This window comes from Phaseolus vulgaris, chromosome 1 (assembly GCF_000499845.2).
Source record: "Phaseolus vulgaris cultivar G19833 chromosome 1, P. vulgaris v2.0, whole genome shotgun sequence".
Classification (NCBI taxonomy): domain Eukaryota; kingdom Viridiplantae; phylum Streptophyta; class Magnoliopsida; order Fabales; family Fabaceae; genus Phaseolus; species Phaseolus vulgaris.
Window position 1 is genome coordinate 51,370,672 of NC_023759.2, and position 63,268 is coordinate 51,433,939.

The 63,268-nt window shown below is 34.9% G+C and overlaps 6 protein-coding genes across 12 annotated transcripts; 5 read left to right on the forward strand and 1 right to left on the reverse strand.

The window, feature by feature from the left end:
• The first annotated feature begins 10,234 nt into the window (after positions 1 to 10,234).
• On the forward strand, positions 10,235 to 21,952 carry LOC137815321 (uncharacterized). Of its 5 annotated transcripts, XM_068618466.1 has the most exons (12): positions 10,235 to 10,573; positions 10,933 to 11,215; positions 11,300 to 11,330; positions 11,440 to 11,453; positions 11,544 to 11,594; positions 13,461 to 13,530; positions 15,281 to 15,350; positions 15,471 to 15,538; positions 16,512 to 16,617; positions 17,678 to 17,717; positions 21,213 to 21,280; positions 21,612 to 21,952. In XM_068618466.1, the coding sequence occupies exons 2-12, from the start codon at positions 11,009 to 11,011 to the stop codon at positions 21,622 to 21,624; spliced, it is 738 nt and encodes a 245-aa protein (XP_068474567.1). In that variant the 5' UTR covers positions 10,235 to 10,573; positions 10,933 to 11,008; the 3' UTR covers positions 21,625 to 21,952. The 5 variants fall into 5 exon arrangements, 4 of the variants coding, with proteins under 4 accessions (XP_068474567.1, XP_068474564.1, XP_068474565.1 ...); XR_011081729.1 differs by lacking the exon at positions 11,300 to 11,330 and having other exon boundaries at positions 11,397 to 11,453; positions 17,688 to 17,717; XM_068618463.1 differs by lacking the exon at positions 11,300 to 11,330 and having other exon boundaries at positions 11,397 to 11,453.
• Positions 21,953 to 25,458: 3,506 nt separating this feature from the next.
• Positions 25,459 to 46,573, forward strand: LOC137815322 (mediator of RNA polymerase II transcription subunit 13). Of its 3 annotated transcripts, none has more exons than XM_068618467.1 (22): positions 25,459 to 25,756; positions 26,689 to 26,762; positions 26,832 to 26,971; positions 27,990 to 28,076; positions 28,199 to 28,286; positions 28,366 to 28,446; positions 28,933 to 29,010; positions 29,094 to 29,170; positions 29,311 to 29,389; positions 29,498 to 29,827; positions 30,691 to 30,750; positions 31,209 to 31,452; positions 32,241 to 32,501; positions 33,412 to 34,782; positions 35,583 to 35,826; positions 35,900 to 36,047; positions 37,619 to 37,706; positions 37,840 to 37,918; positions 38,374 to 38,669; positions 38,903 to 39,971; positions 42,067 to 42,438; positions 45,631 to 46,573. In XM_068618467.1, the coding sequence occupies exons 1-22, from the start codon at positions 25,733 to 25,735 to the stop codon at positions 46,197 to 46,199; spliced, it is 5,859 nt and encodes a 1,952-aa protein (XP_068474568.1). In that variant the 5' UTR covers positions 25,459 to 25,732; the 3' UTR covers positions 46,200 to 46,573. The 3 variants fall into 3 exon arrangements, with proteins under 3 accessions (XP_068474568.1, XP_068474570.1, XP_068474569.1); XM_068618469.1 differs by having other exon boundaries at positions 29,513 to 29,827; XM_068618468.1 differs by having other exon boundaries at positions 28,936 to 29,010.
• Positions 46,574 to 48,123: 1,550 nt separating this feature from the next.
• Positions 48,124 to 50,077, forward strand: LOC137815323 (L-ascorbate oxidase homolog). Its single transcript, XM_068618471.1, has one exon. The coding sequence runs from the start codon at positions 48,302 to 48,304 to the stop codon at positions 49,949 to 49,951; it is 1,650 nt and encodes a 549-aa protein (XP_068474572.1). The 5' UTR covers positions 48,124 to 48,301; the 3' UTR covers positions 49,952 to 50,077.
• A 3,543-nt stretch (positions 50,078 to 53,620) lies between these two features.
• LOC137815325 (L-ascorbate oxidase homolog) lies at positions 53,621 to 55,574 on the reverse strand. The gene has a single exon (XM_068618472.1). It carries the CDS (start codon positions 55,394 to 55,396, stop codon positions 53,747 to 53,749), a length of 1,650 nt encoding a protein of 549 aa, XP_068474573.1. The 5' UTR covers positions 55,397 to 55,574; the 3' UTR covers positions 53,621 to 53,746.
• Positions 55,575 to 58,390: 2,816 nt separating this feature from the next.
• Positions 58,391 to 60,538, forward strand: LOC137816272 (L-ascorbate oxidase homolog). Its single transcript, XM_068619350.1, has 3 exons — positions 58,391 to 58,742; positions 58,859 to 59,968; positions 60,045 to 60,538. Exons 1-3 carry the CDS (start codon positions 58,501 to 58,503, stop codon positions 60,340 to 60,342), a joined length of 1,650 nt encoding a protein of 549 aa, XP_068475451.1. The 5' UTR covers positions 58,391 to 58,500; the 3' UTR covers positions 60,343 to 60,538.
• Positions 60,539 to 61,415: 877 nt separating this feature from the next.
• On the forward strand, positions 61,416 to 63,263 carry LOC137816129 (pheophytinase, chloroplastic-like; the record flags this gene model as incomplete). Its single annotated transcript, XM_068619219.1, has 6 exons — positions 61,416 to 61,719; positions 61,814 to 61,906; positions 62,047 to 62,258; positions 62,354 to 62,498; positions 62,592 to 62,664; positions 63,228 to 63,263. Coding segments are annotated over exons 1-6 (720 nt in total), but the record flags the coding sequence as incomplete, so codon positions are not given.
• Positions 63,264 to 63,268: the final 5 nt, after the last annotated feature.

Below are 63,268 nucleotides of genomic sequence, written 5' to 3' on the forward strand. Positions count from 1 at the left end.
AAACGCGTCAAATTTCAGGTCAAACAGATGAGTATTCACCCACGAAAAAAATCAAACAGTTTCACACACAAACGAACCTTCCTTTCAGCCCTTGCAGTGACAAATGTCTGGTAAAAATTTCATACCAAAATACTCAAGGAGTAAGGCGTAGTAACTCCAAGACCAAGAGTGAACAAAACCGGTTTTGCGAAAACAAATTTTCTTCCCCGTTTTTTCTTTTTGTGATTCGTTTATGGACGTGCCTCCTTGCCTGGGTGCAAACAACATACGAAAGTGCTTGTGTAAAAATTTTTCAGCGCAATACGGACCCAGAATGAAATTGCTGAAATTAGGCCGAAATTTCACAAGTTTCGGTAGAGGATAACCTTGCTTTGCACAAAATTTCTGAAAAATTCACCCGTAATAGTTTTTTTCTTGAAATTCCACCCAAGAATCTGCACTGAATTTGGGACATAACGCGACAAATTTCAGGTCAAACGGATGAGTATTCATCCACTAAAAAAATAAAACACTTTCACAAAAAAACGAACCTTCCTTTCATCCTTGACAGTGACGAATAAAAAATTTATTGCTAATCTTGTGGGACGAATCTGGGGCTCAAACATCACCCAAAACTCAATAGACACCGTGACGAATATCTGATAAAAATTTCATACCAAAATACCCAAGGAGTAAGGCGTAGTAAGTCCCACACCGAGAGTGAAAAAAAATGGTTTTCCGAAAACAAAACGTCATGGCTTTTCTTCCCCGTATCTTCTTTTTGTGATTCGTTGATGGACAGGGCTCCCTGCCTGGGTGCAAACAACATACGAGAGTGCTTGTGTGAAATTTTTGCAGCGCAATACGGACCCAGAATGAAATTGCAGAAATCAGGCCGAAATTTCACAAGTTTTGGTAGATGATTGCCTCGGTTTGCACAAAATTTCTGAAAAATTCTCCCGAAATAGTTTTTTCCTGAAACTCCACCCAAGAATCTCCACTGAATTTGGGACAAAACGCGTCAAATTTCAGGTCAAACAGATGAGTATTCACCCACGAAAAAAATCAAACAGTTTCACACACAAACGAACCTTCCTTTCAGCCCTTGCAGTGACAAATGTCTGGTAAAAATTTCATACCAAAATACTCAAGGAGTAAGGCGTAGTAACTCCAAGACCAAGAGTGAACAAAACCGGTTTTGCGAAAACAAATTTTCTTCCCCGTTTTTTCTTTTTGTGATTCGTTTATGGACGTGCCTCCTTGCCTGGGTGCAAACAACATACGAAAGTGCTTGTGTAAAAATTTTTCAGCGCAATACGGACCCAGAATGAAATTGCTGAAATTAGGCCGAAATTTCACAAGTTTCGGTAGAGGATAACCTTGCTTTGCACAAAATTTCTGAAAAATTCACCCGTAATAGTTTTTTTCTTGAAATTCCACCCAAGAATCTGCACTGAATTTGGGACATAACGCGACAAATTTCAGGTCAAACGGATGAGTATTCATCCACTAAAAAAATAAAACACTTTCACAAAAAAACGAACCTTCCTTTCAGCCCTAGCAGTGACGAATAAAAAATTTATTTCCAATCTTGTGGGACGAATCTGGGGCTCAAACCTCAGCCAAAACTCAATAGCCACAGTGACGAATATCTGATAAAAATTTCAGACCAAAATACCCAAGGAGTAAGGCGTAGTAAGTCCCAGACCGAGAGTGAAAAAAACTGGTTTTCCGAAAACAAAACGTCATGGCTTTTCTTCCCCGTATCTTCTTTTTGTGATTCGTTTATGGACGTGCCTCCTTGCCTGGGTGCAAACAACATACAAAAGTGTTTGTGTGGATTTTTTTCAGCGCAATACGGACCCATAATGAAATTACAGACATTAGGCCGAAGTTTCACAAGTTTCGGTAGGGGATAGCTTTGTTTTGCACAAAATTTATGAAAAATTCTCCCGAAATAGTTTTTTCTAGAATTTCCACCCAAGAATATCCACTAAATTTGGGACAAAATACGACAAATTTCAGGTCAAACGGAGGAGTATTCACCCACAAAAAAAAATCAAACAGTCTCACACACAAAATAACCTTCCTTTCAGCCTAGGCAGTGACGAATAAAAAATTTATTGCTAATCTTGTGGGACGAATCTGGGGCTCAAACCTCAGCCAAAACTCAATAGACATAGTGAAGAATGTCTGGTAAAAATTTCATACCAAAATACCCAAGGAGTAAGGCGTAGTAAGTCCCAGACCGAGAGTGAACAAAACCGGTTTTCCGAAAACAAAACGTCCAAGCTTTTCTTCCCTGTATCTTCTTTTTGTGATTCGTTTATGGACGTGCCTCCTTGCCTGGGTGCAAACAACATACGAAAGTGCTTGTGTGAATTTTTTTCTGCGCAATACGGACCCAGGATGAAATTGCAGAAATTAGGCCGGAATTTCACAAGTTTCGGTTTGCACAAAATATCTGAAAAGTTCTCCCGAAATAGTTTTTTCCGGAAATTCCACCCAACCATCTCCACTGAATTTGGGACAAAACGTGACAAATTTCAGGTCAAACGAATGAGTATTCACCCACGAAAAAAATCAAACAGTTTCACACACAAACGAACCTTCCTTTCAACCATGGTAGTGACGAATCAAAAATTTATTGCCAATCTTGTGGGACAAATCTGGGGCTCAAACCTCATCCAAAACTCAATAGATACAGTGACGAATTTCTGGTAAAAATTTCAGACCAAAATACCCAAGGAGTAAGGCGTAGTAAGTCCCACATCGATAGTGAACAAAACTGGTTTTCTGAAAACAAAACGTCCTGCCTTTTCTTCCCCGTATCTTCTTTTTGTGATTCGTTTATGGACGTGCCTCCTTGCCTGGGTGCAAACACCATACGAAAGTGCAGGTGTGATTTTTTTTCAGCGCAATACGGACCCAGAATGAAATTGCAGAAATTAGGCCGGAATTTCACAAGTTTCGGTAGAGGATAGCCATGGTCTGCACTAAATTTTTGAAAAATTCTCCCGGAATAGTTTTTTCCTGAAATTCCACCCAAGAATCTCCACTGAATTTGGGACTAAACGCGACAAATTTCAGGTCAAACGGATGAGTATTCAACCACGAAAAAAATCAAACAGTTTCACACACAAACGAACCATCTTTTCCGCCCTGGCAGTGACAAATAAAAAATGGATTGCCAATCTTTTGGGACGAATCTGGGGCTCAAACCTCAACCAAAACTCAATAGACATAGTGAAGAATGTCTAGTAAAAATTTCAAATCAAAATACCCAAGGAGTAAGGCGTAGTAAGTCCCAGACTGAGAGTGAACAAAACCGGTTTTCCGAAAACAAAATGTCCTGACTTTTCTTCCCCATATCTTCTTTTTGTGATTCTTTTATGGACGTGACTCCTTGCTTGGATGCAAACAACATACGAAAGTGCCTGTGTGAATTTTTTTCAGCCAATACAGACCCAGAATGAAATTGCATAAATTAGGCCGGAATTTCACAAGTTTCGGTAGAGATAACCTTGGTTTGCACAAAATTTCTGAAAAATTCTCCTGGAATAGTTTTTTCCTGAAATTCCACCCAAGAATCTCCACTGAATTTGGGACAAAACGCGACAAATTTCAGGTCAAAGGGATGAGTATTCATCCACGAAAAAATAAAAACAGTTTCACACACAAACAAACCTTCCTTTCAGCTCTGGCACTGATGAATAAAAAATTTATTTCCAATCTTGTGGGACGAATCTAGGGCTCAAATTTAAGCCAAAATTCAGTAGACACAGTGACAAACGTGTGGTAAAAATTTCATACCAAAATACCCAAGGAATAAGGCGTAGTAAGTCCCAGACCGAGAGTGAACAAAATTTCTTTTCCAAAAACAAAACGTCCTCGTTTTTCTTCGTCGTATCTTCTTTTTCTTATTTGTTTATGGACGTGCCTCCTCAAACAATATATGAAAGTACTTTAGTGAATTTTTTAGCACAATACGGACCCAGAATAAATTTAAGAAAGTAGGGCGAAATGTCACATGTTTTGGTAGAGGATAACCTAGGTTTGCACAAATTTATGAAAAATTCTCCCGAAATAGCTTTTTCGTGAAATTACGCATAAGAATCTCCACTGAAATTGGGAAAAAACGCGACAAATTTCAGGTCCAACAGATGTGTATTCACCCTCGAAAAAAATAAAACAGTTTCACACACTAACGAACCTTCCTTTCAGCCCTGTCACTGATGAATAAAAAATTTATTGTCAATCTTGTGAGACGAATCTGGGGCTCAATTCTAAGCCAAAACTCAGTAGGCACAATGACAAACGTTTGGTAAAAATTTCAGACCAAAATACCCAAGGAGTAAGGCGTAGGAAGTCCAAGACCGAGAGTGAACAAAACTGGTTTTCCAAAAACAAAACATCCTGGCTTTTCTTTTGCCGTATCTTTTTTTTCTAAGTTGTTTTTGGTTTTGCCTCCTTACCTGGGTGTAAACAACATATGAAAGTACTTGTGTGAATTTTTTCTGCGCAATACAAACCCAGAATAAAATTTCAAAAAGTAGGGCGAAATTTCACAAGTTTTGGTAGAGGATAACCTTGGTTTGCACAAAATTTATGAAAAAATCTCCCAATATAGTTATTTCCTGAAATTCCACGTAAGAATATCCATTGAATTTGGACAAAACGCGACAAATTTCAGGTCAAACAGATGTGTATTGACCCTCGATAAAAATCAAACAGTTTCACACACAAAAAAACCTTCCTTTCAGCCCTGGCACTGATGAATAAAAAATTTATTGTCAATCTTGTGGGACGAATCTGGGGGTCAATTCTAAGCCAAAACTCAGTAGACACAGTGACAAACGTCTGGTAAAAATTTCATTCCAAAATACCCAAAGAGTAAGGCATAGGAAGTCTCAGACGGAGAGTGGGCAAAATTGGTTTTCCGAAAACAAAACGTCCTGGCTTTTCTTCGTCGTATCTTCTTTTTCTGATTTATGGTCGTTCCTCCTTACCCCGGTGCAAACAACATATGAAAATAATTGTGTGAATTTTTTCAGCGCAATACGGACCCAAAATAAAATTTTAGAAAGTAGGGTGAAATTTCACATGTTTGGTAGAGGATAACCTTGGTTTGCACAAAATTTATGAAAAGTTCTCCCGAAATAGCTTTTTCCTAAAATTCCACATAAGAATGTACACTGAATTTGGGACAAAACACGACAAATTTCAGGTGAATTGGATAAGTATTCACCCTAAAAAAAATCAAACAGTTTCACACATAAACGAACCTTCCTTTCAGCCCTAACAATGATGAATAAAAAATTTATTACCAATCTTGTGGGGAGAAATTGGGGCTCAATTCTAATCCAAAAATCAGTAGACATAGTGACCAACGTGTGGTAAATACCCAAGGAGTAAGGCGTAGTAAGTCCCAAACCGAGAGTGAACAAAATTGGTTTTCCGAAAACAAAACGTCCTGGCTTTTCTTCGTCGTATCTTCTTTTTCTGATTTGTTTTTGGAAGTTCCTCCTTATTCGATTGAAAACAACATATGAAAGTACTTGTGTGAATTTTTTCAGCGCAATACGGATCCATAATAAAATTTCAGAATTTGTAGGGCGAAATTTCACAAGTTTTGGTAGAAGATAACCTTGGTTTGTACAAAATTTATGAAAAATTATCCCAAAATATTTTTTTCCTAAAATTCCATGTAAGAATCTGCTTTTAATTTTGGATAAAACGCGACAAATTTCAGGTCAAACGGATGAGTATTCACCCACGAAAAAAATAAAAAAGTTTCACACACAAACAAACCTTCCTTTCAGCTCTGGCACTTATGAATAAAAAATTTATTGTCAATCTTGTGGGACGAATCTGGGGCTCAAATCTTTGCCAAAACTCAGTAGACACAGTGACGAACGTGTGGTAAAAATTTCAGACCAAAATACCCAAGGAGTAAGGCGTAGGAAGTCCCATACTGAGAGAGAACAAAACTGGTTTTCTGAAAACAAATCGTCCTGACTTTTCTTTGCCGTATCTTCTTTTTCTGATTAGTTTATGGATGTGCCTCCTCAATCAATATATGAAAGTACTTGTGTGAATTTTTTCAATGCAATACGGACCCAAAATAAAATTTCAGAAAGTAGGGCTACATTTTACAAGTTTTGGTAGAGGATAGCTTTGGTTTGCACAAAATTTATGAAAATTTCTCCGGAAATAGCTTTTTCTTGAAATATCACATAAGAATCTCCATTGAATATGGGATAAAACGCAATAAATTTGAGGTCAAACGGGTCCATATTGAGTTGAAAAATCTGAAAAAATTTGGTGTGAAATTTCGCCATACTTTCAGCAACTTTATTATGGGTGCATATTGAGTTGAAAAATCTGAAAAAATTCACACAAGTACTTTCATATGTTTTTTGCACCCAGCTAAGTTGGCATGTCCACAAACAAATCACAAGAGAAGATATAAGGAAGAAAAACCAGGACGTTTTTTTTTTCTTCAGAAAACCAGTTTTGTTCACTCTCGATTTGGGATTTATTACGCCTTATATCCTTGGGTCTTTTGGTGTGAAATTTTTACCAGACATTCGTTATTGTGTGTATTGAGTTTTGGCTGAGATATGAGCCTCATATTCGTCCCACAAGATTTGCAATAAATTTTAACTCATCATTGTCAGGGCTGAAAGGAAGGTTTGTTTGTGTATGAAACTGTTTGATTTTTTCCTAGATGAGTACTCATTCGTTTAACCTGAAATTTGTCACATTTTGTCCCAAATTCAGTCGAGATTCCTACATGGAATTTTGACAAAAAAAATATTTCGAGAAAAATTTTCAAAAATTATGTGCAAAACCAAGGCTATTCTCTTTCAAAATTTGTGAAAATTCGTCCTACTTTCTGCAATTTTATTCTGGTCCATATTGAGTTGAAAAATTCCAAAAAAAATCACATATGTACTTTTGTGTGTTTTTTTGCACCTAACTAAGTTGGCACGTCCACAAACAAATCACAAAAGGAGATTTAGAAAAGAAAAGCAAGGACGTCAGAAAACCAATTTTGTTCACTCTCGATCTGAGACTTATTACGCCTTATATCCTTGGGTGTTTTGGTCTGAAATTCTTACCAGGCATTCGTTATTGTGTGTATTGAGTTTTGGTTGAGATTTGAGCCTCAAATTCGTCCCACAAGATTTATCAATCACTCTCAGGCTGAAAGGAATGTTTGTTTGTGTGTGAAACTGTTTGATTTGTTTTTTTTTATGAATATCCATCTGTTTGACCTGAAATTTATCGCGTTTTGTCTCAAATTCAGTCGAGATTCCTACATAAAATTTCAACAAAAAATTTATGCGGGATAAAGACTATCTCCCCATCCATAGAGATGACCTCCATCGAAGGATGTTGTACGTTATTCTAATGTAGAAATCTTGTCAAGCAAATCGACATAAAATTGAAACAAAACAATTAAAACTACCCAGTAAATTTTATAACTCCTTTTGCTACTGAATATAAATTCACCGCAGTTGGTAAGTTAACATTTGGAGTAATATTCCTATATAATATACACGAAAAATATCGAGTTTAACCACAATTCTCTCTTTTTTACATCCATGGTTAAATTTATGATTTGTATTTATAAATTGAGTTAATTTATAGTACATATGGCTTTCCCAATGTTAAACGACCACCAATATTGTCATCGGTAAAGCGAAACTCATCCTAGAAATGAAATCTACAATGAGTTGTTCCATAATTTGTATTTTTGCCTTGTATAAGAGGGAAGTTCAAAGAAAAAATCTTAAATCCACGTATCTTATTTTACGTGGATCAATTCAAGAGGTAAGTAGAGTGAATTTATCTGATAATTAACTAATACCAATGTTGACTTTGACATTGAAGCACCTTTCAGGTACACACCCATTTGTAAGAGGAGACCAAGATCAAGAACTGAGAGATCGAATTAATCCAGTGCAGAGAGTAAGAGTTTACAAACCAATCCAAGTATAAATAAAAGAAATAACAAACCAAGCCTAAATTGAAAAAGAAAAAATCAGCACGTTTAGAAGAAATAAAAAAATTATTTCTAAGCCATCGCAATAACATAATTATTTTTTCAAACTTGATTATGTTACCTGTCGAATTTTGTTGAATATTATGTTTTTTTACTTGTATGAATTAAATGAATATTTACCAGCCTATGTTTATAATCATGTAGTTGTTTTGTGAATAAAGTTTTTTAAGAGAAAATTAAGATTCTAATTGTTGCATGATTTGTTATCACATAAATCCAGTACTTGAATTCATTTCACTTGAAACACCAATCAATAAATAACTATAACTTACATTGTAGATAAATAATTTCAAAATATTTTTTATCAACGTTGACTCAAAAAACTTGACAATGATGTATTTGACATCTATAAAAGAATATCAGTGATGTTAATAAAATAATACTCTCACCAAAGTCAATTGATAAATAATATTGACTTGCATTGAGAAAAAAATAACATTGACAATGATGACTAAAACATAATCATGATATAACATGAAAATAAAAATTATTAAAAAACGATGTTAAGTTAATTACGTATCAATCGAAGTTAAGCCGTTAAACCTAGGTCGAAGAGAGAATAAAAAGATAAAAGCCATAAATTTGAGAAAGAAAATAATATTAAGAATTTTAAATTCTTACTTTTTAAAAATAAAAATAATAGTTTTAAATAAATAAATTATTTTATAAATTTATAATTTTTGTATTTCTTTTAAAATTCGTATTAAAATAACATGGGTGATTTATCATGAATTAATTCGTATTAAATTAATTTTATCATGAGTGAGTTTATCGTGGGTGATTTATCATGGGTGAGTTTATCGCGAGTGAGTTTATGGTGAGTGATTTTATTGTGCGTTAGTTTATCGTTGGTGAGTTTATCGTGATTGATTTATCGTGGGTCATTTTATGGTGGGTGAGTTTATCGTGAGTGAGTTTATCATGACTGAATTTATCGTGGATGAGTTTAACGCGGATGATTTTATCGTGAGTGATTTTATTGTGGTTTCTTTTTAGTTTCAAAATGAATTTAGAATCCTAAATGGAAGTAAGTGAAGGTAAGCTGAGAGGTGTACTGAGTAAAAGTGGGGTGTGAGAAGGAGAGCAGTGAAGGTTGGCTGAGGGATAAAAGGGAAATGAAAGAAAAAAGGGTAATAAAAGGGAATGTGGAGGTGTTTTAAGAAAAAAACTTATAACCGAAACATTGTTATTATCAGAAATTTGACTGTTTCTTCCTGCTTCTCCATACCTTCTTCTCTCACCTTCATAAATTTTTGAATTTCCAAAAATGTCCTTCTATAATATTTTGGATTACGTAATTCGGAAGTCATTTTTTAAATTTGTAATTAGCTTCCGGATTACATAATCCGGTAGTCTTTTTTCAGATACATGATTACTCTCTAGATTACATAATCTGGAAGTCTTATTTAGCTTCTGGATTATGTAATCCAGAATTCTTTTTTTAAATGAGTTTCCGAATTACATAGTCCGGAAACTACTCTTTGGGGGTGAGACAACAAGGAGAAAAATGTATTTTCATGTTGTGTATGGAAGTGGCAGAAGAAGATATGGAGGTGCAGGAAGAAACAGTCCAGAATATTTTATACGGCCATGGAAGAAACCAAATTGTCTGGATTTTTACAAAGCTTATAAGGCTTCTTCTTCCTGCACCCCTACGTTTTTCTCCTGCACCCCACAATTTTCTAAATTCCAAAACTGAACTTGACCTTTTATTTGAAAAAGGGCACCGTGGTTACCGAAAATCAGGATCTGGGAGTGTGCTACGGATTTATCAATCTGGATTTGAATCATTTTTTTTTCTAGATGAGGGGGTATTCTGGAAGCCTAATTCTGTTACGGATGGATCCAGAAGACTTTTTTTTTTTAATTATGCATTTCTGAATCTGGAATGCATATTTCTGTTACGGATTGATGGTCTGGAATGTTTTTTTTAAATGATGGATTTTTGAATGTGAAATGTATATTTTGAATTATGGATTGTATCGGAAGTGTCAATTCGAAAATTTTCTAGATTTCAATCTAGAATACAAAAAAAAATACAGTTCAAGTACATTTTAGAGTTTTTAAAAAAAAATAGGGACAATTTAGTCTTTGCACAACTTTGTGGGGGTGCACGGAGAAAAATGTAGGGTTGCAGGAAGAAACTGCCAGCTATAATGTGCCAAAATCTGCCAAAATCTCTCCAGAAAAACCCTTTGTTGGTCACCCTTAAGAATCCAATCCGTTCTAACTTTACCAATTCTTAATCCCTACAAGTTTTCTTTTAAAAGATTTATGAAAGATCAGCGTTCAATCTTAAATCAGATTTGGAAATTTCAAATGGAATGGGGTGCTTTTTTGGTTGGTTTTTGAGAAGCAGAAACAACTTAACGATTCGTAGAGCCTCACCCTATTTTTATGAGGTCGGAGTCTGATCCAAACACAAACAGATTTGCCGCATCTCATTTGCAGCCAAGCCCTAATTCAATTCACGGAAGCCTTCATAAGCATATTCCAGTTACGTGGATAAATGCTTTTAAAATCGTATGGTCTTCTCACTTTTGTTTGGATGACTGCTTTTATTCTGTGACTGAATATGGTTTATTTTGTTTTTTACCTTTACCCCAAAGCTGATTTTGTTCTTTGTGTTGTACTCATCGTGAATAAACTTTAACTTGTTTATGGACTGAAAGTTTTGCAAATTATCACATAATCAGTGGATAGCAGGTGGTTTTCTTTTTACAAGTGGTCTTGATATCCGAACCCCGAACCTGATAGAGATTGTAGGAAAAGAAATGAAAAAAAAAATAATAATTAAAAGAAAAAAAATATTAGCTATTCATTTGAAAAGCATAGGGTTTAACATGTATAAATGTTTTGGTTAAATGTATTCGTGAATCCAGGTGTATGTAGCTTTTAGGTAACCCAAAGAGCTTCAAGTTGTTCTGAAATCAAAATTGACCCAACAACAGTTAGAAAATGCAGACTATGTGGCTGAGGCTTTCCAATTCCGACACCAAATCTCTTATCAGACTCTCATCCTATTTATATTCTTCTTATTTTCCGACACCATTGAGTTTTATCTCACTATCGTCGCCGTGTCGTGCTTCCTCCACCGCAACCAACTTGTTCGCATCTCCGTGGTCTTCTTCTCAACACCGGGGAATCAAAGTATCTGGTTCTGATGTATGCACTTTTTAACTTTGATAATTTTATTGGGCTTTTGGTCGAATTTTTTATAGATGCTCTTCACTGTCTCTTGCGGTGCAGATTAGAGTTGGAAATATAATTGGAAAACAAGGTTCCTTTGCAATTGGGTTATTGAATTTTACTGAGGTTTCAATTCGACATGTATGCTTTCTAACAGATTCATTTTGCATTCTTATTGTGTTGGACATGCTTGCTTCCAGGGCGCATTTACGAGGTACTTATACTACTCAATCAATTTATTTTCAAATAGTCTCCAGTTAATCTTTTTATCCCACACTTTCTTTCGTGATGCAAACCTCATCAGGTTCTTAAAGTAGATCACTCTCATGAAGGAAGGGGAAAAGCCACAATCAAGGTTTATCCTAAGATTTCCTCTTTTTCTTATGTCATACTGACCCTCCCTAAATGCACACTTGTTCCATAATTTTATTAATGAACATGCTTATCTTTATTTACTTTTGGATTAACTTTTACATAAGCTAAATGCAGAAGCTAATTTGTAGAAGCTCTTTCAAGCTTCTTATAGTTTTTATTTTAAACTTGTACATGAGCTAATTTTAGCATATGGGGAACTTAATTTATTCTTATTTTCTCTCCTGGAAGGACTTATGGTGAAAATTGTTCAAATTAGTCCTTGGAATGGAATAGTGTACTATGTTGAATATGCCTTAAATTAGGAAAAGAGTATTAGTGTGGTGAATGCTGTCATTTAAATTGTCTTTTGAAGGAATTACTATTGTATTAATTTCTAAAGGTAACCGATGGGAAGTCTTTTGGTCATTGTGTCCAGGAAAGCTGTTTTTTACTCATTTTCTGCACTCTCTTTAAGATTTTTCTCGACACACAAAACCAACTCCTTGGTGAACAAAATATAGTATGCCTTGATTTTATACTGCACATCATCCTTGGTAGAGGAAAATTTTCATCAATAATTCTGACAACTGTCTTATTTTTCTTCACTTATTAGAAAGGTGGTGAATAGAAAACAAGTTGTGTATAGACTGTGACAATTTGCTTATTTAATCATAGTTAAATAACTTGCTTTTTGAGTTAAAATTTCTGGACTCTAACAAGTTATTGTTATCGATAATGGAAACTTGTATGTTCGATATGTAAATGCAAATAAGACTATTTTAGTTTGTCAGCTACTTTAGTTCATAGTGTTATTTGATAGCTGCCTGTCAATAAGGTAGACTGTTGTATTCCAGACAATTGAATCTAGACTGAATGTAGATAGATTAAAATGATAGTTAAGTGCGGTGCAAAATTTCTTTTACCTCTGGTTCTTTCCTCTTCTCTCTATCCTCTATATTATGTTCTTCCCTTGTCCCTCTTCTTGTCTTCTTGTTTCTTTTTTCATTTTTCGTACCTAAATTCTATTTGAATGTCAAACTAAAAAAAGCCTTCTATTGATTTATTTGTGTAAATTTACTGGCTTGAAGTCATCTGTTAAAGATGCATATGTGTACATGAAGTTGTTCATTGTGTACAAACTCACTTGGATAGTTTTGAAAAACCAACAAAGTGGTAATGGGATAACAGTTTTCTTTGGAAGCAAGCTCACTTGGATCTACTATCAATTGATAAATAATATAATGACCTTACCTTAGACGTTATACAGAATCCCAAATATTATTATATTTGATTTTGTTGCAAGATGAGAAAATAAAAGAAAGTGAAAAAGAGAGATCAAGGAGTAAAAACAAAGTTGATTTGAGAATCTAAATATTCTGTTTTTTCTCTATAATTTGATTTTTACAATTTATAGAAATTGAAGAGACCTTGGCAGGCAGATGTTTCAACTGATAATGCAACCATTTCTCCACCAATTTGCTACAAACATACTGAGCTTCCTACAACAACTAATAGTGTGCTAAAGCACTGACATGTACCTAGTAATAGATTTTATCAAGTAATGTTTTCTTTAGAGGGTGTACATCTGGGGTGTGAATTTTGTATCCTTACTACTATTTCTTATTTGGTTTTGTTTCGGAACTTGTTAGATGGTTACATAAAAAACGAAGCCCTTGTTATATATTTGATGATATCATCTGTCTGTCAATTTTTACTAAGGAAATACCACAATTAAAGAAGATATTGTTTTGCTTGGTTTCCCAAATGCCTTACTTATTAATGCTCTTGTTATCAGATATAATTGTATTTTGTAACTTGTGGACTCTCTCAACTACATTCCTAACCAAAACTAGTTTGTTGATGATAGGTGGAGCTTCGTGACATTGGCCAGGGAAACAAGGTAACACAAAGAATGGGTACCAATGACGATATTGAAAGTATGTACTTGTATATGTAAAATGTCAAATGCAAATTTCTGAGTAATATAATCATTGTGCAAAGATTGTTGATTTAGTTGTTAGTGCTAATACCATTATTAGTTGTTATGTCTGATACCATTGTTAGTAACTTTTTGTTATGTCCAAGGTTGTCTAATATTTATGTTGCAAAGCAATTTAATGAAGAACAACACTTGCATGCATTTGGCAATCTCCAATCCTTTCCTTGAGGACAATGTTGAACATTTAGGAGATGACATTGATAGGTTCGCATAGAGTACTTAGAATATTATTGTTAGTGGGGTTGTTGGGCACTCTAAATTGTTAGAAGTGGGTAATTAGCTTTAATAGATGGAGAGGTAGAAGAGAAGAAGGTAATTTGTGGGGAAATTTGGAGCGGAAGTTGGTTGTAAGAGGGGGAATTTTTTGTTGGATTGAAGTCTTTTGGAGGATGATACTCTTTTATTCTTTGTTTGAGATTTGGTAAATCAATATAACAAAAGTGTTTTTTCTTTATTTTTCCCTACCTCTTCTGTTTCACAACTCTTTCTCTTGCTTGGAGAAAAATGCTTTGTATATTTCACTTTCCACAAACTAGAGAGAGCATTAGAATTAGATAGACTGAAATTATTCCAATCATGGTAATTACATGTTTTAGAAAGTGAATTTAGGCTAAACCAGCCCTTCAAAACTAGTTTGTATGGTAAGGTTTGCACCCATTTATAAATTATAATTTGATCATATCTCTTGTTGATGTAGAATCTCCAACACCCACCCACCCCAAGGACTTGGCATCTCGAGTGTGTTAATAGATATTTATGGGTGATCTGATAACGATCTAATATGTCCAACAACTTTTGTTAGGATCAACAATGATACCATCTTAGAAAGATAATTTTGGCCTAACTTAACCCTACAAGATCAACTTGTGAGGTAAGGTGTAGCCACTTATATACTATAATTTAACCATATCTCTAGTTGATATGAGATCTGTTGTGTAATTAGGAGATAGTTATTCCATAATTAGTGCAGATTTCGTTTTTTCTATTTATTAGGACAGATCAGTGTTATCACTTTTCGGTTATGGCAGCGCCATGGCAGAAGGCGGTGGCGATGCGGTTTTCCCATGGTCTTATAGCCACCAAGTACATTCCTTCAAAACTCCAATTGGCAGATCTGTTCACTAAGGGACTTCCCACTAAATAGTTCAAATATCTTACTTGGAATGATAGATATTCATTCACCAGCTTGAGGAGGAGTGTTGCATAATTAGTGCAGATTTCATTTTCAATTTATTTGGACAAATTTGATATTTTTTGGTGATTTGATTTGATTTATATAGTTTAATTACCTATTATTTCTTGTTTTAATTATCTATTATTTCTTTCCTTAATTAGGTTGTAAATAGTTTATAAATTTAGACTGTAATCACATTTGTAAATACATTCAGAAATAGATTTAATTTTTTTCTTTCAACTCTCTAGCATCAGTAATAAGGAAACCAAATCAAAGATAAAGCTGCACATAATCAAAATAAATCTAGATTTTGTTGAGGTCTAGCGGTCTGTGTTTGTTCCCAGATGTAGAAATCTATTTGAAGGTTGTGTTCATTTTCCATTCTTCTTTTAATTTACATGGAAAGATGTCAAACAATATCTGCCTATTCAATTCAGTGCTTTGCTAGGGTACTCCAAGCCTTGTGATAATTGACTTTTAATCCTTTCTTGTTCTTACAAATCGCTTGTTTCAGGGGTCTACGTTCAGGTAAAGACTTTCATGTTTATGTGCATGGATCGTGATGGAACTGTAGTTTTAATGGAGTGAGTTCTTACATCTTTCATCCTAATTTGTTGTTACTATATCATTCTAAGTTGTTAAGGGCTAGAAATTTTTGGTGAGCATAATTATTAATGTTGCTTCTCTTTTCTAATTGTGGTTAGTCCTGACACATTGGATCAAATGGAAGTTTCCAAGGATTTGTTCAACAAGGATTGTTTATATCTACGAGGTGGATAACAGATAACACTCCCCAACCCTTGATCACTGCTCTTTTTCTATCAATTAATATGGAACATTTATAACTTGTCAAGTATGCTTAGTGCTCGTATACTTTAAAGGATATTAAGATAGCATCCTTGTTTCAATAACCTACAAATGTGCCAATAATTATTTTCTGATTTGTCACTTTTATGATTTATTGGCAATTGCACTTTTTTGTTTAGTTTTTCTAATTGAATCCATTGTTCAATTGCTATATAATGAATGTGATTGATGACTATCACCAAAGTGTTTCCCCAAAACTTGTGCTACCTACCAATTGTTGACTTCCTCATTAACTCAGAGTCTTAGATAGTCACTTGTTGATGTTAGTGTTCAGTGAGATCTTTCTATAGCTTTGTAACAATTAAGTATCTCCGTTATGGCTTTTGAAATCCCCATGCTATCATGGTGGATGACATTTAAAGTTTGTTTTGGTACTTCAATCACATGCTTGATATCTATCATTAGTTTTATTCTTATTTCACCCCTTGTTCTCTGCTGTAATTATATGAAAAATATATAGATAATCACCTACATACAACAAAAGTTCCCCAATTCATCAAAAAAGCTACCCAACTTACAGTAATTCTAGAATATCCACTACCATTCCATCCCCCCTCCTTTAAGTCTACTCTTCTCAATCAGTTGCAGAATCCCCCTTCTTCACTCCTCTCATGCCTCCTGTCCTTCCTATTTTCCCCCCACTCTCTCCTCTACCTGACTCATTTTCGCGTGCAGTTTCTCTCTTAGGCCTCCATTTCCAGGTAGTTCCAACACCTTACGCTTCTTAGCCTGAGTCAATGCCCCTTTCCTTTTGTTCTTCTGCTATATACTCCTGTTAAAAGCCTATTAGTGGCTCTGTATTTATGGACAAGTTTGTTATCTACTCTTGTAGTCTAGCTGTCTCTCTGTTAACTATCACTTTGTTGCTTGGTTGGCAGATGAAATGAAAGTTAAGGTACAATTTTATGATGACAAACCTTTATCTGCTTCAGTTCCCAAACGTGTATCATGCATTGTCAAGGAAGTCATTGCAGCCACTCCAAGGTATGTGTCATTATTCATTGTTGTGCTTAAAGAATCTTATTTATGTTGTATTTGCAATTTTGTCCAATTTGTCTGCCAAATTTTCTTCAATTTGTTTGTCTTCATGTCCACACTTCCTTCTTGATCACTTTTTCCTTCTGACCTAAATTTGTTGTTTAAATTTCTAATCTTCAACATTGTTTTTGAGACACTGTTTGTGTGCCCTAAAACACCACTAGCTAGATTATTTTTAGAATTTCTAACTATCTCCTACTCACATCTCTTGTTTGTGCTATCTACATTTTAGATACCCATAATACCCTAGTCCCTATCAGTTTTACCTATTTTAACTCTTAGATTTTACTGTAGTTCAATTCCGAACTGCAAATTTCTTTTGCCAGAAAATGAATTGTAATAAGTGAAGGGAAAGGCCTATAAAAGGGAACAAGAGAAGGAAAGTATTATGATGAGGGTTGAAAATTGGAAATTGTTATAAGATGTTCTCTAAGCCTTATAGTTTTGTAAAATCAAAGAAAGGCAAAATCTCTATGATTGCTGAGAATGGTAACTTCCTTGAAGCATCCATGGTAAGAAGACTAAAGAAATTTAAGAACGTAATCCCCTATCCCAAACCAAAAGCAAGTTTAAGGACGAGAAGTTCCCTGTAAAGGTTAATTTGAAGGAAATTAGCTGCTTTCCAAAACAAGAATAAGTTTCCCACTATTATAGAGCTTCAGTTGTGTGAGATCTTCCATTTGTGTCAATAATTGTTTTTAGCTTATTAAGTAATTTTGCTTTCCTGCTCCATCTGAATGACAATAAGTATAACTATACATTCACTGTCATACACTATTAATATTTCTTGCAGTGTTTAGTTCCCAATTTGTGTGAGTGTGCTGATAATTTTTTTTATTTGTTTCTGAATTCTTTTTATTCTGATTCTATATCAGTCATTATTTGCATACTGCTAGTATGAATTATTATACATATCAATGATGGAACATCAAAGCTTCTTTGTAATCTGCATTCTTGGGCCTACAAGTTTAAAAGTCCTGTACTAATTTCTTCTTCTTAATTTAAGGAATAAAAAGGTAGTACTGGACAACGGCCTTACAATTGAAGTAAGTCAATTATTATTTATTTTATGTATGACACTTATTTAATGGTGTAAATAATTAATAAAAATTTAATCACCATGTGCTTTTGTTCGTGAAAATATAATTTTTATTTAATGTAGTAGTTACAAGCAATACTTTTTTAGAATAATTTTTTGACTATCAACTTGTGCATTTTTTATGAAATTTCTTTTGTTAATTCTTGTACTTGAGTTCAATTTGATGTCCTTTTAATTGAGTAAAAAAATTGAGAAATGAGTTTTGTATGAATCCTTGCCTCCCGGTGCACATAGTGTCTATTGATGTCAAAAAGTTTCAGAAAATTGTGTTTCCTTTTTACCTTTGGTATCCATCCACTCATTGTTGTCAACTTTTCAATCGACAACTACACCATCAAAGTCGTTCTGGCCAAGCAACCATTGTGGTGTTGACCACCTTGTAGTGGCCATGGGCCATCACACATGCTTGGAAGCAAACACGCTTGTGTCTCCATCCATCATAGGTAGGTACGCATGGTGACATGTCCGACCACCATTTCGACAGATCTCACTGACGTTGGACTCCCCCTGATATGCCCTTCTCAAATCTCACCCCAACCACTTTTGTTGGGCATCATTTTACGCTTCCCCTCTCTTTTTTGGGAAGGTTTACCCTCTCTCCTGCAACTATTTTTCTCTCTCCTCCACGTTCCCATGGCTTCATTGGTGGTAGGTCTAAATCCTATATCTTTAATAGCTATGTCAATGTCTCACTCTCCATTGACAAGTTAGATGACACAATTATATTGATCACCTTACCAAGACAATGGCCTCCGTTGATGAAAAAGATCATCCTCGATGGTTGAAAGTTGATGCCCAAGTTCGTAGTGTTCTTAAGTTGACTATTCATCCTTCCTTGAAGCATATCTTTTGCGCCCATGACACATTTGTTAGGGTTTAGGCACAAACCCAATTGTTTTGTAACAATGATACTTTGTCTCCTTTTCCTTTAGTTCACTTCAATATTTGAAGATTGAGTAGTGTTAGGTCTACTTTAGGATTTCAGTATTATGAAAAATCGTTTCAAGTTATGTTGCATATTTCAATCTTTTTTGTAATGAATTTAAAAATTAATTTGGTGTTTCTATTCATACTTTCGTAGTGATAATACTCGTGAATATTTGTCATGCTTTTCAAACTTTCATGTCCATGGTATTCTTCATCAGACATCATGTGAATATACCCCTTGACAAAATGGGGTGGTGGAGTGTAAGAATAAACACCATATTAAAACAATTTTGAAATTGTTCACTTCATGGTCATGCTTTTCAACAATTTTGGAGTGATGTTGCTCAAACTGCCTTCAAGGACCTTAAGCTTGTCACAACTCGTGCCCTAGTCCTCTCGCCTTACCAATTTTGCTTCCATGTTCTATGTAGAGAATAATGTGAGGTTTCAACATGGTGTTGTGCTAATGTAATGCAATCATCCCTTGCTCTTTTTAGCAAGCAATCGTGTCCCAAATTACTTTTTCCTCCACCTACTTTTGCAAACTCCACTTTATCACCACGAAAGTTGTATCTGGTTGCCCACAAATTGTCACTTCTTTTGGCTGAATTAAATTTCTCCTCTTGGTGGCCATATGTGCATCACCAAAACTTAGTTGTCTCGCTAATAATTTATTTTTGGTCTTGGATGATGCAAATTGTTCACAATATGTTATTCAATGTTGAGTTTGTAAGCCAACCAAATATCTTGTTAGATTGAGTGCTTAACATTAGTCCAAAAGTTATAGCTTATAGTCATGGTGCAACTCTTTCTACTTAAGAGCATAGTCGTCCATGCATCGTGATTTGATTGTGACTTGGCCTACTTGGTCTCCACCACGAGATAATTGGCTCCCCTCAACAATTACCCCGTCGAAAGTTGAACTCATGACCTTGACTCTAATGCCAACTGTTGCTTTCGAAACCAATAGTAGATTCAGCTATTGGTTTTTGTCATGGTTGACTGATTCACCAAAGATGTTCAATTTGGCCTTCTACCTACACACTTTTATTGTCATCAAACTTGCTCAACTCTTTCTTGATATGGTGTGTAAGCTTCATGGTTTTCCTAGAAGCCTCATTTGCTAGTAGCTTTTCAAAATCTGGTATTAAGGTTGGAATGAGCACTACTTGTCACCTTGAATGATGGTCAAACTGAACTGAAGTTCTCAATCACATTAATCTTTGTGTTTGTGTTCATCTTAGCCCTCTTTATGGACTAAGTACTTAGCCTTGTGCAATGGGGTTAAAACACCACATCTCGTTTTGCCATGGGCTTGACCTCTTGCCAGGCAATATAAGGCAAACCCCCTCCTACTATTTCTCATAATTTGGTGGGATTATCCTCTTTTAAGGCTGTAGATTTGTTGGTCTTTGTGAAGAATTACATGCTCCCCTCTATTGCAAGCTTATTAAAGCCCAATAATCGAGGAAGACCTTTATAGAATCACATTTCCTCCATGTTTAGTATAAGTTGTGGGTTTGGGTCTATGTTAAGCTATGCCCCTATTGTCAGTTGTTTGTGTCTGGTTCTCGCTATCAAAAGCTAGGGAAAGGATATTATTAGGTTGACCCTGCTTGACTTTGCCAAACTCACCGTGTATTTTGTTGCTCATTACTTAAACCACATCATGGTTCTGGACCGCTTACATGTCAGCCTTTATCCATTCTAGATAATAAATGGGACACCAGTTCTACTCCTTCCCGTCACATGGTTTTTGTCCAATAGATGGGACTTCCTTCTGACGCCTCTTGGAAAGATTGGATTTCTTTGAATACTGCTTACCATCTAGAGCAAAAGGTGCTTTTCCAAGGCCTGAGAGATTGTATTAACTGTAGCCAATTACAACCAAGCCTATGATTGATGGGAGGCACAAGGCCAAAGCGTAGCACCAGAAGACATTCAGGATGCGATGACTGTGTGCACGGATGGTACCTTAATCTAGCATAGATCCTGAGTGATGAGTTGTCAATCCTTTGGTGGATTTGTTATTGAAGTTGTTTTTATGATTCCTTTATTTTTTTCTGTTATCTTTCCATTATATACTGCAGTGTAATGAAGCTATGAAAAGATAAGAAAAAGTATTATTCAGAATCCTCTTCTCTTTATTCTCCCTGGAGGCAACATTCATAGCCTTGAATGTAGAAATAATATCTAGACCCATAACAAGTTTCAACATTGATTATAAATAAAAAATAATTTCAGGGATTAAAAGCAAAATCTAGTATATTTGCAGGGATGAAAAATGCATTTAATTTTTTTTTATCTATTTTACTAAAATTTCCTAAATTCAATTTATATTATAATTAAAGATGAATTGCCATCAGATCAATATGTAACTAACGAGTATACTTAATTGTGCTAAACATTCTTCCTTTTGAATTACCTATCATGAAAATGGTAGAAGAATGGAATTAAATCATTATTCAATGCTTGTAATACTAAATGTTTGTTTTGTCTGATCAACTACCTCCAGGTACCGCCTCACATTGTACCTGGTGATGCCATAGTTGTTAATACAGAGGATGACTCCTACATAGAAAGGTTAGTTGGTGTAATCTGATTCAAAGAAATAGATAATAAAATTAGTGATACATTTTTTCATTCAAACAGAGCTGTCTGATCAACTCTCTTGTATTGATGTCTTTATTGTTTTTACATTTTTCGTCCCTTTCCTAAGACGATTATCTCTCTTATTTGTACTTCAACCCTCCGTATCTCGCTTTGTCAAGTAAAATTATATACTAGGGTATAATGAATGACATTCTTTAGGTAGCCAGATTCTTATTTTAACTGTTATTGTACTTTGAACCATTACTATCTCTTTTGTGTAAGCTTGGATCAAATTGATTTTTATTATTATCTTCATTTTCAGGGCCAAGTCATAGTGTGACACCAGCCAGGATTTGAGCAGAGATTCAATATTTAATTGTCGCGGCTTCTGAAGCAGAATGACCTCCTCCTAGCCCTACCCTCCTCTCTTTCACTTCATAATAGCATTTATTTATTTATTTGTTTAATTGATGCCTTTTCTGTATCTCCCAGCAATGAGTTTGGATGTTTGTGTTTGCAGGACTGTTGGTTTAGTTTGTGCATAACGAAATCAAGACATCGTAATCTTGATTCTTGAAATTTTAGATGATAAAAACTTTGGGTGAATTGCATTTAATTCGTCCATTGGTGGGGGAGGTATATGAAGGAGCGAATTACCATGTATTATGTTTTAGCCCAATTAAAAAGAATTTTATAATTATTTAATATGAAATCATACATTAAAAAAATAATAGTAAATATAGTTATTATTAATAAAATACAAATAAATGGAAATAAGAAATTCAAGTTTCCTGTATGAACGTACATTTTTTTCAATAATAGCATATTAAAGTATTATGGTTGCAAATTCTACTAAGATATTTTGTGTAAGATTTTTTTTGTAAGTATGAAAGATATGTGAAAAGAAAGATAGAAATTAAAGTTTCCTGTATGAAAGGTGAAGTGATAATTTTTTGATTAATTTTAAATATATAGTTTTAAAAATATTTTATTTCAAGTTATTATTAATACTTTTAAGATTTAAATCTGCCTACCCTTTAAATTTAAATGTGTTAGAATTAGTTGTTTATATTTATATATGTGTGTGTATACACATAACTGGAAAGTGATAACTTTTAATATTGTAACGATCATAATTTTCACATTTATTATATTAATATTAATTTTTATTTACTACTACAAAAATAATTCTTGTTCACAGTTCTTTCATCTCTATTATTAGTATTTTTTATATACATATCCAACATAATTTATTGTAGATGCGTGATGAGGAACATACAATTTTAGTACAATTATACTATGCAGTGATAATCATTTTTCGCATTCTTATTAAACATTTTTTATATCCGATGCAAATTTATATGCAAATTATTATTCGATACTCGTTTTTTTCACTAACTTCCATTTTATATCTCTTATTAAAAATAAATTTAAATTTAAATTTAAAATAAACTAAAATATAAAAGTAGAAAAGAATGTTAAATTATCATCACCCTAATTTTTAATTTATTATTTTAATATCTATTGTTTTTATTTATTCTTAATTGGATTTGTACTCAATTATACTATGCAGTGATACAGAAAAGCATTTGGATATTTTTTATACATGCAAACTTATCATTGATTTGGATGGTTGTCTTTTTTGAAGGGGGAACGAGGGACTCTAATATTGCATATGTTGTTTTAGAGGGTAAGAACAACGCTTCTCTAAGTTGCTTATTTGAATTGTTAGTTAAAGACGATGGTGGAGCCACCAAATGTGCTTCATACACATTTATCTTTGGACAACAAAAGGTATATCATTTATATGCATAATCAGTTTAGTATGTTGTACTTAATGTTATTTGTTTGATATTATTAATTTGTTGCAGGATTTATTGCGAGCAATAAAAGAGCTTTTATTTAGTATTAATCAACAATTTTGTGTCTATACTCTCTATACTAATTTTAGGAAGAAATTCCTAGAGATTTTTTTTTTTAAATATTTGTTGTGGAAAGAAACAACATCATCTGCGTAGGCTTAGAAGATGTAGATGCTACAAATCAAGGCCATTAATATAAATGCTCCCAAACATTTAAACTCACATGTGTCTAATTGTATTCTGTGTTCAAGCACACATAATTTGTTGTGGTAACTTATAATTTTGTGTGTATCGATACATTAAATTTGGTCTAAATCTACGTTTACATATAATCTTAAACATCACATATTGGTTAACAATATGAGCAAGATATTCAACAATCTCATTCTTTATTACAATTTTGGAAGATATAAGGTTGTATGTGATGGAGATATGGACATAAAATATGCAAAATAATTTCATTAGAGAGGTATATAAGGATTCAAAAGAGGCTAGACAAGGGATTATATCTGATTAATTTTTTTATTTAGAGGCATTTTTTCATGATTTTGGCTATAGTTACTTACAAAACAAATCATTCCTACTCTAATAACAAAAAGAAATTGTTTGTAATTGCTTTGCCGAGATGTTATTCAAGGTAAAACATTTTTCACTGACTAAGGATAGGTTCGGTGTTAACTTGCAAAATCATGAGTGTAGTAGCAAAAAATGGATGTTAAGAAACATCCCTTGTCACCATTCAATATCTGACATGTAGTTTATTAGCATTGATCAAATTATTACAATAAAGAGACTAACAAGCAACTTATGCCCCCACCAATCTACCCTCACGTCAGAGAAAACAAAAAATCATTAATATTCTCTCACTTCAGAAGAGTAAATATATGGCAAATAAACAAATAAAAGGAAGTTCTAACCATAAAAGTTAAGGAAAGATGAAACCCAATTAAGAAGGGTTGGAACCAACTAAAAATGCAACACATGTTATAAAACTTGTTACAGTTAACGATTCCAACAAAATTGTGTCTTCTAATCTCATGGGCGCTAAACCAACTTGAATGAAATCCAATTAAAAGACACTTGCATTACATAATAAAATTAAAATAATTACTCTTCTATTAACCTTGAAATTACATAATGGACACATTAATCACACCCATGATATAGAATAATCACATCCATACCATGCAATACAAATAAACATATTTACACCTTACAATACAAAATAATCAGTCACACCATATACATATTTATTATATACCTCCACCTAATTTTAGCAAGAGTGAGAATGTAAAAAGTATTCATAACTAAAAAAGAAAAACAAGTAATGCAGCCTAAGTAAACTTTAAATGTTAAGGATCTTTCTCCTTTGGCTCACTATTCTTACATTCATTTAACCATCTATCTCCTCCAACAATTGGAAAAAGTTGCATCCTCCACCTCTTCAGTCTCATTATCTTAATATTCATAAAAAAAAAACTAAATTACTTGTAATTTTAAAGACACAAAATCACACATAACATAAAAACTCATGTTTGTAGTTGATTACCACCCTAAAATTGTTTTACTAAATTCTTAATACTTGTAGTTGTTCTCTATACTACCAAATCTTTGAAATATATATTACCTTTACAAAATATTAAACCTATCATTCTCTCAAGAGAAAAATGACCGACTAAATTTTATACTGTGGAAAATAACATATTTATTGACACAAATAACATGTCAAACAATACAATAATACACTTAAAAGATTTTACGAATATATATTTATCAAATATAATTATATATATACGAAAAATTTATTTAGATATAAATAAACATGCATTTAAAGAAAATTATCGAAATATTTTTGTAAATATCTGATAGTATAGTAGATAAAGAATAATATTTATAATATCATTATTTATAGGAGGATAAAATAAACATATTAGATATTTTATTATATATTAGATAAAAAAGGGACTTATATTAAAAAATAATAATAGCAATTACATAATAAATAATTGTGTATTATACTGTTGGAAGATGTAGTTATTTAGTGTAAATAAATTGGTAAGAGAAAAAAATTATAGAAATAAAATATGACATAAAAAAGTGTACACTCAAATATACATCCTTAAAGTTATAAATTATTTTAAATAAATTAATATATTTCAATCATAGAAATAAAAATTATTTCAAAATACTAAATTAAGCTTAATATTGTTCTGTCTATCTCCGCTGGGTCTAATTAAAAATCACAGTTTTTTTACAACGGGTTGAAGAATGATTTCTTATACATGGTATTTTTTAATAGTGGATTTTATTGTTTGGTTATTAAATTATATTTTTCACCCCTGCGCAAAAGAAAAACTCGGTGGAATCAGCGGTGCAATCTGAATCAGATTCGGAAATTTCAAACATGGGGTGCTTTTTTGGTTGGTTTGTGCAGGACCAGAAGCACGTAAACGATTCATAAACCCTCGTCCTATTTTTATGAGGTCGGAGTCTGAGCCAAACATAAACAGATTCGCCGTATCTCATTTGCAGCCAAACCCTAATTCAATTCACCGAATCCTTCATAACAGTATTTCCAGTTATGTGGACAAATGTTTTCAAAATCGTAAGTTTTTTACTTCTCACTTTTGTTAACATGATTTATTTTCTTTTATCTTTACCCGTAAGCTGTTTTTGTTCTTTGTGCTGTGCTCGTATCTTGAATAAGTTTTAACTTGTTTAAGTACTAAAAAGTATTGCAAATTATCACATAATCCCTCTTTTTAGAAGTAGTCTTGATATGTGAACGTATATAATTTCATTCTAGACATGTTCTATATGTTTAAGCGGGAGGCTTTAACACGACCAGCTTTTACTTTAGCTCGTTCTTTCTTCCGTATTTGATCCAATACTGCAATCGTGGTTTTTCCAATAAGCATTACAACGGTTGACTGGAGATTTTTTTTAACCATAACTGCAAAGAATCTTTGTGCTGAAACGCAAATGTTTACATGCTTTAGTCCCCTTCCACAATGGATGGCCAGTATCAGTATCTGCCAGCACAGGCTTATAATTATGTTGATATTGCTTGGACTAGTGAATCACCTGCTCCAAAACTCAACTTATGTATAGGGATTTATTTTCCTTTGATCACCATTAGTAAAACAAGATGAAAAGGCTTTTTCGAATGCTAGGCTAACTATTTTTTGTGTGTTTAGTTGCTCAATTTTATCAATCAGTGGCATGGACGTATATCTACCTCAGGTTTAGCACCTTTTCCATAAAATAACCAAGTTAAAACTTGTTGCTTTTGTGGGAGAGATGTCAAATAATAATAAAGGAACCTGTTGGCATAGTCAGAGATCTCAAGGTCAAATCTTTCATTTCAAAGAATAACATCGATATTATAATTGGGAACTAAAGGATATAACTCAAGATGTGCTTTGGTTAACTTTTACCATAAAATAATATATCCATAGCTGTAGCTGCTTCACTTCTGTTATGAATTGCTTGTATGTATTCTTATGTGTGTGTGTATATTGTTGGAAAATTGTACAGGGAAGTCTGCATCAAATATCATGGTTCCAGTTTCTTCCTCATGAACCGGACCTGAACCCTCTACCTGACAAAAGGTTAGATTGAATGCATTTTCTTTTGTTTTGATTCCTTGGTTTAATAATATCGAGGCTGCCTTTGAACAGTGTAAAAGTGGACCAAAAGGATGTCGCAAATTTACTGGTGCTTTCATCACATCTGCAACTGCAGAAGGAGGGATTTCTCGGCACATGGACAAATTCCTTTGTTGGACCTTGGGATCCATCCCAGGGCTTGCATAATCCAGGTAGTGTGTTTGTATAAAATTTCACACTTTCCAAGAACTTAAACCTGACAGATAAAAATTATAGGATTGACATTGAATTTCATTTAAAACAGAAAAAACAACACATGCTAGTAGACTGTCAACTTAGTGTTTTTGTGATCATCTTCAATTATGTGTCTTTTTACAAGAAGGAAAGGTGGAAATGGTTACCCATTTCTAGTTACCTAACACTTTGTTTGGAGTGGGAGAAAAAATAAGAACAAAAGAATAAAAGGAAAAACAATTTTCTCTTTATTGTTTTGATGTTATCTTTTGTGTTGTTATATGTCTATGGTAGTGAATGTTTGACTCTTTAGGGACAACAAAAAAGAAAGGGTGAGAGTAACACACATTAGAATGTTAAGATGAATGTATAGCCACACAAAAAAGGTTGGGATACTTAATGATTGTCTACAAACAAAGGGATATTGATGTAATACAAATTAAGGAAAAGGTGACAGAAAAATTGTCACGGTGGTTTGGACTTGTACAAAGAAAACCATTGGAAACACTAGTGAGGATGATAGATTTACATTGTTGTTATTTTTGTAGAAAGGAGAGAGGGACCAAGAAGGACATTGGCGATTTTTTTTTTTAAAAAAGGGGTCTTATGGTAAATAATATCTTTGAAGGTTCAATCTTTAATCAAGCTTGGCTTGATGGTGTCATGTGATGCCTCTACCTTATTTAGTGGGACAAGGCTTTGTTGTTGCTGTTTTATGTTTCAATATAAAGAAAAAAATGAGAAGAATATATGTAATCATGTTAAATACTTGACTGACATTTAAACCTTACAATGTAACAAATATAAATGAAATAAGGATATACTTGTCATTTTGCTACTTTTCTTCTGTCACTGTTTTCTTTCCTATCATGAGGTGAAAATAATTAACATGGCCTTATTTTTTCTTTGTTTTACACTTTCGAGTTTTCCAAACATTCAACCTTTTAAGTCTTCCAAATGATTGTGAAATTCCTTCCTTCTATATTTAACAATCAGATGAAAAGATTAAGCTGTGGCTTTTTCTTCCGGGGCGTCATTCATCAGTTGTTGAGTCTGCTCAGCCAGCAGTATCCAGATTAAGAGGTATCATGTATAACTGAACCCTTGTAGTGGTTATATACATTCCCTTCAATGATTATTGGATGGAGTTTTCCCACTTGTGTTTACTGATTGTATCTTTACATTGGATTTTGTTTTTATAAAAGTTGTTGCTTCTGGGCTTTGGTTGGCTCCTGGCGATTCAGAAGAGGTTGCCGCTGCTCTCTCTCAGGCTTTGAGGAATCGTATAGAAAGGTTTTTTCTTTCCTCTCAATAGTTAAAAGTGAATTTAATATTGATCTCATCTGCCATTTTATCTTATTGAATATGACAGGGCTTTGCTTGGGTTATATTACATGAGATTTGGAGATGTATTTTCGAAGTTTCATCAATTTCAAAGCGAAGAACTGTTCAGGTATGTTTCGCTAATCGCTATATTTAGATTTGTTGTAATATAACTTAGTCCAGTCAGTTTCCTTGATAGCTGTTATACCTGCATTTTGTTACAAATCAATCAGTTAGGTAGCTTTTGCATAATATATAAATAGAAAATTTTGTAATCAGAACAGTCATTTACCTGTCACTAAAATTTTCTTCAGTTTCTCTCAAATATCTCTTTATCAATTTTCAAGATGGTATTAGAGCTTGGATAAGCCTGAAACCACGGTGAATGATCCTCGTAAGCCTTCAACACCTTTCTTGACACCTTCAGTTACTCATGTTTTGTTAACCTTGAAATTGCTAAATCCGAAATCCCACCAAATCTGGTTGACTGAACAGTGTAATTTTTAGGTAGTGTGTAATCTAGCTTGTTAAATGCTTTCTGACCATGACCCTGCTCTCTTCTATTTATAGTATATTATAATTTGAATTTGCTATTGCATATTTCTCATACATCCAGAAGAGGACAACCTGCAGTTGAATTTGCCTTTGCTGCAACTGAGGAAGCCATCTTCATACATGTCATAGTGTCCTCAAAGTAAGATGGTTCTATTTCTCTTATTGTCAATATTTTATCTAACATTGGAATACTTAGGTATTATTTTCACTCCTTTGTATCAGGCATATCCGGATGCTTACCACGAGTGATCTGGAAAAAGTATTAAAACATTCGACAGAGTCTGCATGTAGACTTCCAGGTTGGCATGCTCTGTGCACATAAAATTTTGTTGGTTCGAAGTCATTTCTAAGGGATACTAGCAATATCCAAACTTCATCTTCATTCTCTAGGTGGCTTTCCTTGGCACCATTTGATTTTACTTTTACATTTTTGTTGCAGTGATTGTTTCTCCTCATGGAATTCGTGGCAGCTTGACTGGTTGTTCTCCAAGTGATCTTGTCAAGCAAAGCTATTTCAGGTCCCTTTCATACCCTTTTGTATATAGACATTTGATATATCAAGATATCACCCATGACGGAATTCCTTCTTTTTTTTCCTTTTTTTTTCTTTCTATTTCTAATAGCAGTTCTACCAAATTTAGGGTGTCCAATGGAATTATAGGTCTACCATATAATGTTTCCCAGGGTGTTGGTTGCCAGCTGAGGGGGCAAAATTGTTATGTTGAAGTAAGTCTGGGCTTCCCTAGATCTGGAACTGACAACTCGTTGCAGCCAAACAGAACTAGTGCCAGGAATTTACCCACACTTCATGTTGCTGAATCTCCTATTACAGGACGAAGTGATCACAAGGGATCAGCAGATCACTTGTCAGATTATGAGAAAACATTTTTGTATCCAGCTGAGGCAGTGCTCGTGCCAGTTTTACAAACATCATTAGCTAGGTCTTCCTTGAGAAGGTATTTTTATCCGCAACATATGCTTCTATGTTATCGTACTTTATGTTCCCCCTTTCTTTTATCAAGTGTAGCTGGTTTCCCTGCTTGATTTTTGCTCTTATAATAATTCAATGTTTAATTTAAATAAAAAGTTTATTAGTTAGTGTAAGGAAATTTGAAAATAAGGGATCATGCACATGAAAATGAAAGGAACATTAAAACAAGAAAAAAATGTGAAGGAGGCAAAATTGCCCAATCCCTCTATCTATTTGGGGAACCTCTTTGAAAAGACTGCATGCTTGACTCCCAATGGAGGGTGATCTTTCTGAATCATATCCAAACAGCTAGATAGAAAACAAATCTCCTCAACCATACTGGTGTTATGCTCTTAATATTTGCACCAAATAGTATAGTACATTGTATTGAACAAGAGTGGTAAATAATTGCGGCTGGAGAAAAGTAGAGCAAAGCCTCCCTGCTCCCAAATTCTCATGTTGGTGTGGTTCACTATCATGGTATTTAGCAACAGTACTCTGTTTCCACTTGAATAGCAGTAGTGAGCATTGTGTTCCATATATGTAACCTGTAAGTATGTAAACTGTGTTTTGAACTTTTTTGTCTGTTTTCAATGTGCTCCTTTGTTTCTTGTGCAGTACAATAATCTTTACTTGTTTTCACCTCTACACAATTATTTTTGCACATATTTTTACTCTATTAAGTGGTTCCTCCTAAACTGCAGTTAATGCTGTCACTTTAGGTGTAACAAATTTATTTTTGTCCCATGAATATGTGATGTGTGCATTGTGATTGTCCTGTCATATGAACCGTTATACTTCCATTCATAGAAGAGGCCTCTGACTTATCTTTTAATGCAAAACATACAGATTTTGGCTGCAGAATTGGATGGGACCATCTCTTCCCGGTTCCTCTTCCTTAATTCACTGGTTTGTGTTCTCTCTATCACTCTTTGCATTTATGCATGTTTTTGCCCGAGATGTTTCTTGATTCTTATCTCTTTGATTATTATAAAGTTTAATTGTGAATCCTGTGCTACTTCTGTCTTGTACTGACGACTGTCTGTGTAGCATACAGCAACTAGGCAGTGGGTTACTTTTTAAAAAAAAAGTCATATTTCTTGTTGTGTCTACAACTTTTGTTATTGGTACCTATCTTATTGTCTCTATTGTCAAAAGTTGTACTTCTATTTTTTGTTTTAATTTTTTTCTAAACAAAAACAAAACGTTGACAATAGGTTTTTTCCATAAACCTTATCTCACTTCTATTCCTCTTCAAAACCTATTCCTTATAATTTATTGGTTAATTTCTTTTGCACATAAATATGTTTGAGTACATTTGTTCTAGTTTTAGTTAAAGCCTTACATTTTTCTTCTGCCTTCTGCAGTGCTGGTAATGTTGATTGTTGTGAGGATCCTTGGACTGAAATCAACGGAGCCCGTACGCAAAATAGTTATGATAGTAGTAGCAATAGCAATAGTAGCAGTATTAGTAGCTTAAGTGCCAGTTCTAGTGATAGTGATTACAAGACTACGGGACCAAGTGAACTGGAGGCAGATGCTGATTCTTTAACGTGTAGACAGTCTATGGTGTCTTCTGCTGATCAACTGGAAAGTGATGGCCCCAAATTGGTATATCATTATTTATATTTGAAAATATAATTGAATTTTTTTTATTCCTGAAGAAAGTTTATCAATATGAGTAAAAGAAAATTAGAAAGAACTTTGAAGATATTTGATCTTTCAAAAGTAAAAAAATGCAGCAAAGAGAAGAAAACCAATTTAACAAAGCTACCCAATCACTATGTATATCTACGAGGTCCTCTTAAAAACCATAGAGGAACAAATTGCTGAATATTATCCCATATCAGTTGTCAAGCCTATTGACCTCCTTGAATATGTGAACACCACCCTTCAACACAAATGAATAAAATAATAGAATAAACTGCAGTGTCATAAAAAATTAGTCCCTGTACTTCTGCCTAAACTATTAAAGCTAGTTACTAAAAATTCCCTCCATTGTTTTGTTTGGGATGAAAGCAGTTGTGATATTTTATTGGATTATGAAAAAGCAAGGTGGTGTAATATTTTGCTAAATGTAATGTGTTGCATGCATGATTCACTAATACTGGTCAGTGCAGTTACCATTAGGTACCTGACATGATATATATGCACTTCCACATTTCATATTCAAATGTAAAACGCCAGTTTTCAGTACCCTTGCAACATAGTGATACACATGCTTCTCTCTTCACAACCTAACTTGCTAAATTGTATGCACATGAAGCGGGCTAACTTAATACATTTTAAAAATACTTAATCAAAAAATATTATTTTGCAGTAAGGAGTGTTTTTAATTTCATGTTTGCTTGATCCTATTTTTTGTGCAAAGCATAATAGTTTCTTTTATTTCTCTGCAGGGCTCTAAGAGGTCTCGAACAGGGGTGACAGAGTCATTAAGTACAGCTGCAAACATTCCCGTGCAGGATACTTATATGTCTGATTTTGGTTCCGTGGAAGTGAACAATTCAGCCATTACAGGAGTGGGAAATGAGCCAATTGGGTCTTACTGGGACTGGGATGATGATGATAGGGGCATGGAAATGGATATTCAAGCCCTTCTATCAGAATTTGGTGATTTTGGTGACTTCTTTGAAAACGACGTCTTGCCCTTTGGAGAGGTATCTGAATATTAATACTGCAATTTTCAGAGGATTCCTGGTTTTGATTTCCACTTTTTTCTGCTCTAAAATCCTTAGTTTTACTATGAGCCATTAAGGCGTGACTTCCATTACTAAACAGGTGCATTACACATTTAAACACTTCAATTGTAAATTAGACATCCAAATAGGTTATGTGCTACTCTATAATTATGCATTTTGTTTGTTCTAGCAGTTTATATATCGGAACAGTATAAGTTTTATTCTTGTATGAATAAAACTACATAATCCTTAGTTTTACTATGAGCCATTGAGTTGTGAATTCCATTACTAAACACGTGCTTTACACATTTAAACACTTCAATTGTAAATTAGACATCCAAAAGATTATGTGCTACTCTACTCCTCTATAATTATGCATTTTGTTTGTTTTAGCAGTTTATATATTGGAACAGTATAAGTTTGATTCTTGTATGAATAAAAATAAATACAGTACCCACTACACTTTTTGATTTGTATGCTTTACGACAAACACAATATGGACCTCCTCGGTTATAAAGGGGGTTTGAAGATCCTTATTGCATTAATGAAGATGTATAGTTTGTTCTAACTTCTATTGTCTTTGTTTGGGAAAGTAAGGTGTTTTCCTAATTTATTATGCCTTGTCTCATCTTTTCTTACATGTGTCTGAGTCATGTTATGAATTTTGTTTCATTTGTATCTTGATGATTCATTTTGAAATTAAAATTTTGATGTAAGATTTGTTTGATTTCTAGATTATAATACTTTCCAGTGTTTACTCATAATCTTTTTCTTAACCTGAGTACTTCAAATTTTTATGCTCCCTCTCTTTATTTAATATTATTGTTCTTTTTCTTTGCTTCTTGGTCTTATATACCAGTTTCTTAATGTGTGATCATTTTTCTGACAGCCCCCAGGAACAGCAGAATCTCAGGCACTTATGTTTTCTTCCCCGGATTATGGAGATGTCAACAGCAGTCCAGGTGGTGTGATAGATGTTCCAGATCAAATACTTTTGCCTGTTGGGTTTCCTTCCTTTGAGAGCTTTAATCCCCCTCCTTCAACATCTGTGGAGGAATGTCTTAACAAAAGTCAAGATAACTTAAATAACTCTATGTCTTTGGGTCCAACCAATCAAACTCAAATGTTGTATACCAGGGAGTTTGATCATATAATGAAAGCTGAAGCAATGATGACATTTGCTCCTGAATTTGGTGCTGTTGAGACCCCTACCTATGAGCTGTCCACGACCTTATTCAGAAGCCCATATTTTCCAAAATGTCGTAAAGCAGAGAGTTCCAATTCAAGCTCAAACAATTACTTATATGGTGCAGCACCACCCTCTTCTCCTTGCACCGAAGGATCGGAGGGGAAGAATGGAATGTCTTTCAATACAAAAACAGGTTCTGGAAAACATGATTCTGGGACAAGTCTCCACTCAAAACATTACTATACATTTGTGGAAAGTAGGAAAGAAAAAAATGATAAAAATCCTGTTGTATGTAATGATAATAGCATTGCTAAATCTGACGGGATACTGTCACTTTCAAACATTGGTTCTAATGCTATTGTCAAGTCTTCCCTTAGGAAGACAGCTGAAGGCACACATGAACCAGAGCATGCTCTTCTATCTGCAAAAACTTTGTTGGCAACTGATATCACATGTGTTATGTTGCAAGCTTCCGTGTGCAGATTACGTCATGTTCTCTTATCTTCAGGTAACCTAATGCCTGTTGGTTTCAGTAGGTCAACTGGGGTTTCATTTTTTAATCAGCTTCCTAGTGAACCAAGTACAACAACAGACAACATATCTGGGAAGTATGACGTGAAGAAGAAAGAAAATATACCAATTCGTATTGCAGGTGATATTGATGGAGGAATGCTTGATGGTCATCTGAATGCCCCTGTTGGTGTTTGGCGCACATTAGGAGCTTCAAAAGTTGTAAAACCTTCAAATTCACCTAACATGGAAGTTGGTCCTTCTTTTTCACATAATTCTTTCAATGAAGAAGGTATTCTTTCTTATGGTCAAAGGAAACCGCTTCAGGAGCTCCTTGATGGGATTGCTTTGCTTGTCCAACAAGCTATTTCCTTTGTTGATCTGGCCTTGGATGCAGATTGTGGTGATGGTCCTTATGGTTTACTTGCAATGCAAGAACAATGGAGGCGTGGATTCTGTTGTGGCCCTTCCATGGTTCATGCTGGCTGTGGGGGGACCCTTGCCTCTTCTCATTCGCTAGACATTGCTGGCTTGGACTTAGTAGATCCACTTTCTGCTGATGTAAGCTTTTACTCTTGTTAGTATTAGAGGTAGAGCCTAAAAGAAGTACTTGAGGGTGGCAATCTTCCCCTACAAATTGATTTTGAAGGATTGAGTTAAGTATAAACCCACATTCTAAGTGTATCATAGACTATCCTAAATCCATTGAAAGGGTTACTCATCATATCATCCACGCACCAAGCCCAATAGTGTTGGGTGTGAGGGGGAGATTTAGGAAACCACCCCTATCTCGCATCAGTTAGAGATAAATCTTAAAAAAACTATGTAAGTGTGGGCAATTTCCAACTTACATACCGGTTGAGAGTTGAGTTTGACTTAAACTCACATTCTAAGAAGTGTAATATTTGAAATGGTGTTTCTGCTAAATTCAAGCTTTTTACTGTAATATTTATAATAATAGGAATAATGGTTATTATTATTAGAAAGGTAATAAATAATTACTGTTATTTCAAGAGAACAATTAAAATATCACTACATCCTTAAGATACATAATCCATGGACCTCAGCTAAACAGACTAAGTTACTTGAAAAATAGTAATCATTAAATGCTCCTATTTCTAATGAGATAAGATGTTGATCCTCTTATGAAATATATCATCTCAGTTTTCTTTTCTGTTTTTATATTGACTCCTTCACATAATATTCTTAATATTTTAGTTTTATAGAGTTGTTTTTTTATATTTGATGTAATCACATGGGGTTGCGTATTTTAGAACTTTAGGTTAATAATGGTCAATGGGGTTATTGATTGGTTTCCGCTCCAATTTTTATACTTATATTCAAGTCATTCGAATTCTCAGGTTCATGCATCCACTGTCATCAGTTTGCTGCAGTCTGACATAAAAACAGCTTTGAAATCTGCCTTTTCCAATTTGGAAGGGCCATTATCTATAACTGATTGGTGCAAAGGATGCAATCCATTGGTTGATACTGGAAGCATAGTTGAGGGAGTCTCTGTTGAATCAACCAATAATGAATGTAGAGATTCTTCAGAACCAATGAGTCCATCCCAATCATCTGTTGGTGGATCTTCTAGCATAAAGGGTAAAAGTTTGTGTTTACATTGTGATGGGAGTTTTTTGTTTATGATGCTAATACAATTTGATTGCTAGTGCAGTTTCCAACATCATGGATGGTGCTAAGGGGGATGAGACTTCTCAAAGGAGGTCTGGCCACGATTTATGTAATACAGAGTCAGAGCAGCAAACATGTGCCCGGCTTAAACCTACGCTCATTGCTCTTCCATTTCCTTCTATACTTGTAGGGTATGTATTCTTTTTGTCATATGTGCTTAAAGAGAAGTAAGTTAATACATGATTGCCTGGGGTTCAAGCCTTTTTATAGTATTTGAGTGAATTTAATAGTTTAGATGATTTTGGTGCTGCATAGGGTTGTTCATATCATATGACAAGATAATAAATGGTGATTTGGTTAAGCTTAATTTGAACATACAGCAGAGGCATGACTTTATACAAATAACTAAAGGAGAATGACAAACTGAAAAGTGTTTGGCATGGATAACAATGGGTAGTGTTTGGATATGGTATATTGTATCTATCCCCAAACCAGGATTTAATAAAAGGCCTTTTTGCTGTATTTATATTTGAACTGTGTAGTGATAGTATACATACAACTTATGCCTTTTTCATGCAATTCCATGTATGAAATTGCGATTTTGACTGCATTGAGCATAGGTATTATGGGATGCCCAAGTCACACATCTAATAGTATGGATGCTTGGTGAAGTAATTTAGTGCTTGGTTCTCCCCCTTGGTAGCTCGCTTTTGAGGGTGAGTTCTCCAAGTGCTTGGGTACTTATCAGCTACTACCCTTCGGCCCCCCCCCCCCCCACATCCCCTTAGACTTCAATGTGTGAACACTCATACAAGGAAAATCAGGTTAAAATGATAAGGTTGCTGTCTTATAACCTAGAGTTCTCGCATTGAAGTCCTGGAAACAGCCTCTTTGCTCGCAGGACATAATGCTTCTTACATCTACCTTCCTTAGATTCCACTTGGTGTGAACATGTTGCACTGGTTTTTGTGTATCTAGGATATATGAAACTCAACTGACTCATTGTTCTTTAAGGCTTGTTTTGTTTGTTTGGAAAAGGAACAAGCTTTACTCAGCTTTATCTAAGCCATTGTGTATGTTGAATACAGTTTCATCACCTACTAGAGTGGTGCTATAGTGCTATTGCGTAGTGGAATTTATCAAAGCCATGATTGCGACTCTGTTTGCTATTGCAGCCACTATCATTGTTGTGGTTGTATCATGCATCCTACATCCTCTTGTTATCTCTGGCAGGTCTTTAGCCAATTTTTTAGCCAATATAATGGCAATTTTTTTTGTTTTATGTTTATTTCCATTCAACTTCATTTTGTAAACATGTATAATTGATATATACTATATATTTTCAACTATTATGTCATTTCTGCTATATACCCACAATGCTATCCGCTATTTGATATAGCAGATTATTGTCTTTCGGTCATGTTCCACAATTCATAACGTTGAATGTCATTAAATTTTTAGAAATTGAACACTTAGATCAATATATGTGAATAGTTTTTAATTCAGTTCAATAGTAATCCCTATTATTACGGGGGATGTTTGTATTTATTTATGTATAAAAATAGACACTGGTTGATATCTAATGGTATTTGGCTGTAAACAATTTCAGTTCTTTACTTTTAAGTGCTAAAAATAACCCAATATATTAATCACTTGTTTATTTGCTGGTATACTGTCCATCATATATTGAACATGATAAGATACATCTGGTACTGTAAACTTTGTTATTTAGTTAACCATTCATACAAAGCATCTTCAACAGGTATCAGGATGATTGGCTGAAGACATCAGCAAACTCCTTGCAGCATTGGGAAAAAGCTCCTCTAGAGCCCTATGCTCTACAGAAACCTGTAAGTTCATTATCACCAATTGCTGCTGTTATTAATTGAACCTTCTCTACCATATATCCTGACCTAATTACCCAATGGGTAATGAGCTTAAGAACATGCTTTCACTAATATCGTGATGAGTTGTTGGTTGTAGATTACGTATCATGTTGTATGCCCTGACATTGATCCCCTTACTTCTGCTGCTGCTGATTTTTTTCAACAACTAGGAACAGGTAAATAGTGTTAATTATGCTTCAATTAATCTATGGAGACTATTTGATGATGTTTACAAATTGCATATTTGATACATATTATGGTATATTTTGGTTTAACAAATTTTGTATTTGTATCAAATTATTTATCATATCAAATTATTTATCATGTATTAATGACAGTAAAAGGGTTGGAAGAAAGTATGGAGAAACCAGAGTTGTTGAATCCTGTTTCTTTTGAAATAAAAGTCATATTTTTTATGGATGTAGTGACTATTTGAAGTGCTTTGAGGATTGTGTTTCTGGTCTTTCCTGTTTGTTGCACTAATTGAATGTAACAATAGCTGGTTGCTGTGCCAGAGCTTCTATGCTTGTAGACTTTATGCATTGTGACTGCTGATTTAAGTTTCACCCTTCACTCTGATTTTTTGGATTGGTTTCTTCTTTTAGTTTTATTTTGCTTTTATTCTTTTCAGTGTATGAGACATGCAAGCTAGGTACTCATTCACCTCAAGGCTTGGGGAATCAGATGGAGATAGAGTCTTCGAAGTTGTCATCTTGTGGTTTTGTTTTACTTGACTGCCCCCAATCAATGAAGATTGAGAGCAGTAATGCATCTCTTGTTGGTTCAGTGAGTGATTATTTTTTATCATTATCAAATGGTTGGGACATGACTAGTTATCTCAAGTCTCTTTCTAAGGCACTTAGAGGTTTGAAAATTGGCTCTTGCTTTTCTACAAACCCCAGCGAAGGAAGTAACAGTTCGTGCTTGGTACGTCACTTGTTTATTTGCACAATTTTGTAGATTGAATGGTTATTATGTTCTCTACGATCTAATCAGACAAAATTATGATGAGGCTTTAATAACTTGATTATTTGGAGCATTGATGGCTTGGCACTGTTCATTACAGGAAATAGTTTTCTTATAGCATATTTCTCTAATTTGTAATGTAGATCTATGTGCATTGGTACTTTTGATCTCATCTTTACCCCCCTTACATTTAGGTAATCTATGTGGTGTGCCCATTTCCTGATCCCACTGCAATTTTGCAAACTGTAATTGAATCTTCTGTTGCGATTGGATCAGTAGTCCAACAGTTGGATAGAGAGAGGAAATCTAGCTTGCATAGCCAGGTTGTGAAGGCTTTAAGCGGCTTAGCTACTGTTGACGAGGCTTCTCCATCTAATATCCTTGTGCTTTCTGGGTTTAGTATTCCAAAATTGGTCTTGCAGATTGTTACTGTGGATGCCATTTTCAGAGTCACTAGCCCATCTGTCAGCGAACTTGTCATTTTAAAAGAGACTGCTTTTACTGTTTACTGCAAGGCTCGTCGAATTTCGCGTGGAATCTCTAGTGATTTTGCTCAGTCTGCATTTTCTGGAAGATCTCATTCTGTTTTGACGCAACTGCCTTCTCCCATCTCTGGCATGTGGAAAGACTGTGTTGGTCCTCGAATGGCAGGACACTCTCTTCCAAGAGAGGGTGACATTGATGCTAGCTTGAGGCCTGGTACTTGGGATAATTCTTGGCAGCCAACAAGGACTGGGGGGTTAAACTGTGATCCAAGTAGAACTGGGGATATTTTTCTCCATGATGAAATTCGTTACATGTTTGAACCCCTTTTTATTCTGGCAGAACCAGGTTCACTTGACAATGGTATTTCAGTTATTGGTAGCCCCACTTCAGAATCTTCCAAGGCATTGGTAGATGACAGTAGTGGTAACTATGTACAGAGTACAAGTACAACAGGAAGTGTAGAGTCTGCTTCAAGCGCTGATGGATCTGGGTCTGATCTGAAGACTCCTCCAAGCCTACATTGTTGCTATGGATGGACAGAGGACTGGCGTTGGCTTGTATGCATCTGGACAGATTCAAGGGGAGAATTGCTGGACTGTAATATTTTCCCCTTTGGTGGAATAAGCAGTAGGCAGGACACAAAGGGTCTGCAGTGCCTATTTGTTCAAATTCTTCAGCAAGGCTGTCTGATTATTCAATCTTGTGACCCTGGCCTTGCAAAGCCTCGAGATTTTGTGATAGCACGCATTGGAGGTTTTTATGAGCTTGAGTATCTTGGTAAGGTTTCTGTCTTTGCCTCTTATTCTGTGGGTTGTTATATTATTTGCACATCAGATTTTGGACATGGCTAATCCACAAAATGTCATTGCGTTGGCATAATTTAGACATGTAGAGTGTAAGGTTGTCAAACTCTGCGAGTTTACTTAAACTCATCATACGATCTTCATAAACTCATAAGAGTTTACTTTGGATAAAATATATAATAAAATACCTATAAATAACATAATAATATTATATGATGCTAAATAACTTTTATATTTTTTATTGTAATATTATTATCATTAGTTTATCATATTATATATATTTTTTATATCTTTCTAATATTATTATCCTTTTATCATTACTCTAGTTAATTATATTATATATTATGCTTTAAAAAAGAAGTTGTTGGACTTAAACTGAGATCCAACCATCCAAAATAGCGAGAGGAGTAAAAAACCTAAAGCCCTAATATGACCCCAACCCACTAATTTGTAGCTTGCACCGACCATATCTATGTAACTGGACACGAGAAAGGAAATGGGAGAGCAGTGAGATAGTAAAGTGTCCAAGACTAAAACACAAAACTGAACGGAGATGAGAAAGACGCCAAGAGAGATCTGTGGTTTAGGGTTTAGGGTTCATGTGATAGGAGAACACAACATAAACACCCAAAACAGACAAAAACTTGCTAGAGAACCAGTGAACCATGAAATTGTTTCCTAGGTGCATTTGGCATAAATCATGACCTAGAAACAAAATCCTAGTATTGTTTTTTGCATTTTTTCTAATGTCCAACTCAGCTCATTGAATCGACACTAAACTTGTGTTTACACGAGTTTGAGCGAGTTTGCTGGAGTTTACACAAGCCTACTAAAACACGATTTTACATGCAAGTTAACTAGGTTCGAGGGTGTGGGATCGTAAACTCGTAGTTGACTCGAGATTTTAATAACCATGGCTGAGTGTTAAAAGTAAGAGAGAGATTTGAGGAAGAAAAATAGGCTAATCTTATTTCTTATTGATCAAAGGTTACACATTGAAGTATTTACATGATCAGTACAGCTGTGAACAGCCTATAATCAGTTGTGTAACTGGCTTAACTACTTTGCTAACAATCAACTGTCCTAGAGATAGTTGAATAACTGTTCTTTTAATACTATATTCACTCACTACTTATCTTTCAGAATAACCTTTTCCCCTCATATAAAAGGACATGGCTGATGACATTGGCTTGGACATGCATTGTAATTTTCTGGAAAGACACTTATGCAGTACTAAAGATAGTGGCTGATTCACACTGTTACATACTGGTGTGTATAAAAATTTCCTGATATTGGCCAAACCTATACTCATATTGGTGTCAGTTGTGACTGCAAGGTGAGAGTTGTTGGATAAATGAACATTTTGGTTCTTGAATGAGTAAATCAGAAACAAGAAGCTTGGAAATTACGATTTAGTCCTTATATGTGTAAAAAGTGGGACATTTACATCCTATTGAACAGCTTAATGACAAATTGGTCCCTGAATTTTACAATTTAAGGTCAAGTTGGTTCTCAAAAAAATACAACTTAGTGTCAAATTGCTCCTTATACATTATAGCTTAATGACAAATGTTTCTACAAAACTTAACAGAATGTATTGTTTCATTTGTTTTAGTCAAATTATTAATTCTTTTTAGAGACTAAATTGTCATTTGTTTACTCATTCAAGAACCAAAATGGTTATTTATCTGATAATTATTGTCAAGTACCCAGTGTTGGTTTTATTTGAGGGGTTATGAAGCAGTTAGTGGGTAATTTCTTCAAATTCTAGTACATATACGTATCATTATACCCAAGGCATTCTCAATATAAATCCTAATGTTTAAAACCAGGTCCATTGAAATTTAGTTTGGCCCGTATAGTTTTTGATAGCTTCAGTTACTGCCATGTGCAACGGATGGACATATAGCAGTATTGTGCAAAAGCCTCCATCTAATTTGTGTGAAGCAATGTCACAGCAATTGTATTAGCTTTATATTTATGCCACTTTAGATTGAGAAGCTACGCTAACATTTGCATCTTACATCTACCTCTATACATGCATTTTTACCTTGATTTTTTTCAAACAGAGTGGCAGAAAGCCATTTATTCCGTCGGTGTATCTGAGATGAAGAGATGGCCTCTGCAATTGCGGAAATCTATGTCTGACGGGTTGTCTGCAACTAGTAATGGTTCTTCTTTGCAACAACCAGACATGAGTTTGATCCCAGAACGAACTCTTCCTTCTTCACCTAGTCCCTTGTACAGCCCCCATACCAAATCCACTGGTTTTATGAAAGGTAATTTAGGGCAACCTGCTGCAAGAAAGCAGCTTATGGGTGGACATTCTATGGTTGACAATTCAAGGTGTTTGCTTCATTGGGCACAAAGCATTAGTTTTGTTGCAGTTTCCATGGACCATACGTTACAACTAGTTCTCCCAGCAGATTCCTCCACTCCTAGTAAGTTATCTGTACTACAATTATTTCAATTTCTATTTTGTTATTTGTTAAATTGCATTCGTGAGAGGTGTTTCTGATGGATGATGAGTGGATGCACAAGAATAGATGATATGAGAAAATGAAAGAGAAAATATAGGAGAGAAAGATGATACTAGATTCTGAAAATTTTGCAACAGAAACTGAACTTGTGATTATGATAAATGTTACAATCAGTGAAGGAAATACAGGGGTATATATTTATATAAGCTGATGTCAACTGTCAGCTGTTACGGCCTGACAGAAAACTATCAGAAACCTTCACAGACCAAAAAACACACAAACGTCTAATAATAATTTCGTTGTTAATAGACAGGGTTTGGATAGGGTATTATAGTATTTGTCCCAATACTCATTTGTAAACTCTCAAATTTAGAAAGAATAATATATTTTGTGTTTTAATAATGAGGCCATTGGACCTATAAATACATAAGCCTGCTGGTTAATTTAGGAAATAAGAGCTAATTCTAAGGAAACAAATTCCTGTAATTATGGGATTGTTTTTGAATACATAATCCTAATATCAATAGCAAGATACACCTGAAATAAAGAATAGAATTATAGCAAGGATAAAATAAAAAGCTTCCTAAAATACATAATTAGCGGCACGGTTTTGACATAAGCATACCTCTCCACAGGCCCAATCCTGCATGGATAGCAAATTTAGTGTCGATGTTAGTGTCTTGTTAATAATACATAGATACCCTTACCTAGATCTAGAAACCCACACTATAGGTATGTGAGAGTGTTATGTCATATCCTAATTATAAAGTCCTAGTGGAAAGGCATGTCCTTGAGCACATGTGTGTCCTCTTTTTTATGATAATTAAAAATAAAAAATATATAATTGAAAATATTAAACATTATAATAATTATTAAAATAAAACATAAACGGTTACAAATGTATACACGTAAAAAAGCGGTTACAAAAGTCCTGGTTAGTAATGGTTAGGTAATTTTTTTACAAATAATAAAATTAATAAGATGAGTTGTATTCACAAGGGTAACATGATGTATTCACTAAAAAAGCGGTTACAAAGAAGAATCTTTTTCATTAATAATAGTTATAGATAACAATCAAAATATTTAGTTTGATTCATATCTAACAGAATAAAGTAATAAAACGTGAGTCCAATCTTATCTAATAATTTTAAATTCTTTAACCTGTCAAATTGATAGATATTTGTGTAAGTAATTTTAGAAGAAAAAATCTTTATTTTTGTATATTAACCCAAATTACATTAGAAATTATAGGCTAAGAAATTACGTTAACACAAATTACATTAACCCAAATAAGAAATTATTTTTGTAGGCTAAGTGACATCCTAACCATCCTGATTACAAAATAAATATAAAGATAGGGTAGAAAATAAAGGAGAATAAAATCAAACCAGATTTGAATATGTATGTTGATTGATCTTAACTAACTAAATCTTCTTCTAGAATCCTTTTTTGAAATTTAGTTTTAAAATAAAAACACGTACATAGGTGTCCAACTTGCTTATACAGAGCTTTAGGTCTAAGAAATCCTTTTGTAAAAATGTATTCAACTTGCTATGAAGTAGGAACAAGTGATATGTATGTTCGCCTTCTCTTTCTTAAAATGTCTATCAATTTCGACATGCATGCGCTGATAAGGTATAACAATGTTCTGAGAAATATTGATTGTAGCCTTGTTATAATTGTACAACTTCATGGGAAGAGTTGTAAGAAGTTGTAACTCTTGTAGAATTCCTTTTTAGCTATAAAATTTCACTAGCTCTTTGTGCCATTCCGCCATATTTTAACTTCTGTGCTACCGGCCACATTTTGTTTTGCTTTTCCAAGTAACCAAATTTCTCGGAACAGAATGGTATAATTATCTTTTTGGTTCCTACATTAAGGTTCAATAGTTAATTTGGTCTAGTGGTTTTTAAAAAACAATTGTCTTAATTTTTTTTATATATGCAATTTAGTCCCTTGTAAATTTGCATGAACGGTGTTAACTGGTGATGATGAAGATTAGGCTTGATTGGGGAGAATAGATAAGGGGAAGAGCAGGTTGATGGATTACACGTGGAGTCCACTTGTGCATAATTGTGTCACATCATCATCATTTAATTTTATTCATGCAAATTTAACAGAAGGGACCAAATTGCATACTTTTTAAAAAAAACTTGAGTTCAAAATTGATTTTTTTTTAAAAATCACAACCAAATTTACTATTGGGACCAAAAAGGTAATTATACCTTCTTTTTATCTATAAAATTTCACTAACTCTTTGTGCCACTGTGCTATATTTTAACTTCTGCGCTATTGGCCTCATTTTGTGTTGCTTTTCCAAGTAACCAAATTTCCCTGAAGAGAAGGACAATAGCCAGATGTTGACTTTTGGTCACTCATGGATCTAGGTGTCTGCATTCATGAACACTTCGATTTTATTGTAAGCCTTGCTGCCCAATTTTCTAAGAAAAAGAGTCCCCTGCTCAGAGAACTTTTTATTACCTTAAAATTCTGTTGTCTTCCACAAGATGTTCATGTAGTGAGCTCAATATGAATCACTAACATTCCTTGTAATTTTTGGTATTGGGTGGTATCACTAACACGTTTGTCTTCACTTCCAAGCTTTTTATTAGGATCTATAGGAATTTCTTCGTGCTAGAAACCAATCATCTCAATTTCTTTGAGAAGATCTGGAATATACTCTCTTTGACACAACAATTCCTTTCTTTGATCTTGCAACCTCAATCCCCAAAAATATTTTAAGGACTTGAGGTCTTCAATCTCAAGCTCGAATTCAAGAAAAGCTTTCAACTTATTATTTCATCGAAATCATTTTAGGTAATCCTAAGGGTGTCCACATAAACAATTATTCATGACAATGATTGCATTTCTTAAAGTTGCATTGCACCCTGTTTTGGCAATAAAGGAAATTCAGACGAGTATTCTTCAGCATTAGTCTCAAGTTAGGATTTCTGGATAAAAGTTGTACTTGTACATATATTGGCATTGGAAAATGAAATTAGTATTTCACAAAGCTACTAAGATACACAATTTTAATTTTTTTCTAATGCTAGCTCATAATTGGATATTCATAATTAAGTAAATCATGTATGTATTGTTAGCAAAAACTTTTTGGAGAGGGAACTGAAAGGGGTGCCGGTTTGTCTATTTCAGGTTACATCGAAGGTTTCACTCCAGTGAAGTCTCTTGGTTCTACGTCTTCTGCATACATTCTAATTCCTTCTCCCAGCATGCGATTTCTTCCTCCAACAGTTCTTCAACTCCCCACGTGCCTCACAGCAGAGTCACCACCATTGGCTCATCTGCTTCACAGCAAGGGTTCTGCTCTTCCTCTCTCTACTGGATTTGTGGTTTCAAAAGCAGTACCTTCCATGAGGAAGGACTACAGAAGCAACCTAAAAGAAGAATGGCCCTCTATACTTTCAGTGAGCCTCATTGATTATTATGGAGGTACTAACATCCCCCAAGAGAAAGTTGTCCGAGGAATTAACAAGCAAGTTGGTAGAAGTTTAAGCTGGGAAGCTAAAGATTTTGAAATTGAGACCCACTTGGTTCTGGAGTCTATTGCAGCAGAGCTTCATGCCTTGTCTTGGATGACAGTGAGCCCCACATACTTAGAGCGGCGAACAGCGCTTCCCTTCCACTGTGACATGGTTCTAAGACTAAGAAGACTTCTTCACTTTGCCGATAAAGAGCTCAGCAAGCATTCAGATAAGTCTTGACTACGCGTTATATACAATGATGGTGAAAAATGCTCATTGGTTAGAGCGGAAAGACAGCCAAACTGAGCTGAGTAAACTGTATCATACTAGATCCACTGTGATTATATGTAAATTAAGTGTAGAGGCTGATGTGTTCCAGGAAGAAATAGATTTAGAAACCGTTGGGAATGTACATGAGCTTTTTTTCTAGAACAGCTGATTTTAACCCAGATTAGCATGATTGATAGAAACTGTTGATGTAGCATAGAATACCATATTCTCTATCTTTGTAGTATTTGGGTCTCCGAAATTTCATGTCCTTTGTAATTAGATATTGTAAGACAATAATGTGACAGAAACTAATTTTATGCTTGACATTGGTTTTCTACCTATAATTAATTATTGGGCTGAATAATATGAATCCTTGCCTTGAACGGCCCTTTTTTTTTCTTTATTTTAGTGGCTTTTGTACTAGAAATATTTATAGATTTTTCTTTCAAACTTCTATAAATTTTCAAATGATTATTATATCCTTTATAAAAGTGATTTCTGCATTATTTGTTTTGGAAATCTTCTGGAATAAGTTTTTTGGAATTTTCATAAGAACTTCAAAAGTAAGATTTCTTTTTTTTAAATGGATTTTTTTGGATCATTATATTTTGAAATGAATTTTTTCGAACATATTAAGGGGATGTGTGACGCCTTTATACTTTATGTGAAAATATATTTTTGTCTTTTGGGTGAAAAAATAAACGTATTCAAAATTCAACAAAGACTTATAGATTATAATAGAAAAAATTTTATATATGGAGAAAGATGCAAAGATCTCATCAAAATAAATATTTTCTTATTGAATGTCTAACAAAGAAGATTCTTGAAGAGAAGAAACTGCATTAAAGACACATTTGAACTTTCCTAATTCAATATCTAAAAGGAAAGAGAAGATGAACCTGCAAAAAAAGTCTAAAGAAGATCAAGCCTCAATAGACATAGTTTATATATATGGAGAAAGTATTTGAAAAATCAAATACATATCGAATATGCAAAGATCTCATCAAAACAAATATTTTCTTATTGAGACGTCTAACTCATAGAAGATGATGAACATAACTGGAAAGAGAATATCAAAGGGAAAAAGTGATTGAAGCCTCAACGTTAATATCAAATACAGTCAAGAAAATATTTTGAAATATTTAATAAGATTCGAGAAATGGAGAGTAGTTTGACTGTTCATCGCTATCTTCTTTTTATGGTTTTTTCGCTTGAAATGGTATAAAGATATTGAGACCAATAGTTAGGTGACAAGTGTTGATGATTTTTATGAATATTTCACTCGTAAAAATAATTTTCTTGATGACTAAAACCTTTTGACTCAAGATTATTCTACCTTATTTTTAATCCACTAATTAGTCTTAATAGTGATTAAATTATTCAATTCTTAATTCCTTAAGCATTTTAACTAAATTGATTCAATACACTCTCGATCCTTTGTAAATTAATCAATATATTTGTAGGTGTTGTCCACGATATTCTAAGTTTAAAAGCATTTTTAATGTCAATTGAATCTGAATTGAAGAGAGGGTGATTGAACTAATACGGGCACTAGGCATACGAATAAAAACAATATAATTGAAATAGCCATTTTGTAAATTAAAAATGAAGTGTTTGTATTACTTTGAGTTTTGTTACATCTAACACTAACAAAGAGGAAGAGTATAGTGACTCACAAACTCAGTAGAAAAAAAATTCAGATGGGTTGGTTTAAACGGGAAAATATATACTTGGAATTATATTTGAAGTGAACAAGAAGTATTATTTAAATTATTTTTTGTGAGACTTTGAAGCATAGAAAATAGTGGATTTATTTAGAAAGAAAAAAAAGTTAAAAAAAGAAATATAATTGATTATTTAGTTGAGGAGGAAAAAGTCTAAAAATAATGAGAGGTAGAGCGAAGTAAGAGGCGTGAGGAATGGAGGAGGAGGGGAAGTTTGAAGGGTATAAAAGGGGAGGAGGAGGGGAGAAGAAGAACAGACTATCATCTTCTTTCTTCTGCTTCTTCCAATAAATAAAGAGAACGAAGAAGGTAGTAAAATATACAGGGAAAATAAAAGAATAAAAAAGAATGGGTGGGAGGGGAAAATTGTTGCTGTCGATGTTATGCCTGTTGGCGGCGGCAGTGCAAGGTGAAGACCCGTACCTGTACTATACATGGAACGTGACGTACGGGACGATTGCTCCACTGGGAGTGCCCCAGCAGGGTATTCTGATCAACGGCCAATTCCCTGGACCCGAAATTAACTCCACAAGCAACAACAACGTTGTGGTGAATATTTTTAACAACCTGGACGAGCCATTCCTAATGACCTGGCACGGTATTCAACATAGGAAGAATTCGTGGCAAGAAGGAACACCAGGAACCTTATGCCCCATCGCTCCTGGGACAAACTACACCTACCACTTCCAAGTGAAGGATCAAATTGGAAGTTTTTTCTACTATCCTTCAACAGGATTGCAGAGGGCAGCTGGTGGTTTCGGTGGCCTTCGAATCTTCAGTCGTCTGTTGATTCCCGTGCCATATGCTGACCCCGAGGATGAGTACTGGGTTATCATGGGTGACTGGTACACTAAGAGCCACACTAGCCTTCAGAAATTATTGGACAGCGGTCGCTCTATTGGTAGGCCCAATGGTGTGCTCATCAATGGAAAAACAGCCAAGGGTGATGGCAGTGATCAACCCCTTTACACCATGATTCCTGGTAAGACCTACAAGTATAGGCTATGCAACGTTGGTCTGAAGGACGCCCTTAACTTCAGGATCCAAGGCCATTCCCTGAAGCTTGTCGAGACCGAAGGCTCCCACGTTGTTCAAAACGTCTATGACTCTCTTGACGTTCATGTTGGCCAATGCTTTACTGTCCTTGTCACCGCCGACAAAGACCCAAAGGACTATTACATGGTCGCCTCTACTCGCTTCACCAAGTACGATCTCTCTGCCAAGGCCATCATCCACTACACTAACAGTGCAGCTCCTGCCTCACCTGAGCTCCCTCCATCCCCTGTTGGTTGGGCCTGGTCTCTTAACCAGTTCCGCTCCTTCCGTTGGAACCTCACCGCTAGTGCTGCAAGGCCCAATCCCCAGGGTTCTTACCATTATGGACAGATCAACATCACTCGCACCATCAAGTTTGCCAACTCCGTTAGCAGAGGTCAAGGTCTTCGTTATGCCATCAATGGCGTCTCACACGTAGATCCTGAAACTCCTCTCAAGCTCGCTGAGTACTACGGAGTTGCTGACAAGGTTTTCAAGTACAACACCATCTCCGATGAACCCCCCGTTGATCTAAGCTCAATAACCAAGGCACCTAATGTCATCAATGCCACATTCCGCGACTTCATCGAGATTATCTTTGAGAACGATGGTAAAACCGTCCAATCCTACAATTTGGATGGTTACTCATTCTTTGCAGTCGCCATGGAGCCAGGCAAATGGAGCCCGGTGAAAAGGAAGAACTATAACCTTCTTGACGCCGTGAGCAGACACACCGTTCAAGTCTTCCCCAAATCTTGGTCCGCCATCATGTTGACCTTCGACAACGCTGGAATGTGGAACCTGCGATCGGAGCACGCTGAGAATCGCTACTTGGGCCAACAACTCTACATTAGCGTTTTGTCCCCTCAACGTTCCCTCAGGGATGAGTACAACCTCCCAGATACCCAGCTTCTTTGCGGCATCGTCAAGGATTTGCCCAAGCCACCACCATACTCTTCTTAGACCTTTTCCTTGTCTGTGCCATTCGTATTTCATTGAAACACCATATCATATTCATTCCCATGTCATGCGGTGGCTCATACCATCAACCGACCCATTATTCAATTAATTAATTAATTTACCCTCTTACTACTCCTCTTTCTATTTTTTTTTTTATTTCCTTCATAAACGCACGTATAAAAAAATATGTCTCAAAATTAAAACAAAAATTATAGTGAAGACAATATATATTATAGACTTATTTAAAATTAGATATCATTAATTCAACTCTACAAACAATTATTGTAGAGTATTATTTTACATAGACCAAAATATCCATTTTAAATAAAATTTATACGTTACTTTTATATACTCAAATAATATTTGCATTTCTGTTAAATATTTCCACGTTCGTCATCAAGAAAAATCTACGAACTCTCTGTGCATCACCAATATATTTATATTTTCACTTGAATAACGAATTGCTTTTCTTTCTGAATTAGTGGTAGGAGCACACAATTTATTCAAACAATATGCCTAATCCTTTTATAACATAGATAGATGTCACCAAAAAACGTAATCACCATTTTATTCAAAAACACATAAAAATAATGGAAAGGAAAATGATATTTTCACCCTTCACCCTAAATATTAATATTTTAATTACTTTTAGTTTTGAAAGTTATTTATAAATATTTCGATCGCTAATTTGGTGCTTGAATTTTGGTGACTAAATTTTCTTCAACCGATTTAGTCACCGAAAATTCGGTTGTTAAATTGGTTCCTGAATTTTGGTGACTAAATTTTCTGTGACTGATTTAGCCACCGAAATTTCGGTTGCAAGTTTGTGACAACTTTATAATTCGGTCTGCTGCAAAACCTTCATATTATAAAAATTAAATTTAAATAATATGAAGGTTAAACCCTCGCAAATTACACACAAATAATTAATTTTTATTTTTGCTTTACTTTAATCCCTTCTTTTATTTTTCTTCTTTTATTTTTCTTCTTTCATTTTTCAATTCTGAAGCAATACTCACTTCACTCCACTTTTCCTCAGCAATACTCACATTCTCACATCTTCTCTCCATTTGAATCTCTCTCTCTCTGTTGAGCATTCAAGCATTGCGACCGGAGTACTCTCTCTGTTGAGCATTCAAGCATTGCGACCGGAGTACTCTCTCTGTTGATTGTGCCCTAACACCATAAGTTTTGCATTTCCTTTCGTTTTCAATCCATCTCGATTGTGCCCTAATTGCTGGATTATTAGATTTAGTCACTGGTTATGCCTTCTTTTAGGCATTTTCAACGAGTTTAAATGTTTCCAAAAATGTTTTATCAGAAAGAAACAAACGGTGGTTTCTGTCAAAGCACACTGCTATGTTCTTTTGGATTTTATTAATCGATTTACTGTATTGCGGTGTTCTGTTTCGTGCAATTGGTGCGCATGACTGAATTGAAAATGAAACTCTTTTCGTTACGGCAGAATGTGATGTTTGTACTTAGGTTCTGTTACTTGGTCATAGTTGTTTACGAAAAAGAAAATAAAAGAAGGTAAAACCAATAGTTTTTCTCTATGGTAAAATCAACTTACGTAGTTCACCTTGTAGAAAAATAAGATGGGATAATTTCTATATAAGTTGAGTGCAAAGTTGATTTGAGTCTGGTTGGACAAACTTCTCTATAAACACTTATGGAGAGAAAGATAAGAAGAAAAAAATGAAATGAGTTTTTTCACAAGTTAAAATTAGCTTATGCTTTAGTTGAAAACGAGAATTTAAAGAAGTTATATGTGAGGGCTTCTACAAATTAACTATTGCATAAGCTAATTGTAGTTTATGGAGATGTTCATTTCATTTTTTCTTTTTACATTTTTCTCCTAGAAGTGCTTTTGGAGAAATTTGTTCAAACACTCATTTACATTCTTATTTTCTTCTTCTACAAGTATTTATGCTCTGGGTCTAAGAATATACTTGTTATGACCTTTCGGCAAGTAGTTTTGCAGCAGATTTGGAGCTATGACCTGAACGTCTTTCAACCAGGAGAGGAACGCAAGATGGAGGATCTTGAAACACCAAGAGAGGTTTGTAACTTATCGTTTATTTGGAATATTTTGTGAGTTTTGGTATCTTCGTTACTTTTGTAAATTGTAATGTCATATTATAATGTTTGTCCTGCAGGTGGACCTGATACTGATGCGTTGAGTTCTTTTATGCATTTCATATGACAATCACAGTGGGTCCCAAGAATTAGAATAAATTAATAATCTACTGCTTGAAGACACAACTGCATAACAACGTATGCAATTTATAAACTATTTCAATTATATGAATACTTGTTTGGTTTGATATTCTGCCTTAGAAGTACTGTAGTCTTATGCTTGATATGTATTATAGTTGAATATAATAATTTATGTTGATATAAGATGCAAATACTCTGCTGCTTTTTCCTTTATCCTCCAAGCATGCAGCGATAAGACATGAAAGTTTTGAATGCTTTATGCTTCAATGAAGAACCAAAACCTCTAGTCTTTGTAATATGTGATTTAGATGTTAAAGTTATGTTTCCTTTAATAATGTGTGACTAATTTCAGGAACTCTTTGAAGGTTATTACTTCTGTCAGGCACAAAGAGAGGATTATATTCAAAGAGATAAGCCATATAAGAATCATTCCACAATCCTCAGGTAAAATAATATTAATTAGTTTCTGTTAAATTGGTGCTTGAATTTTGGTGCTAAATTTTCTTCAACCGATTTAGTCACCGAAAATTCGGTTGTTAAATTGGTTCCTGAATTTTGGTGACTAAATTTTCTGTGACTGATTTAGCCACCGAAATTTCGATTGCAAGTTTGTGACAACTTTATAATTCGGTGCTTTGCGAAATTACATTCTTATTTTCTTCTTCTACAAGTATTTATGCTCTGGGTCTAAGAATATACTTGTTATGACCTTTCGGCAAGTAGTTTTGCAGCAGACCGAATTATAAAGTTGTCACAAACTTGCAACCGAAATTTCGGTGGCTAAATCAGTCACAGAAAATTTAGTCACCAAAATTCAGGAACCAATTTAACAACCGAATTTTCGGTGACTAAATCGGTTGAAGAAAATTTAGTCACCAAAATTCAAGCACCAAATTAGCGATCGAAATATTTATAAATAACTTTCAAAACTAAAAGTAATTAAAATATTAATATTTAGGGTGAAGGGTGAAAATATCATTTTCCTTTCCATTATTTTTATGTGTTTTTGAATAAAATGGTGATTACGTTTTTTGGTGACATCTATCTATGTTATAAAAGGATTAGGCATATTGTTTGAATAAATTGTGTGCTCCTACCACTAATTCAGAAAGAAAAGCAATTCGTTATTCAAGTGAAAATATAAATATATTGGTGATGCACAGAGAGTTCGTAGATTTTTCTTGATGACGAACGTGGAAATATTTAACAGAAATGCAAATATTATTTGAGTATATAAAAGTAACGTATAAATTTTATTTAAAATGGATATTTTGGTCTATGTAAAATAATACTCTACAATAATTGTTTGTAGAGTTGAATTAATGATATCTAATTTTAAATAAGTCTATAATATATATTGTCTTCACTATAATTTTTGTTTTAATTTTGAGACATATTTTTTTATACGTGCGTTTATGAAGGAAATAAAAAAAAAAATAGAAAGAGGAGTAGTAAGAGGGTAAATTAATTAATTAATTGAATAATGGGTCGGTTGATGGTATGAGCCACCGCATGACATGGGAATGAATATGATATGGTGTTTCAATGAAATACGAATGGCACAGACAAGGAAAAGGTCTAAGAAGAGTATGGTGGTGGCTTGGGCAAATCCTTGACGATGCCGCAAAGAAGCTGGGTATCTGGGAGGTTGTACTCATCCCTGAGGGAACGTTGAGGGGACAAAACGCTAATGTAGAGTTGTTGGCCCAAGTAGCGATTCTCAGCGTGCTCCGATCGCAGGTTCCACATTCCAGCGTTGTCGAAGGTCAACATGATGGCGGACCAAGATTTGGGGAAGACTTGAACGGTGTGTCTGCTCACGGCGTCAAGAAGGTTATAGTTCTTCCTTTTCACCGGGCTCCATTTGCCTGGCTCCATGGCGACTGCAAAGAATGAGTAACCATCCAAATTGTAGGATTGGACGGTTTTACCATCGTTCTCAAAGATAATCTCGATGAAGTCGCGGAATGTGGCATTGATGACATTAGGTGCCTTGGTTATTGAGCTTAGATCAACGGGGGGTTCATCGGAGATGGTGTTGTACTTGAAAACCTTGTCAGCAACTCCGTAGTACTCAGCGAGCTTGAGAGGAGTTTCAGGATCTACGTGTGAGACGCCATTGATGGCATAACGAAGACCTTGACCTCTGCTAACGGAGTTGGCAAACTTGATGGTGCGAGTGATGTTGATCTGTCCATAATGGTAAGAACCCTGGGGATTGGGCCTTGCAGCACTAGCGGTGAGGTTCCAACGGAAGGAGCGGAACTGGTTAAGAGACCAGGCCCAACCAACAGGGGATGGAGGGAGCTCAGGTGAGGCAGGAGCTGCACTGTTAGTGTAGTGGATGATGGCCTTGGCAGAGAGATCGTACTTGGTGAAGCGAGTAGAGGCGACCATGTAATAGTCCTTTGGGTCTTTGTCGGCGGTGACAAGGACAGTAAAGCATTGGCCAACATGAACGTCAAGAGAGTCATAGACGTTTTGAACAACGTGGGAGCCTTCGGTCTCGACAAGCTTCAGGGAATGGCCTTGGATCCTGAAGTTAAGGGCGTCCTTCAGACCAACGTTGCATAGCCTATACTTGTAGGTCTTACCAGGAATCATGGTGTAAAGGGGTTGATCACTGCCATCACCCTTGGCTGTTTTTCCATTGATGAGCACACCATTGGGCCTACCAATAGAGCGACCGCTGTCCAATAATTTCTGAAGGCTAGTGTGGCTCTTAGTGTACCAGTCACCCATGATAACCCAGTACTCATCCTCGGGGTCAGCATATGGCACGGGAATCAACAGACGACTGAAGATTCGAAGGCCACCGAAACCACCAGCTGCCCTCTGCAATCCTGTTGAAGGATAGTAGAAAAAACTTCCAATTTGATCCTTCACTTGGAAGTGGTAGGTGTAGTTTGTCCCAGGAGCGATGGGGCATAAGGTTCCTGGTGTTCCTTCTTGCCACGAATTCTTCCTATGTTGAATACCGTGCCAGGTCATTAGGAATGGCTCGTCCAGGTTGTTAAAAATATTCACCACAACGTTGTTGTTGCTTGTGGAGTTAATTTCGGGTCCAGGGAATTGGCCGTTGATCAGAATACCCTGCTGGGGCACTCCCAGTGGAGCAATCGTCCCGTACGTCACGTTCCATGTATAGTACAGGTACGGGTCTTCACCTTGCACTGCCGCCGCCAACAGGCATAACATCGACAGCAACAATTTTCCCCTCCCACCCATTCTTTTTTATTCTTTTATTTTCCCTGTATATTTTACTACCTTCTTCGTTCTCTTTATTTATTGGAAGAAGCAGAAGAAAGAAGATGATAGTCTGTTCTTCTTCTCCCCTCCTCCTCCCCTTTTATACCCTTCAAACTTCCCCTCCTCCTCCATTCCTCACGCCTCTTACTTCGCTCTACCTCTCATTATTTTTAGACTTTTTCCTCCTCAACTAAATAATCAATTATATTTCTTTTTTTAACTTTTTTTTCTTTCTAAATAAATCCACTATTTTCTATGCTTCAAAGTCTCACAAAAAAATAATTTAAATAATACTTCTTGTTCACTTCAAATATAATTCCAAGTATATATTTTCCCGTTTAAACCAACCCATCTGAATTTTTTTTCTACTGAGTTTGTGAGTCACTATACTCTTCCTCTTTGTTAGTGTTAGATGTAACAAAACTCAAAGTAATACAAACACTTCATTTTTAATTTACAAAATGGCTATTTCAATTATATTGTTTTTATTCGTATGCCTAGTGCCCGTATTAGTTCAATCACCCTCTCTTCAATTCAGATTCAATTGACATTAAAAATGCTTTTAAACTTAGAATATCGTGGACAACACCTACAAATATATTGATTAATTTACAAAGGATCGAGAGTGTATTGAATCAATTTAGTTAAAATGCTTAAGGAATTAAGAATTGAATAATTTAATCACTATTAAGACTAATTAGTGGATTAAAAATAAGGTAGAATAATCTTGAGTCAAAAGGTTTTAGTCATCAAGAAAATTATTTTTACGAGTGAAATATTCATAAAAATCATCAACACTTGTCACCTAACTATTGGTCTCAATATCTTTATACCATTTCAAGCGAAAAAACCATAAAAAGAAGATAACGATGAACAGTCAAACTACTCTCCATTTCTCGAATCTTATTAAATATTTCAAAATATTTTCTTGACTGTATTTGATATTAACGTTGAGGCTTCAATCACTTTTTCCCTTTGATATTCTCTTTCCAGTTATGTTCATCATCTTCTATGAGTTAGACGCCTCAATAAGAAAATATTTGTTTTGATGAGATCTTTGCATATTCGATATGTATTTGATTTTTCAAATACTTTCTCCATATATATAAACTATGTCTATTGAGGCTTGATCTTCTTTAGACTTTTTTCACAGGTTCATCTTCTCTTTCCTATTAGATATTGAATTAGGAAAGTTCAAATGTGTCTTTAATGCAGTTTCTTCTCTTCAAGAATCTTCATAATATTTCGCTTGATGTATTCCTTTGTTTAAATTCTTTAAATGTTGCTTCACTCTTGATAAGTGCAAATTTCACTTATTAGCTTCATTTTTCTATAAAACGCTAAGACTGAAAACTTTTGGTTTTCAACTTTATACGCGTCTTTTAAGTCCCTTATAATTTTAAAAAAAAATAAGTATTAATGAAAATTATAATTTACATATAAGTTAACGGATATCTAACATTATTTGTGAATTATGGAGACTTTCTTCTTAGGTTTTTCACATTTAAAACATTTTCAAATTCTTCTACTTGCATTGTTTTCTTATGCATTCACGAGTCAATCTTGGTCTAATTCCAATACTTTACTTTGAATAACAATAACAAAACTATACTGATAAGAAAAGATAAACACTTCAGCCAATAAAACTCATGGTGGTTCAACATCAAGTGACAATTAGCTTCACACACATGACAATACTCACGAGTGCCAAACATTAAACCCTACCTACATATGATACAATTATAAACACTCATAATTCTATTTGGTACAGACTGTGCAAATATATGAGTTATGATATTGAGAATTTGAAATATGAAGTATACGAAAAGGAAGACATGCATATATATATATATATATATATATATATATATATATGTTTATAACAACCACCTGGCTTAATACTTTGAATGACGTGACGAGTTTTGATTATGTGGTGAAGTTGAGTTTCACAGAAGAAAAATGGATTTATACTTAGAAAACCCCATCCACTCATGGTGAAGTCTAGACCAATAACTCTAAATTCATATCTGGTTTCTAGGAAGAGCTCCTTATATGCACATTCTTCTATTATTGCAGCAACACCACCACTTGTTGGTCCATCTTTTAAGGCTTTTTCATATTCTGACATGGAGATGAGAGGAACAAGCCTGGATCTGTCCATGTGTAGTTCCTCAGACAATTTTCAGTAAAAGTATCTCTCTGGAAACCAATGCGGCCATCACTTGCTATTAAGCTTTCAATTCCCTTAACGTGGGAAGAGAGTTGTTCCACAGTTAGGATTGGGGTGAGGATGATTTTGTTATTGATATGGTATTAAAGCATTTAAAAACAAGGATCATAAATTGCAATATTGCAGTCCATCTTCACAGTTAAATAGAATTTTTTCCACAAGATAAAAAGGAGTTTTTTATATCCTCTGATAATCACGTGTCTTAATCAAGGTTATTATAACCACTATTAAAAAAACTCTTATTAAAATTAATTTTTTGGTAGAGGAATAAAAAAACTATGAAAAAAAACAATGCTTTAAACGAATTAAAAAATGAAATTTAAAAATACTCCACAATATTTTTTTTATAAATAAAACTAAAATTGATATTAAAATATGATACTAACATGTATTGATTTTATTTTAAAATTACCAGTTACTTGTAAAAGTAATTTGACTTAGTTATTAGCCATAACTTTAAACTATTAGCTAGCTTTCTTTGGAAAACATTGCCTGTACACATTTTATACTTAGAAATATCTTGAAGTGAGAAATTAAGAAATTTTTAAAATATATTAAAATTGAAGAACTCGTAGACATCCCCTAAGTATAAGGATTTGACGAGGAAAAGGGGAAGGTGGAAGGAAGTACGCGTTCGAAGGGGCAAAAAATAATGGGAAGTGTGGGGGATGTGTTACGTATGGATTGAGTGGTTGCGAAATAAGGAGGAGATACATATAAGGCAAGGGAAATGGGGTATGAGCAAGAAAGAAGATTCTTACTATGGAATAGCAAGAGAAGTAATGAATAATTAAATGCAAAGGAAGCTAGGAGCTTTGTTCCAAAAAGGATTAAAATAAAGAAAGTTGAGAGAATGGAGAGGGGACGAATAATATGTGGGCTATTGTTGTGGCTGGTGTCGGTGGTGCGGGGTGAAGACCCCTATATATTCTTTACATGGAACGTTACATATGGCATCATCTCTCCATTGGGAGTACCCCAGCAAGGCATTCTCATCAATGGCAAATTCCCAGGACCCAATATCAATTCCACCAGCAACAACAATCTAGTCTTCAATATATTCAATAATCTTGACGAGCCGTTACTTTTTACATGGTGACTATATATATATATATTATTTAATGAATGGGTACAATATTCAAGTATATAAATATAGAAATAATTAATTAATTAATTAATTAATTTGCATGATTGATGCATGCACGGTGCAGGAATGGCGTCCAACACAGAAAGAATTCGTGGCAAGACGGAGTCCCTGGAACAAACTGCCCCATTACTCCAGGGACAAACTACACGTACCGTCTTCAGGTGAAGGACCAGATAGGTAGTTTCTTCTACTACCCGAGCACAGCCCTGCACAGGGCAGCAGGTGGCTTTGGCGGGCTCCGTATAAACAGCCGGTTGCTGATTCCTGTGCCATACCATGATCCCGAGGACGATTACACGGTTTTGATTAGTGACTGGTACACAAAGAGCCATACCACTCTGAAGAAGTTCTTGGATAGCGGTCGCTCCATTGGGAGGCCTGAAGGTGTTCTCATCAATGGTAAAACAGCTAAAGGTGATGGAAGTGACAAGCCAATGTTCACCATGAAGCCCGGAAAGACTTACAAGTACAGAATATGCAATGTAGGGATGAAGAATTCACTAAACTTAAGGTTCCAAGGCCACTTGATGAAGCTTGTTGAGATGGAAGGCTCCCACGTGGTGCAAAACAATTACGACTCTCTTGATGTTCATGTAGGTGGCTGCTTTTCTGTCCTTATCACAGCTGACAAGGACCCAAAGGATTACTACATTGTTGCTTCCACGCGTTTCAGCAAGACTGTTCTCACTGGTAAAGCCATCATGCGTTACACAAATGGCAAGGGTGCTCCCTCTCCCGACATCCCCGAGTCTCCACTTGGCTGGGCTTGGTCTCTCAACCAGTTCAAAACCTTCCGCTGGAATCTCTCTGCCAGCGCCGCCAGGCCCAATCCTCAGGGTTCCTACAAGTACTCCAAAATCGATATCACCCGTACCATCAAGCTCGTCAACTCCGTTAGTAGGGAAAACGGAAAGCTTCGCTATGCCCTCAATGGTGTCTCCCACGTCGACCCCGAAACTCCACTCAAGCTAGCTGAATACTTTGGAGTTTCTGACAAGGTTTTCAAATATAATACTATCCAAGACGAGCCACCCGCTGATCTTGGAGCCTCTGTTAAAATTCAACCAAATGTTCTTAACGTTACCCATCGTAAATTCATCGAGATCATCTTTGAGAACCCTGAAAAATCAATCCAATCATATCACTTGGATGGTTATGCGTTCTTCGTAGTCGGGTCAGTATTCTTTCTTTCTTTCCTTTTCTCTTTAATTATCTTTTTTGTTTTTGATTACTTAATTGCTTGCTTACAGCATAGAACCTGGCACATGGACCCCTGATAAGAGGAAGAGTTACAACCCTTTCGATGCCGTCAGCAGACACACTGTTCAGGTCTTCCCAAAATGTTGGGCCGCCATCTTGTTGTCAACCGACAACGTTGGAATGTGGAACTTGAGATCGTTGACGGCTGAAAATATGTATCTTGGCCAACAGCTATACATCAGCATTATGTCCCCCGAGGGTTCTCTCAGAGATGAGTACAACATGCCAGACGACAACCTACTTTGCGGTGTTGTTAAGGGTTTGCCAAAGCCACCACCATACACCTAAGAAAGACTCCTCTGTATGATAAACAAGAGTGTAGATTAAGGATTGGAGTTGATCATTTCCTCAACCCCGTTTTGCAATTTTCCTACTTAATTATACTAGTTCTCCCACTGTTTTAGCAAAAAGATAGCCTCATATACCACTTCATTTTTTTTTAAACTCTCACTATATTTTATTTTTTAATAAACTTAATGATGCATGTGTTCATAGATTATTATTTTTACAAAAGTGATGCAATTTTTTCTCAAAATTACAGAAATTAGTAGATTTTTAAAAATTATAAAATTTGACAAATTGTATTTGTAAACACCACTTTGAAATTTTACCAGGAATTTATTTTTTTTAAATGTTGTTTTCATAAGTGCTGGTAACAAATGTAATATTTCCTTTAACACAAAGTTAGTTGAATGAGGTGTGTTCACACCTCTTTGTTCCACGAAATGTCTGAGTCTATTTCTCTATTCGTTACATAAAAAATAATTTTAAATAGAATTATTTATAAAAGGTTAATATAATTCCAACCATAAATTTAATTAATTGAGATTTTTCTTAACATTATTCATTCAATTCTAACGGTTTATTAAGGTTTTTTTAACATTCATTCAGTTTTAAGGATTTATTACATAACTTTAAGGATTTAATACATAAATTTATTTATTTAAAGATTATTTTTCATTATTTTTTAAAAAAATATATTTTTTATATAAACTAACCTGCTAACCCACGAAACATTTTTTTTATGTTGAGACAAACCAATAAAATCAACCTCTATTTTCTATATAAAGCGGGCTAACCCATTTTCATCTTACAAACCAAAAACAAGAGGAACAAGGACAAACAAAAAGCATTGTCATCATAACGAGACAAGAGCTCACCGGAAATAATAAAAGATTTTAATTTAAAATCTTATCTTTATTATAATAAAATTACCAATCAGTAGTAGCAGGGAGCTCGGAACAGTTTCTCATTGTATCTAACTTTTAAGTATTAAAAGTTGAAAAAAAAAATGTGTATATTTTGAAATTAGAAGAGATAGTTTGTATTTATGAAATAAAAATTGTATTAGGATTTGTGGTTTTGAGACGTTAGTTGTGAATGGATAAAATGTGGCATTAGGGCGTTAAAGTACGTGGCGTGCTCTAGAGCAGAGGAAAGTGGTGACGAGAAATGAGATGTAGAAAGCAGGGGGAGGGGCGAATGAGTGTGGAAAAGAAAGGCCATGGTCACGAGCACAATGACCATGAGCTTGTGTGTGACATCAACCACCACAACCAGTCTCAGTTACCCTCGCTGTCACTCTCCAATTCAAAATAAAATCCATTTCCCCCGTCGAGTCGTCTCCAAATTAAACATTGATGCAGAGGACGAGGTTCAGACCCGGTAATTTTCTTTCTGAATCGCATAATAATTATTTTATTCTTTCTGATTTTTGAAACAGTGAATAAAAGATTCATATCTTGTATTGTACTGGTAGCGTTTGGAATTGGAGAGGGTACTCTATTCGCTATCAACGTTCAGGGAACAATGGCCCTGCGCTACTTTTAGTCCACGGTTTTGGAGCTAACAGGTACTTCGTCTGCGGTCTGGATGGACGTCATATGTTTTTGTTTTATACCAAATCGAAATGTCTTCTGTTTGCTTCTGCACTTATTTTGACTTTGTCAATTAGTTTGTTTATGCCACAATCTAGAGTTTACTTCGTTGCAGTGACCACTGGAGGAATAACATTTCAGTTCTTGCCCAATCTCACCGGGTCTACTCCATTGATCTCATTGGATACGGATATTCAGATAAACCAAATCCTCTTCAAATAGGAGACCGTTCCTTTTACACTTTCGAAACGTGGGCCTCTCAATTAAATGAGTTTTGTCTTGATGTCATAAAGGATGAAGCATTCTTTTTATGCAATTCTATTGGAGGTGAATTTTTTCAACTACCTTCCCTTCCCTTCATAAATTCATAATTAATCACTGCCTTGCCTTCATGTTTCATATTGTTCTTTATTTTTGTACAGGAGTTGTTGGTCTTCAAGCAGCTGTGTTAGCACCACACATTTGCCGGGGCATTGTCCTTCTCAATATATCTCTGCGTATGCTTCATATAAAGAAGCAGCCTTGGTATGGAAAGCCTTTCATCAGATCATTCCAGAGATTGCTTAGGTAAAAGTGAAACCCAAGTTTCTTAACCTGGACTTAAGATATTTCAAGCCTTGAGCAGAGGATTTACCCATATTATCATGTATTATGTTGTAGGGATACTGCTGTAGGAAAATTCTTCTATAAAACTATTGCCACTAAAGAATCTGTAAGGAACATTCTTTGTCAGGTACTCCTCTTGCTTAACTTTCAATTTCATCTCTTTAAAGCCTCATGCCTTGAACAAAGTAGGCTGGATAGGAAAACAAAAGGAAGTGTCTGAGGATGAGACTGCCAACGAATTGGAATAAATCTAATTGATAAGCAATCCAATTTGACTACAAAAGGTGGACATATGCAAAACGAGATTCACAGAAACTTGGAGGGGTAGTGGACTGGCTTCCTCCCTTCCCAAACATTACTCACAACTCTCTGCCTTTCCTCTCTCTACTCTTCTCTGTTTATCACATGCCCCTTTGCCAAATCTATTTTTCAGGCCCTACCTGCCAAGTGGACTGGTTACTAGGCACTCTCACTATGTGCTTATTGCACTTCCCTTGCACACTACCCAAAACAACCTCTAATCTCGTACATTCCCTCCTATTTTTCTTATTCTACACCCATGTCATTAGGATGGATACCTATCACTGGAGCTGCAAGTGGCTAGCTCCAAGGTGGAATCATGCTTTGTAATCTGACAACTGAAGATGCTATTACCCACAACTTATGATTACATGTGAATTGCTTTGACAGTGTTATCATGATACCTCCAAGGTGACAGATGAGCTAGTGCA

Bases quoted from the DNA above. Each gene is read 5' to 3' on its own strand.
- LOC137815321 (XM_068618463.1), top strand. From the start codon at position 11,009: ATGCAGACTATGTGGCTGAGGCTTTCCAATTCCGACACCAAATCTCTT. The intron at 11,216-11,396 runs GTATGCACTTTT...GCTTTCTAACAG, and splicing joins TCAAAGTATCTGGTTCTGAT to ATTCATTTTGCATTCTTATT. The intron at 11,454-11,543 runs GTACTTATACTA...AAACCTCATCAG, and splicing joins TTCCAGGGCGCATTTACGAG to GTTCTTAAAGTAGATCACTC.
- LOC137815322 (XM_068618467.1), top strand. From the start codon at position 25,733: ATGTGGACAAATGTTTTCAAAATC. The intron at 28,077-28,198 runs GTATCATGTATA...TTTTTATAAAAG, and splicing joins AGCAGTATCCAGATTAAGAG to TTGTTGCTTCTGGGCTTTGG. The intron at 29,828-30,690 runs GTATTTTTATCC...CAAAACATACAG, and splicing joins GCTAGGTCTTCCTTGAGAAG to ATTTTGGCTGCAGAATTGGA.
- LOC137815323 (XM_068618471.1), top strand. From the start codon at position 48,302: ATGGGTGGGAGGGGAAAATTGTTGCTGTCGATGTTATGCCTGTTGGCG.
- LOC137815325 (XM_068618472.1), bottom strand. From the start codon at position 55,396: ATGGGTGGGAGGGGAAAATTGTTGCTGTCGATGTTATGCCTGTTGGCG.
- LOC137816272 (XM_068619350.1), top strand. From the start codon at position 58,501: ATGGAGAGGGGACGAATAATATGTGGGCTATTGTTGTGGCTGGTGTCG. The intron at 58,743-58,858 runs GTGACTATATAT...TGCACGGTGCAG, and splicing joins GAGCCGTTACTTTTTACATG to GAATGGCGTCCAACACAGAA. The intron at 59,969-60,044 runs GTCAGTATTCTT...GCTTGCTTACAG, and splicing joins TATGCGTTCTTCGTAGTCGG to CATAGAACCTGGCACATGGA.